The sequence below is a fragment of the Polypterus senegalus genome, chromosome 12 (assembly GCF_016835505.1).
Source record: "Polypterus senegalus isolate Bchr_013 chromosome 12, ASM1683550v1, whole genome shotgun sequence".
NCBI classification, from domain to species: Eukaryota; Metazoa; Chordata; class Cladistia; order Polypteriformes; family Polypteridae; genus Polypterus; species Polypterus senegalus.
Window position 1 is genome coordinate 157,025,696 of NC_053165.1, and position 72,089 is coordinate 157,097,784.

Below are 72,089 nucleotides of genomic sequence, written 5' to 3' on the forward strand. Positions count from 1 at the left end.
ATTAATTAAATTTAAGATTTATCCTTTGATTCCTTTATTAATAAAATGTCTTTCAAACTTGTAAAATTAACTGTTTTTATTGGCGATTGTCCATAGATCGTGTCGTCACGACTTTATTTATGGGCAGTCCCGCAGGTGTGCTGCGAAAGAAATTTTTTGGACTTAGTGCGCCGCAACTCGAAAAAGGTTGCCTTTCACTGATATATAACATTACCAATAATACCTTTAAAATACAGTGGTACCTCGGTATACGTCCGCTATGGAATAACGTCAGCGGGTTGGAAAATTGATGGATGGATGGATGGTATACGTCGAGTTTGGAAGCGAAACATTTTGCTTGGTAAACGACCTTCGTTTAGAATACGACTCGTGTGCTAGAACACCGTGTGCTAACCATGTTTACCTCTCTCGAGACAAAGCCACGACTGCCCACAAGCGTCAGTACGCCAATTGCTAGCATTCACTGAACAACACGCGCTATAGCTCTCTGTGAATTTTCACGTGATTTTGTGTTTTTTTGCATAAATTTGAATTGATTGTTGAAAAGTATGAAGGTGGCATGCATATCCGGGACAAGGCTGCTGTGTACCGTATGCCGAGAAAGATGGTATCTATGATTGTGAAAAACAAAGATGTTGTTAAAAAGTAAAGTGAGGTTAAATTTTCATTTATTTCATCTGATTGCTTTTGTATTTATGTATTTTAGTATTAAGCAGTGTTTAAATTATTTCTTACAACCCCATCAATGTACAATATGCCAATAACAATAGGATTTTTTTTCATGGGAACGGATTAATCATTTTCCCTTTATTTCTTATGGGAAAATTTAGTTTGGTATAAGTCAAAGGATCTGGAACGGATTAAGGACGTATACCGAGGTACCACTGTAGTTGAATCTTCTTCTTCTAAAGCATTACCCACTTTCATGTGGGGTCTCTATATTTGCTTTACACTTCCTTGCTTGATACCCCTTTCTCCCTCAGATCCCCCTCCACATTTCTCTTTGGTTGTCCTCTTCTCCCCCACATCCATGATTCTTCTCCCTGACTTGTTTACCTCTCTTCTCATTATATGCCTGTACCACCACCTTCTTTCCTGTATTTGCTTTGAGATTTCTCCAACCTTAACTGCTCCTCTGATTCTCTCATTCCTGATCTTATTAAGCTTTGTATTATTCCACACATCCATCTCAACATCTTTATTTCTTTAATGTCCAGTTTCCTTTCCTGCACCTTTTTAACTGCCCAGATTTCTGAACTATACAACAATGCAAACTCCTGTCAATCATGAAGAATCTACTGCATCCACTAAACAGTGTCATCTCCAGACAGAGGAGCAGCTTCAGGGACAGACTGCTGTCACCCTCCTGCTCCACTGACAGATTGAGGAGATCGTTCCTCACCCACACTATGCGATTCTTCAATTCCACCCGGGGGAGTAAATGCTAACATTACTCAAAGTTATTGTCTGCTTTTACATGCATTTTTATTACTATTTAATTTAATATTGTTTTTTGTATCAGTATACTGCTGCTGGATTATGTGAAATATCCCCTTGGGATTAATAAAGTATCTATCTATCTATCTATGCTGGTCTGACCGCTGTTTTACACACTTTAATCTTAACTCTTGCAACGATTCTTCTGCCACATAACACTTCTGATACTTTTTTCCAATTGATTGCATTCTGCAGTTTATTTCTAGATCTAGTTTTCCATCTTCTGTTATAATTGATCTTGGATACCTGAATGTTTTCACGCTTTCAGGTCTTTCTCCCTGGAGGTTACCTCCTCTGTCTTGTTCTTATCTATTAAATCTTAGACATTTTATCTTTTTCCTATTAATCTTAAGGTCTCTGTTCTCCATAGCTCATCCCCACTGATCCAGTTTCCTATCCACAATATTCTTACTGCACAATCTGATCTGCAAATACCATGCATAATGGGGACTGATCCACTTTTCCTCTAGCAGTAACATCCATAGCTGGAGTAAAAAGACGTGGACCAAATGGTATACGTTGATATAACCCAGACTTAACTGCAAATCCATCTGTTATTCCTCCACTACTTTTCTCACTTGTGTGTAGACACCCGCATACGAAACCTTAACTATCCTTACACTCTTCTCGCTCATACAGTACATCTCCACATTTCTCCCTGGAGGAGACTCTATCATATGCCTTCTCTAAATCAACAGATACCATGCTGCTGCCATTTCTGTCTCTCTCTCTATTTTTCTACATCCCGTCTCCAGGTAAATATCCCATCTGCTGTACTTTTACCTGGCATAAATCCGAGCTGCTCTTTCACCATTGTCATCTTCTATTCTCAGCCTTTTTTTTATCAATTACTCTTTCCCATTGTATTTCAAAATAGTTGAATAAAGGCAAGATAAAAAAAGAAATCAACATCTTCCTTTTTCGGCTGCTCCCGTTAGGGGTTGCCATAGCGGATCATCATTTTCCATCTCTTCCTGTCCTCGTCATCTTGCTCTGTCACACCCATCACTTGCATGTCCTCTCTCACCACATCCATAAACCTTCTCTTAGGCCTTCCTCTTTTCCTCTTGCGTGGCAGCTCTTTTGTTAGCATCATTTTCCTCAATATACCCAGCATCTCTCCTCCACACATGTCCAAACCAGCACAATCTAGCCTCTCTGACTTTGTCTCCCAACTGCCCAACTTGAGCTGACCCTCTAAATGTCCTCATTTCTAATCCTGTCCCTCCTCGGTACACCCAATGCAAATCTTAACATCTTTAACTCTGCCACCTCCAGCTCTGTCTCCTGTGCCACCATCCCCACCCCATATAACATAGCTGGTCTCACTACCGTCCTGTAGACCTTCCCTTTCATGCTTGCTGATACCCGTCTGTCACAAATCACTCCTGACACTCTTCTCCACCCACTCCACCCTGCCTGCACTCTCTTTCTTCACTTCTCTTCTTCAGTCCCTGTTACTCTGTACTGTTGATCCCAAGTATTTAAACTCATCCATCTTCGCCAACTCCACTCCCTGCATCCGCACCATTCCACTGACCTCCCTCTCATTCACACACATGTATTCTGTCGTGGTGGTCCTACTGACCTTCATTCCTATCCACCTCTCCAGGGTCTCCTCAACCTGCTCCCTACTGCCACTACAGATCACAATGTCATCAGCAAACATCACAGTCCACGGGGACCAGTCCCAAGCCGGGATAAATGGGGAGGTTTACATCAGGATGGGCATCCGGTGTAAAATTCTGCCAAATCAATATGTGGACAACAATAAAAAAAGAAATCAACAATAATTAATAAAAGACTTTAAGGCTTTAACTCAAGAGACTTTAATATACTAGACGGAAAATAAAAAGGTTAAAATTGGGGCTACATCTGATTTATTTATAAATGAAATACTTCTCAAATAATATATTATATAATAATGATCAGAAATGGAGTAATATAATTAATATCTTTATGAAAGAAAATGTTTTAGTTTAAAAAAAACAATTTCTATCTAACCCAAGCAAACATTTATTTCTGGAGGTTTCTGAAAACACGATAATTAAAAAAGGTGTTGAACTTCTGGGTGAATGACAAAAGTTTTTACTTACTAGATCATTAATGGGGAAAATATTACTAAGAATGTAATGGCGTTCACAAAGCTTTCGAAACACAAGATAATTGCTAACAGTTGCTTCCTCGGCTACTTACTGTCTTGCAGAACGAACGTTTACTGGACGAGCACATGTCGGAGCGACGCCTACCCGCGTAACTGCCGCCCGCCTTGTTGCGCTCTCTTTCACGCATAGGCCTGACGTGTAGGCGGGACTATTGCGTATAACCAATCCGACGTGGGAACCATTGTCAATGGTGTGTCAATCATTTCTATTCTCTAATCATCAAGCAAGAGGCGCTGTATTTTTCTTTTTTAGACCATCCTTTTTCCAATATATCGGGGGGGTGGGATTAGCTGTTCATCCACCAATCATTTTGTCTTCTTCAGCAGCACGTCGACGTCAATAACATGACGATTTATGGAGGGCGTGGTCAAATCATATGACGAACGGAGTCACCTGACTGCATGTTTGCAAATCTGCAGGACAGCAGTGCTGGGCAAGCAAAAGCAGGAAGATCGCCCGACGTATGAGCAGGAGGATTTTGCAAGACAGCAAACGGGGCCATCCTCGTTTCGTTTTGAATGACTGGCGAACCCGCACTAATGGCGAGAGGGAAACTGTAGAGAGTTTGAGAAACGATGGCTGCCTCCGTGTGTATCAACTGCACGGATCAAGGTAACTGATCTCGTTGCATTCACCTCTTTAAGTCAAGTCGCCTTATAATTAAAGGTTCGGCAATGCTGGTACGTAGCTAAAGTGGCGGTTTGTCGCGTTTACTTACTCCACAAGTGGTGCAATCTGCTGTTTTATCGCCGTTGTCTTCATTTTAATGCGTGTGATTCTGATGAAAACCCTGTTATAGCAGCACACAAATCTTTGAATGGCAACAGACCCAAAATGGGAGGCTTTGGTGCGTAAATAAGGCGTTCAGCGATGAAAAGCCTAATATCAAACCCAGCTAGGGTGCACTCTTATATTTTGGCACCCTTTTACTCTCAAGTTCCTTACCGAGATTTTAAGGTCAGGGTCGCATGGGTGCCACATTGGGTGCAAGGCGAGAAGAAACCCTGGATGGGGTGCCAGTTCATCGTGGGTGTAACACAATAATGTTTGTCTTGTTTTAAGTACAGTTTAGGCGCGTGCAGCGCTCTGTGCTGGTCAGTTGTAAGTGACCTGTGCACAAAAACCGTGCGGTGGTTTTTAGTGAACATCATCACCACACGGGCTTCTAGTACAGAGAGCCTTGTTACAATTGTGAACTATATGCGTTGTTTATTTATGTATTTATTCATTTATATAAATGGCTTAAACTATTTTGACAGTGTTTTGGTACTGTATACGTATGTGCATATCATTGTGGATGAATATGGCAGTGTGCATTTGGAAAATGAAAAGATAAGTAAAAGTGTATATGTTATTGTTCTCTACAGCTGTATATAATATTGGGATGGTGTCATGTATTGTATATTGAGCCGTGAATTGTATTTACTCCTGTTATGTGTATGCATGAAATGCCAAAAGAAATTCTTAGCAGCTACATTGCTTGGCAATAAAGTTCAAACTCAATTTAAGTTCCACACACCACAAATTAGAGTGTTAGAAACTGAACGTTTTGGATGTATGACTTTAGATTAGATTAGATAAAGCATTATTTGTCCCCAGGGGGAACTTTAAGTAAATTAAATAGATAGATAAATAAATATATGCACACACACACTATGGTCTCAACACACAACAGAATAACTAAAAAGGAAGAAACTTTAAAAAGAAAGAAAACGTCTGACTTGGCCACCACAGTCCGAGTGAGGTGCTATACAGACATATTGCTGTTGGTATAAAGGAGCCCCCTGTAGCGTTTCTTGACGCACTTCTGCGCAATGATAGACAGACATACTGTTGGTCTGAACAGACATCACAATGACTAAAAAGGAAGACAATTTAAAAAGAAACATAACTTCTGTCTTGGCAGTCCCACCCCAAAATGACGCTTTATATATTTACAATGGGTCAGCCATTGTACAGTGAGTGGCTTTGGAGCAATTGCAGGTTAAAGGCCCAGCAGAGTAGGATTCCCTTTGGCAGTAACAGGGATCCGAACCGGCAATCTTCTGGATACCAGTGCCGATCATTAGCCTTCGAGCCACCACTCTGCCACATAGACGCAAGTTTTGTTGGCTGAAAGTCCTCAGCGTAAGCTTGTCAGAGAAAAGATGTGCAGCTATGTTCACAACGACACTTGGTTTTGTTTCATTTCTCTCCTTTGCTAACATCTGCAGTCCCATATCTGACCCTGCCCTTTTAATTAGATTGTTGATTCAGTGGGCCTCTTTTGAAATGATGATACCGGCCCGGCACATCATAGAAAATCACACTGGCCATCATAGATCCCCTCAGCGATTAACAAAGTATATCAAAAATTTTGTTGAAAATGTGAAGGATGTCACATTAAAGGAACACAATTTCCCCAGAGAGAAGCCCTTTCTTCTCTAGTTCCTCTGTGTTCCACGACCAGTCCCACCTGTCATTGATGTGGACCCCCAAGTACCACCCTTAAGTCCACTCCCGGTCATTAATGCTCTTTGGTGCATAAGCAGATCTTTGGTTTTGCCGATGTTGGCCTGTCTGATGTACTCTGCCTCCCCATGTTTCCAGTTTTTGTTGAATTATAAGCAATTAGGAACATGAAATGGGGAAAAGGTAAGCAGTAAACTGCCATGGATTAAAAAACAAAGTTTAGGTTACCACACCTCCATCCATCTTCCAACACGTTTAAGGATTATAGTGTCTTCCCATCCTCCTTTGTTAATTGATCTTTTCTCACCATTATGGTAGCCAAATATAGCACAGTACTTTGCAAGTTAAGCTTCAGAGATTGCAGCAACACAGTTTATTCCTGCAGTGCTCTTATACAGACAAAGGGTTAGTAAGTAATCCATAAAAGTCAGGACACCTGCAGAGATTGTCTGCATCTCCTTTCAAGACTTACTGAACTTCCATTGCTGCAGAAAAGCTGTAAGCTGTTGTTGATCCATTTACTTGTTCCTTGAAAAAGGCCTTTTGTTAGAACTCTGAAAATTACATTCATTTCCAGTTTTGGTAACCTAAAACTTTTTTATTTTTATTTGTTTTATTTTTTTTTAATAACCTTTGCCAGTTTACTAATAATACATTTTATTTATATAGCACCTTTCCCATGCTCAAGGCACTTACAGAATATAAGAAAGAATGGCAGGTGTGGCAGTAGGGGGCGCTAGTACTCCCTTGAACCCTCAGGTACAACTCCAGACACCAGGTAAAAGTCCAAGACCTTTTATTTTGGTTCACAGTGCACCAATCACCTTCCACACTACTCATTTATTAAACTACAATAAACACAATATTCTCTCTCCTCCTCACCCAGACACTTTGCTCCTCTCCCGCCCAGCACAGCTCAGTGTCTGGACTGAGGCACCGTCCTTTTATAGCCCCTGACCTGGAGGTGTTCCTGTCCCAACAGTCCTCAGTTCCTTTTTCCTTCCAGGTCAGGGCAAACAGTCCTGTTCTTCACCCCGGGAGCATGTCGTTTCTTCCCGTCACGTGACCGTGACGTACTCCCGGGTTATAGGGCACACAAGAGCCCATGAGCCCTCCTACAGCGACTCCCGGTGGTCCCCAAGGTATCCAGCAGGGCTGTGTAAAAACACTACATAGTCCATAAGGCCCTGCTGGAACTCGGGGCACGATCCTGCTGTCGGGAGAGCTCCTACTGGCGGCCTGGGGGTGCGGACCGGCATGGGAAGCCGGCAGTCCTCCACACAGGGTATACAGTATATAGCATTGTAGTAAACCAGATAAATAAATAAAGAAGAGTAAGACAGTGAATTCAGAGAAAAACCTAACAGACAACATAATTGATGGTCCAGCACACACACACAAACACACATACAGGTTACATGAGCACCTTGACAGAGAGGTAAACTGAGAGAAGGGGAATAAAGTCAGGTGGAGCTAAAAGCCTTCCTGAACAGATGAGTTTTGACTTGTTTTTTAAAAGAATTCATGGAGACAGCTGATCTGATTAATTTCGGTAGGTCATTCCAGAGTCTGGGCGCTATACAGCTGAAGGCCCTGCTGTCACCCATGGAGTGTAGATTAGTGTGGGGCACAACAAGGTGGCCAGAATCAGAGGACCTTAGTGGTCGGGCAGGCAGGCACATAGTGATGGAGAAGGTCACGGATGTAGTTTGACGCGAGGTTATTTAAGGCTTTGTAGGTTATTAGTAATAATAAAATAATTCATTACATTTATATAGCGCTTTTCTCAGTACTCAAAGCGCAATCCACACAGGGAGGAACCGGGAAAAGAACCCACAATCTTCCACAGTCTCCTTACTGCAAAGCAGCAGCACGATCACTGTAGGATTTTATATTTGATTCTGTAAGACACAGGGAGACGGAGCAGGATGGGTGTGATGTGCTCGCTGCTGCTGGTTCGAGTGAGGACTCTTGCTGCGGAGTTTTGAATAAGCTGGAGCTGTGATATAAGATTCGAAGGGGCACCTGCCAACAGCGAGTTACAATAATCGATGCAGGATGTGATAAAAGCAGGGAGAAGTTTCTCAGCATTAGAAAAGGAGAGGAAGGAGCGAATACGGGATATGTTACAGAGGTGAAAGTAAGAAAGTTTCTTAATTTTGGTTTATGTGGGTAGAATAAGAGAGGGAGGAATCGAAAATGACGCCAAGATTCTTTGCAGTAGTGGCAGGTCTGATGAGATCACCGCCAAGATGGACTGGGAAGGAGCTCATTTTATTAACTTGCATTTTAGTCCCAATTTGCAGGAGTTCAGTTTTGTTGCAATTTATTTTTAAAGAGTTCTGCTCCATCCAGGTATTAATTTCACTGAGCTAGGTTGTGAGCTGAGAAAGCTCTGATGAAGTTCCACTTTTAACATTGAAATAGAGTTGAGTATCATCTGCATAAAAATGATAACCCAGTCCATAGCTACGGATCATATAGCCAAGGGGAAGCATATAAATACAGAAGACAAGAGGGCCGAGGGCAGAGCCCTGAGTAGCACTTACTACTTACCTTGGTACCATTTCAGGTTCTTCACTGGACTTGAACTGCTGAAATTTAATTAAAAACTGGAAAGATGGAGGTGTCCTCAAACTTTTTGACTACTAGTGGATATCAAACACGCATTGAAACTCGACTCCCATGATGCTCTGTGTCAGTCCCTCATTGTTCACAAAGCAGTTCAGACCACTCTGAACCTGTTCAGCCTACAAGTCAAAGGGGCTGTGGTGGGGGTGGGTTTTGGTTGATTTTTGGGATTCCTAGACTTGTTCTCAGCACAATCAGTATGCAGTTTCATGCCCACCTGACCACATCACAAGCATACACGTCTATCTAAATGATGTGCCTTTCACAATGTTTATTGCAATTGGTAATTGAATGAATGTTAAAAAGCAACCCCCCCCAATCACTTCAAAAGAACTGAATGACCTTTTATCAGGGATGGAGAAGCTGAAGGCAAACTTTAGAAAAGCTGGTAAAAGTTTAGACTCCATGACTCAAAGCCCAAAGAGGTGGCCATTCAGCCCAACGGTGCGCCCCAAAGTTTTTGAAATATCACGCAGTTCTAGTTCAGGGTTGGGCAGTGTTGGTCCTTTTTTGGGGGGTTGGGGGGCGCAGTGGCTGCAGGTTTTCATTCCAACCCAACTACTTAATTAGAAACCAATCCTTAGAAATCTCAGACCTTATTTAATCTTATGCCTTGTTAGTCTGCAATGTCGTTTTCCAATATCGTAGATTTTTTCCTTTCCAACGATATCGTCCAAATGATTTGAAGCCTAAAACAGAATTTTTCAGTCTGTCACATTTTCTTTTACATGTTTTATTAAATCAAACAATGCATGATGAACACACACAGATGTAAATGAAAACAACCTGAATGGAAAACTGCTGGCATCTTATTGCTAATAAGGAGCCATTAAAAACACTGAGCCAGTTTCTGTAGCCGAGGATCAGACCGCCAAGGTCCCCGCCTTCGGCCACCACCCAACTCACACTGCACCCAACCTCCTTGGCCCCTCCCATAGGTGGTGAGCCCATGGGGAGGAGGACCCACGTTACCTCTTCGGGTTGTGACCGGCCGAGCCCCATGGGTGCAGGCCCGGCCACCAGGCGCCGCCATCGAGCCCCACCTCCAGGCCTGGCTCCAGAGGGGGGCCCCGGTGACCCGCGTCCGGGCAAGGGAAAACGTCGTCCAAACTTTTTGCTCTTCATCGGAGGTTTGTTGAACCGCTCTTTGTCTCATCCCTCACCTAGGACCAGTTTGCCTTGGGTGGCCCTACCAGGGGCATAAAGCCCCGGACAACATAGCTCCTAGGATCATTGGGACACGCAAACCCCTCCACCACGATAAGGTGACGGTTCAAGGAGGAGATCTGGATCGGTTCGCAGCTGAGTGTGAAGCGGCTGGGATGAGAATCAGCACCTCCAAGTCCGAGAGCATGGTCCTCAGCCGGAAAAGGGTGGAGTGCCCTCTCAGGGTTGGGGGAGAGATCCTGCCCCAAGTGGAGGAGTTCAAGTATCTCGGGGTCTTGTTCACGAGTGAGGGAAGAATGGAGCGTGAGATCGACAGGCGGATCGGTGCGGCGTCCGCAGTGATGCGGGCTCTGCATCGGTCTGTCGTGGTGAAAAAGGAGCTGAGCCGTAAGGCAAAGCTCTCAATTTACCAGTCGATCTACGCTCCTACCCTCACCTATGGTCATGAGCTATGGGTAGTGACCGAAAGAACGAGATCGCGAATACAAGCGGCTGAAATGAGTTTCCTCCGCAGGGTGTCTGGGCTTTCCCTTAAAGATAGGGTGAGAAGCTCAGTCATCCGGGAGGGGCTCAGAGTAGAGCCGCTGCTCCTCCGCATCGAGAGGAGTCAGATGAGGTGGCTCGGGCATCTGATCTGGACGCCTCCCTGGTGAGGTGTTCCGGGCACGTCCAACCGGGAGGAGGCCCCGGGGAAGACCCAGGACACGCTGGAGGGACTATGTCTCCCGGCTGGCCTGGGAACGCTTGGGATTCTCCCGGAAGAGCTGGAAGAAGTGGCGGGAGAGGGAAGTCTGGGCCTCTCTGCTTAAGCTGCTGCCCCCGCGACCCGACCTCGGATAAGCGGAAGAGGATGGATGGATGGATGGATGGATGGATAAAAACACTGAATGCTGTGGTTTAAGATTGAAATAAGCAATTAAGGGTGGGGAACTTTAACAAGCGAGGCCACTAAAATGAAGCACTTGAGCAGTAAGGGCTTCATCAGCAGTAAATGACTTCTCATTAAGAAACTGGGTTGGGACAAAAACCTGCAGCCACTGTGGCTCTCCAGGACCAACATTGCCCACCCCTGGCCTAGTTGGTAACTTCTTCCTTTATTCATCCGTCCAACCATCCATTCATTATCCAACCCACTATATCCTAACTACAGGGTCACGGGGGTCTGCTGTAGCCAATCCCAGCCAACATGGGGTGCAAGGCAGGAAACAAACCCTGGGCAGGGCGCCAGCCCACCGCAGTCCATTGCCCATTTTTTACTTATTTGATTGTGTTGCTTTCATCCAAGGTGGCTTACAACTCTCTGAACCATTTGATTACATCTCTTTTTGTTTTTTCCTAACTGGATCCCACACAGGTGAAGTGACTTTCTCATGGTCACACAATTTCAAAAGCGGTTCTTGAACCTACAAACTCCGGAGACTGAAGTCCAAAGCCTTAACCCTCACTTACTCCACACAGCCTTGCCTCATAAATCAATAATTTTCTTTTGGAAGAAAAGCTTGTTTTGCAGCACTTGTGTGAAATTGGTTTTGCACGTTTCATAGTGAGAAGCGGCACCAAAAAATCAAACAAATCTTGAAATCTGCTGACCGTTTTGAGCAGAGAGGCCGGACGGGTTTGAGAGAACATGAATGCCTGCAGCACAGAAATGCACTTCTAGTTTAGAGCGGCACTTGAAGGCGGCAGGTGGAGAAGAAAGTGGCAGACGTGCAAGGTGGAGAATGTGAGGAGAGGTGAAGTTACTCATTTCTATCTTTATTTTTTTTTCTTCTGTGCACATACCATGTATACTCGTGTATTACTTGGGTCTTGGAAATTGAAAAATCGATCATAAAATCAGACCCCGACGTATAAGCCTGTTCAAAAATGCGATACTTAAATTTTGCCTCCTCCAATCTCGCACCAGTTTCTCAGACGCATCGATTTTTGTTGCAGCAGCGCAGTTACCAATTTCTTTCGCTACTTCAACAACGTTTAATTTAAAAGCGGCTACATATATTTTTCTGATCAAACGCTCCATCGTAGATAAGGGATAAGGTATATGAGGGTATGAGATACAAAAACCACAAATCAATGCAAACGTTGCTTCAGAATAGTTCAGGTATTACCATGTGGTCACGTAGGCACAATAGAGAGAGAAGAGTTAGGAGCTCACGCTGATACAGCGCATTGCCGCACCCACATAGAAAAAAAAGTCAGTGTGCCCCGTGGTGACTGTGTCAGGTGGGCGTTAACATAGCATAATCTCTTGTACCAATAGCGTAAATTTACTGCATTCGACTTATATGACCGACATTATAAAATACCAGAAATTATACGGTAAAATCAAGTCCCGACTTATGTGCGGCAGAACTTATCCATGAGTATATACGGTATATGAAAATGACATGTTTCAAGGAGATGTACTTTTTTTTTTTTTTTTAATTTTATTAATTTTATTAAAATCAAATAACATTCCATACAAATACAAAGTTTTACAAAAAAAAAAATATTCAAAACAAATCAACCTCCCACCCCTGAGAAAGAGAGCGCTAGGCCAGCAATGTAAAACTTTATGCTAGTAAAAATAAGTAAATAGATAAAATACTACATGGGGCGGAGTGGTGGCTCTGAGGCTAAGGATCTGTGCTGGTATCCTAAAGGTTGCCGGTTCGAATCCCCATCACTGCCAAAACTCTGCTGGGCCCTTGAACAAGGCCCTTAACCTGCAATTGCTCCAGGGGCGCTGTACAATGGCTGACCCTGCGCTCTGACCCCAAGGGGTATGCAAATACTAACAAATTCCTAATACAAGAAATTGTATAAGGCGAAATAAAGAACAAAAATAAATAAATATATATTTAAATATTTAAAAATATAAAGATAAATGTAGTAAAGGAGGGGAAGGAATCTGCTTTCTCAATTTAAATACTTATTCTAAAATGTTATTGATTAGATCCTGCCAGGTTTAGAAAAAGGTTTGTACAGATCCTCGAAGTGAGAATTTGATTTTTTTTCCAGTTTCAAATAGTAGATGACATCAGTTACCTACTGACTTAGAATAGGAGAGCAAAGATTCTTCTAGTTGAGCAAGACCATTACAGTTTGGCTGTCCTTCTCCACTTTAAGCGCCTCTGGAAGTACACCAAGCACAGTTGTTAGTGGATTAGGAGGAGAGATGCAGTTCTGTTCCCTAATCATGTCACTGGAGACTGGTGATGTGTTACACCTTGAGAAATACGTCCATCCATTGTATAAACTCTCTTATCCAGGGCAGCTGGAACCTATCCCAGCAAACATTGGGTATAAGGTCGGAACAGTCCCGGGACGTGGTACCAGTCCATTGTAAGATGAACGCACTCACATACACACATACAAACAAACACACACACGCACAGTAGGGTTAATTCAGCAGCACCAATCCACCTAACCTGCAGGTCTTTGGACTCTGGCTGGGAGGAACATGCCAACTCCATGGAGATAGCACAGAGGACACGAACCCCAGTCTCCTTATTGCAAGTCTGCAGCATTATCACTGCACCGCCCTGATTAGCACATGCAAGAAGAATTTCACCGGACTCTTTACACATGATAATGTGAACCTATAAACTCTAAAAGTGTGAATTTCAGTGGACTCTGTACACGTGCCTCTGTATATATCTACTGTACAATCCCTGCATCTCCACCTACTACAAAGCATGCTGGAATTTCACTTAGGATAGATGTAAAGTTGCCCTAAATGGACTTTTCCACCATTTTTTTTTCTCTGTATAAACCGGTTAAAGGTGTGTGGAGATTAAAAAATTCAGACATAAGCATCAGTAGGCTTTGTGCCCTAGGAACCAAGTTACCCAAGCTATTCTATAACATTTCTGTAATTACAGCGGTGAAAGTAAGTATTGAACTCGTCAACATTTTTCTCAGTAAATATATTTCTAATGGGGCTACTGACATGAAATTTTCACATAATGTCAGTAACAACCCAAGTAATCCAAATGTACAAAGAAATCAAAACAAATAAGTTCATAAATGAAGTTATGTGTAATAAAGGGGAGCTCACAGTTTATCAAAGCCAGCAGCCATTTTTTGTAGCGGGAAATCACAACAAACAAAATAGTCTGGGGATTTTTGGGGGCCGAGCAAAACGAAGCCAAACGGGTTTGCCTAAAAAGACAACCCGAAGCTAACAGGTCCAATCTGTAATCAAGTAATCCAAAAGCAAAGCAAGGAACTAGAAATTCTAAGAACAGTCTTTAACAAGATGAAAATTGTTTCACCATAGTCGGTGAGGCTCTGCTGGAACCTCCTTCTTGAATTCTGGCAGAACACCCCTAATATAAAGGTGCATCATCGCCACCTACTGTATCGGAGTGTAATGCCCTGCTGGGGCCATCTCTTGAACCTTAATATAAAGGCTGAGGGTGTGCCCCACAGTAGTGATGTCATAAAAGCCCAGCCTCTTGTTGGACCAACCCACAAATCACAGGTTATGGATTTAAAATTAAATACACAATACATAATTCCTAAATTATAAATAAACATGAAAATATTTTAAGAATTGCAAAAAAAAAAAAAAAAACCTTGAAAAATGATAATTCAGAAATAACAAAAATAACACAAAAAAAGCATACGCTGGAGAAGAACACCTGGCAGTAACATAACAGTACATATGTCCCATTATGTGTCATTTAGTCATGGGGCATGGTAGACTTGCCGACTGCTGTTGCTGATCCCGTCGCCCGACCATTGTAATTTACATGGATGAAAATCATTGGCCCTGTCACATTTACCGACTGAGTGCCAACTTTCCAGCTCACTCATGATTCCCACTTTTCCTGACTGCTAGTAGTGTGCCACCCGGTAATGGTGGTGCTATATGAAGCCTTAACAGATAGTGCAAGTCCCTCTGCCAACTCAGCACTTTTTTTCTTTTACTGAATTCTTTCGTGGTGTGTAAAAGATGAGACATCAGACAGACGAGCTCCTGTTCTGTTTGTCGGGTCCAAAAACGACTCCATCGCTGCATTCTATGCACTGTACTTCCGGATAAGCATTCATTGCTCATCAGCACTCTTGTACACAGCGCTCCCTGCTATGACTAAAGATAAACATCAAACCTGCTTGAGGGTAAAGTCGCATTCTGATTGGACTGAGTTGCCTGTTACATCAGGCTGGATGGCTGACCTTCACGGGACTACAATGCCAATTGCCTCCGAATCACTAAGACTATGCAAATGATGTTTATAACGGAAAATTGACAGAAATGTAATGTAATGTGACATGGCTTTAAGTATGACTAGTCAAACATGGACCTTGTAACTTCTGGGTTCTGATTTGTCCAAAGGTAACCTGAAAATCTCATAATGCCTTCCTAAAAAATGTTTAATGTAATCAGTTAAACCCTTCTTTTAAGTGAAATCAACTTCTTCTTTCAGCTGCTCCCGTTAGGGGTTGACACAGTGGATCATCTTCTTCCATCTCTTTCTGTCCTCGTCATCTTGCTCTGTCACACCCATCACCTGCATGTCCTCTTTCACCACATCCATAAACCTTCTCTTAGGCCTTCCTCTTCCCTGGCAGCTCTATCCTTAGCACCCTTCTCTCATTATACCCCTCATCTCTCCTCTGCACATGTCCAAACCAACTCAATCTCACCTCTCAGGCTTTGTCTCCCAACCATCCAACTTGAGCTGACCCTCTAATGTCCTCATTTCTAATCCTGTCCATCCTGATCACACTCAGTCTTAGCATCTTTAACTCTGCCACCGTCTCCAGCCCATATAACACAGCTGTCCTGTAGACCTTACCTGTCACTCTTGCCGATATCTGTCTGTCACAAATGACTCCTGACACTTTTCTCCACCCTGCCTGCACTCTCTTTTTCACTTCTCTTCCACACTCCCCGTTACTCTGTATTGTTGATCCCAAGTATTTAAAGTCCTCCACCTTCGCCAACTCTACTCCCTCCATCCTCACCATGTCAATGACCTCCCTCTCATTCACACACATGTATTCTGTCTTGGTGGTCCTACTGACCTTCATTCCTCTCCTCTCTAGAGCAGATCTCCACCTCCTCATCCTGCTCCCTACTCTCGCTACAAATCACAATGTCATCAGCAAACATCATCGTTCTTTTTAAGTTAAATGATTTGAAATAATTCTTATAGACACTACAAATAAAAAAAAAAATCACATGGCTTCACCAGCCTGCGTCATTGCTTCACATTTTTATGCGAGGAGGGTGACCGTGAACCCGGGGCTTCTGAGTCAGTAGGCTGCCGCTTAACCTAAAGGGAATTTGTCACCTCCCAGCTGAGCTTGGGACTTTTAAACTGCAAGTGGGATGTTCTCCTAGACATAGTCTGCCACCGTGTATCACTGGCCTCCCTGCCCCTCAGTACAGTATTCCCGTAAAACACATCTATTGGGGTCATCATAGACCACGTCAAATCAGTTACTTTAGAAAGAAGTGAATGGAGTTATGAAACGGGTTAAAACCACAAATGCAGAATATGTGACAAATGAGGCACTTCATGGAAGCAAAACAGTTCATTAATTGAATAAGAAGACTGATGGTCACATTGAGTTAAAGTGGACAACATTAATGTGGGCATAAAGAGAATCCTAAGTGTAACGCCACATCACCCAGACACATTTAGGTCATCTTCAAAACTTGCACTGTAATTACGTGACCCAGTTGACTGGAGTGAAGCCGCCTGACTTGTTTTAGGAATTTCTTCTCTTTGGTGGAGAACTTGCTTTGGGCAATCAAGCTACTGTTTCTTACGATTACAAGTAAATGTTGTTAAATTTGTTTAGACACATTTGACCTTTAGTCCTTACCAAGTCCAAACGATACATCAAAGTGTCTTATTTTTGTTATAAAAATAAATGTGGGTAACACCTGCTCTCCTTTTTATTTGCTAACTTGTGGTGCCAGCTTCCTTGTAATCGTTAATCACGCTTTATGGTGGTGGCACAGGTTAGTGCTCCGGTGTACTTGTTCCGAGTCACGTGTTCATGCACAGTTAAGGCTTTTAAAAAGGAAACTATCACACATGTTCACTAAAAGGAAGAAAGGGAAACCATGAAACCCCTAGTCCCAAAATAAACAAAGCCAAATCCTTTTTATAGTTAAACAATTTAGTAAAGAATTAAAAAAAAAAAAATGAGCAGAAACGAGGTAAAGCAGCAAAGAAATGCAAAAAAAAAAGGTTTTGCCTAATCCTGAAGCAAGCAAAATCAAACCAGTAAACGGTACCTTCAGGCGTAAGCAGGCAATCCAAACATTGAAACAAAAGTCATCATCAAAAAAACAGGAATCCAAAACATCCTTTTTGGACAGACTTGAACTTCTTTTATGGACCTGATCCTTTTGGAAACAGCTTTTTACGGGAGTTATTTTTCATGACCTGGGTTCTTTTTGTAAACTTGAATATCTTGCAAGCAAAAAAATGCAAGTGATAATTTACAAAATAAGGAATTCAAAAAAGTCAGGGTCCAAGCTAAAACATGAAAAATAAATTCCCAAAAAAATCCAAAATCCAAAAAAAAAAAACTGATGGTCCCTTTGCCCAAACTTTTTATGGAAGTGATCTTATCTTTAATAAGTTGATCCTTTTTGAAAACTGAAATGATCCCATTTATCCCATTTTTAATTGACTAGTGTGGAGAAATATAAAAAGAAATTAATAAAATAACCAAAAAATTAATAAAATAATGTCATATAAAAGGAATCTAAACATTTTTGGGGATTGATACAAAACCAAAAAAAGGGATTTTTTTTTTTCTCCTCATGGATTTGATCTTTTTGAAAAGACTGTAAAAGACTTCATACTTTTTTCATACTTGAAAAGGTCTTTGTTTTATTGACTAGTGTTAAGTCAAGCAAAATGACCCCTTTTATTGGCTAACTAAAAATATGACAATATGCAAGCTTTTGAGGCAACTCGGGCCTCATCTCGCCTGAAGACGGGGCCTCAGTTCCCTCGAAAGCTTGCATATTGTCATATTTTTAGTTAGCCAATAAAAGGGGTCATTTTGCTTGACTTCTCATTACATCCATAATGGCTAACGAAGTACAACGCCCTAGTACTATAGACTAGTGTAAAAAAAATATATAAAATGCCATCAATCAGTCAACAGGAATTCAAAAGCAACTGCCAAAACTCCAGTGTCTCTGCCTCTTCTCCTTAAATACATGCTGTGCCAGTACCTCAGCTACATGATCAAGTGGCCCTGCCTCCTTGGGCTCCACGTATAGAAGATAGGGTGGAAAAAAATAAAGCTGCTCTCAATAATATTGACATAATTACATCCATTATCCAACCTGCTATATCCTAACTACAGGGTCACAGGGGTCTGCTGGAGCCAATCCCAGCCAACACAGGGCACAAGGCGGGAAACAAACCCTGGGCAGGGCGCCAGCCCACCAGAAGGTGCGTGCACACACACACACCCACACACCAAACACACTCTGGGGACGATTTAGAATCGCCAATCCGCCTAATCTGCATGTCTTTGGACTGTGGGAGGAAACCTGAGCACCTGAAGGAAACCACAGGGAGAGAACATGCAAACTCCACACAGGGAGAACCCGAGAAGCAAACCCGGGTCTCCTAACTGTGAGGCAGCAGCATTACTCACAAAATGGCAAAATAATTAATAAACATCCCAATAACGCATTAATACACCATTAATTAATACACTATTAATTTTGCTGCATCCTGGGTATGACGTTCCCCTGCATCCATCCCTGCACGCAGGTTCTCCAACTAACAGGGAGAACTTGGGGGTTGGTGGCAGGATTATCACTCCAGCCACCTTAAAAAAACAAAAACGTCACAGTATTCCATTCCATCCATACTAGTGTGGTGCGGAGGTGTCGCCCATTGCACAGATGCACTAGGATCCTAAATTAGGATCCTGAAGTGGTTCATCATGTGGTGGGTGCAGCAACGCCCTGTATCAGTACAGGTTCCCAACACTATCAATTAATACACTATAAGACAGAGTTCATAACACTGCATGAAAAATATTTGAATATGTTACATGATAAAAATATTAAATATACAAAGAACACACTCGAGTTAAGGAAGAAACCCTGGCTGAAATGTCACACCCTAAAATAGCCTTTAGTTTAGAAAGGCACTTTACAAACATCAGGCCGTAAATTGGACATCACTGTAGCTGCTAAGACTTTGGAACTGAAATCACTCGGCTGCTTGCTCAGTCCTCAGGGATGACACTCGTCACCGTCAGATCTGGCACTTTGCGCCACAGCAGGTTTCTCACCCATGACGGTCATCTGCATTATGAATGCGAGGTGTGTGCTGTGCTTTTAAATCTGCTTGAGAATGGAAACTGAATGTTTGCCACATAGAGAAACTCCCAAACTATCAGGCTGGGCCCTGTTGCTCATTAAACAAAGCTCATTTATGGGTAAAACGCTCATTTTCTTTGTTCCTCTTTTTTGGCCACCAGCTTGTGTGCTGCAACTTAGACGTGGATTTGCTGTTCTCCGCGTCAGGCTGGCACTCGTTTATATGTTTGTTTTTTGTTTTTTTTTCCAATGGCTGGGTTGTTGCGCAGTGACTAAGTCACACCAAATTTTCCAAATCCAGCAACATTTTCCAGCCCTGTCTGGGGGGTTTCCCATTGGTCTGAGTCTAAATGAGTGAAACCTTTCCGGTGTGCTGTGACTGTGCCCTGGTTCACCGCCCAGAGGGTTGTTCCAGATACACCACCTCGCTAGACACCTAAACCACCTCCAGTGACTTGCTTTGGTCCAGTTGAGCAGTGTTTCTCCTCATTGAGTTATTATTTTCAGTTTGTTGGATGGTATTGATGAATATCCTGTGGAGATCAGCCCAGCTACACACAGACACAGACTCGCAATGTCCCAAAACACACGCGTTTATTTTGCTCCTTTCTCTTCTCCAGCTCACCCACAGTGCACAAATCCCAACAATGCTCATAGTCTTTTCTTCTTCACTATGTTCTTTCCTTCACTCTTCTCCCGCAAGGTCTGTCGTCTACCTCCCGACTCCGGCTCCCCTAATGGAGTGAGGCAGTCCCTTTTCTATTGTACCTGGATGTGCTCCAGGTGCTCGTTGATGGTCTTCATCCAGCACTTCCTGGTATGGCAGAAGTGCTAGAGTCCAAGGCTTAAATAAATCTAGGCGCCACCTGCTGGTGACCCTGACACCCACCAGGGTGGCTGCCCTCTCGTGTTCCCGGGGAAGATACTGCTCCTCTCCCAGTCCTTCCAGTCTCTGGGCATGCTGGTTAGGCTAGGGACCCAGCCAGCCGCTACAGTCATTATTTTCAAGGCTACATTTTAAACAATATTCTTTATGTCTACCCTTTTGATTCTCTGTGGTTTGGAGGGTCATTTCACCCAGATTTTCTGAATTAGTCAAGCTAAACACACTCCATCACTCAGTTGCTTGCCTTTCAGTAGGATTCGCTTCAAGAACTTGCACTGCAGTGTCTTGCAAAAATTCACAGAGAGCGGCCTCCAGAACGTTCTCTGCAGATTGACTGAGTTAATTAGACTCCTGGCAGTGGTACTTTTTTTTCCTGACATATTCCTCGTCTATTTCTGGCACATTCCTCTTGATTTACCATTAACGATTTGTACTTTTCTTACCTCCTTACACAGAGCGCGAGAGGCTGTTTACTCCTGTGAACAGCTACGGCTCGCAAGCCACCAGCAGCGGCAGCAATGAGGTGCCACCTCTGCCAAAGCTCGAACGTGTGCTGGAGGAGGAAGCTCTTCGCAGGAAGCTAAAGTACTTCTTCATGAGCCCCTGTGACAAGTTCCACGCCAAGGGGCGCAAGCCATTCAAGCTGATTCTGCAGATGGTGAAGATCGTCGTTGTCACGGTGCAGGTTAGTGCTGTTCTGTTTGATGGCGTTGCCGAAGACTAAAATGGGAGGAAAAATATAGAAAAGTATATTCTTAAAGTCGATGATTTGGCTTAAAGCAAGATTTCCCAAACTTTTTTCGGCCACAGACCCCTTTACCAAAAAACCGTCAACCCCCTAGTCATTTACTTTACTTACTCAAATTAATACATTTGTACAGTACTCGATATTAAATATTTCACTAGATATCAAACTTTTCATTTTAATCACTTGTAATTAATGACTGAAAAAGATAAAAGGACTACGGAATATGGCATTATCTTGTGCAGCATTTAATATCGGTAACCTGCACTAAAGTAAATTAAAGCAAAAAATATGAGCAGAGTTTTTTTTACATTTTTGACATTTATGAAATAAATATGTAAATTTAAAATCAATCAATCAATCAATCAATCAACATTTATTTATATAGCACATATTCATACAAAAAAATGTAGCTCAAAGTGCTTTACAAAATGAATAGAAAAATAGAAGACACAATAAAAAATAAACATAAGTAAGGTCCGATGGCCAGGGTGGACAGAAAAAACAAAATAAGTACAAATAGTCCAAGCTGTACTGTCTGCATTTCTTTTTTGGTTCAGTCATATTATTATCTGAAGAAATATAAACTTTTATTAACAAACAATTTTGACAGCCCCTGTGCTAAAAAAAAAAAAAAAAACAATAAAGTATGTACTTACTTGAAACAGAAGATTTTTGTTCAAACTCGAATAAATAAACTGTGTCCTCGGATCTTCTTTTTCGTAGTACTGCTCCTCAATAAATAATTAGATTCAAAGTTCAAATCACAAATAAGTACATGTCACATAAAACGAACCAATTTATAGTGTTTTATGAAAGCATCACCGTACAAGACTGACAGATCCTGCTAATATCGAATATCCGTCGCCTCGTCCCACCGCGATCAAGTGCAGACATGCAACGGTTTTTCGTGTCTGCATTTGCTTTGATACGTTCGATAAGACAATGCGCAGACGTGTTTGTGCTACATGTATTTTCATGCACTCTTATGTGTGACTCTTTTCATGACACATTTTACCTTGGTATGTGTAGTGTTTTTATCAAAAAAGTGTTTTTTTTTTATTATTTTACTTCTTAATTAGGTACCTATTGGAATCATAGATATTTTGAAACAACAAACAGATAGCAGTAGTTAGGGGGGTCTATTTTTGCTGTCGTCGACCCCCAAATTTTTTTATTGAAACTATCGACCCCAGGGGGTCAATATCGACCACTTTGGGAATTCTTGATTTAAAGAGAATCATGAGCATATATGAAAATAAGCGCGTTAGTATAGCAAGGGTTAAATCATTAAAAGGCTTGTGCCTGTATATATTTTTTTTTTATTTTTCTTAGCAAGCTGGAAAGCACCAACATTTCCTGAGTCAAGGTCATGTATGTAGTGAGAGGCTGACAGGCAGAAAAGGCCACAACCCTTCTTTCCAGCTGAAGACTAGAGATAAGGTGGCAGGGACTGGACGGGTTTAAGGTGAGGAGAGGGCCTGTCAGGTGGGCATGATGGATAGAATAGAGTGCTGCGCTCATTAGGCTGGGAAATGTTGGTGGAACTAATTAGAGGCAGGATGCTGGGAGTCAGATAGGGCTGACAGATGAGCTGAGTGACGTGATCTTTTGATGAAAACTGTAATAAAAGTAAGGTATCCCCTTTGCTAATTGCTCGAGTCATCTGATTTTAGTCTGTATGTGCATTGCACAATAACGCTTGATTCTGCTGCCAATCCTGGCACTCCAAGTGCCTTTTTTGGGCAAAGAGTGCCCATCTGTGCTTTGATAACTTTTACCCATTTGTCAGTTTAGAGTTTACATGGGCTCTATGGGTTTTTTTTTTTTTTCCTCCTTTCATAACCTGAATGTATGCTGCTTATGTTAAATAGATATCCTGAAGGCATTGTGGGTGTGTGCATGGACTGGCAGCTCATCCAGAGCTGTTTCCTGCCTCATGCAACCAGTCCTGTCAGTTAAACTCTGACCCAAGCCCACCCCACCCCAAGTCAAGTCAAGTTTGGTGAGCAAGTACTTGTACTGCACGACACCACAAAACAGCTCGGGATCCCGGTTGGCAACCCCCCAGACAGACACAGAAATGACCCTCTATTTGCCACAACCAAATGTTACGTGGGTGGCTTCTTGGTCTGGTCGAGCCACTCGGATCCCCAAAAATGAGGATCCTGTGAGCCGGATCACCCTCTGGGAATCGCGCCACATGGCCGTAGTGCCGTAACTGACGCTCCCTCATAATGCAGGTAATGTGCCTCATTCAGGACTCCATGAGCAACACAAAGTCAAACCAGCGTTGCCCAAGGATTTTCCGGAGAGACACAGTACTGAAGGAGTCCAGTCTTTGTCTCAGGTCACCAGATAGTGCCCATGTCTCACAACCATATAGCAAGACAGGAAACACTAGGACTCTAAAGACTTGGACCTTCGTCCTTTTGCATAGATATCAGGATATCTATCTAAGCCCAGCCCCATGACCTTGAATTGGCTTCAGCAGATTTAATAATTGGAGCATTAGAATAATTGTGATGAGATTGGGCCATTCAGCCCAGGTATGCGGGTCTATTCTATTCATCTAGATTGTCCAAACTACTATCAAGTCAAGATCTGACGGTCCTTTAAGTCTGATTCTTTACCAAAACACTTGATCATTTATTCTATGCTTCTATAGTTACTTTCAGAATTTGAAACACTTTCTGTTTCTGTTTGCTTAAACTGAAAAAAGGGGGAAATTCAGAATATTTCAAATGGGCCTCATTCAGGGAGAAACTACTAGGTTAAAACCTACAAGTGTTGTGCATCAGTTTAAGTAAATTAAACTTTTGAAGTTGAAGCAAACAATTTGCATAGGTGTCCCAGCTTCTGTTGATTACTTTAAAATCCTCTGTAGTACTAGGGTGTTGTACCGTGTTAGTCATTATGGATGTAGTGAGAAGTCAAGCAAAGTGACACCTTTTACTAGCTAACTAAAAAGATTACATTATGCAAGCTTTCGAGGCAAGTCAGCAAACTTTGTGAAAACCAACACTTGTGTCATTCTCAAAACTTTTGGCCACGACTGTACAGGCAAGTGACAGTAAGAAAGCCATTACATAATGGACAAGACAGGGCCTGGACTACTGCAGACTGGGCAAAATCTCCTCTTCACAGCAGAAACTGAGACTTGCTTTTTATGAGTCAGCAAATGTCCCAGAATGACTCAGTGGCGGGCTCAGAACCAGCAACTTTATTCCTTCACTTTTAGGCTACATATTGTTTTGTGAGGTTCACAGAAACCAAGGCCTGCTATTAAGGAACAGAAAACTCTTGACAAGCAAATACATTTTTTTCCTCTCTTGAGTCAGCACTTCTTGATTCTGTTTTAATATTTTCACTACTAACATTTGTTTCCAGTATAGGTCACACTTTTTTCAACTATTTTCACTTAAATCGTTTTATGTTTGACTTGTTAGGTTTTTGTGTGTGTGTGTGTATGAGCTCCCACCCTGGTGCTCAATGCATTCACACTTAACTTGGGGGTTTATGCTGGACGTGGGTTGTAGTCTTGTAGTTACACGCCCCCCACCCCCCCATCTTTTGTGTTTATTCAGTAGTAAGTACTGTATATACTCACGTATAAGTTGGGTCTTGAAACCCGAAAAATCAATCATAAAATCAGACTCCGACTTATGCGGCGCTTAAATTTTTTTTTTTACATCTTCTTGCCTCCTCCAATCTCACATCAGTTTCTCAGGTGCATCGAAGTTTGCAGCAGCGCAGTCACCAATTTTTTTCGTTACTTCAACAACGTTTAATTTAAAACCAGCTTCGTATTTTCTTCTGACCGAATGTTCCATCGTAGAATAGGAATGCTGTTACGATAAAGGTGTATGAGGGTGTGAGATACAAAAAACACAAATCAGTGCAAACGTTTTTTTGAAATAGTTCAGGTATTATCTTGAGAGAGAGAGAGAGAGAGGTTAGGAGCACACGCTGATACAGCGCATTGCCGCACCCACATAGAAAAAAAAAAGGCTGTGTGCTCCGTGGTGACTCTCTCAGGTGGGCGTTAGCATATCATAATTTCTTGGACCAATAGCGTTAGTTTTCTGTATTCGACTTATATGAACAACATTATAAAATACCAGAAATTATACAATAAAATCAAGTCCTGACTTATCCGTGAGTAGATACGGTAAATTTTGTTTCTGTTTTTTTTACATTTTCTTGCCTCCTCCAATCTCGCATCAGTTTCCCGGGTGCATCGAAGTTTGCAGCAGCGCAGTTACCAATTTTTTTTCGCTACTTCAACAACGTTTAATTTAAAACCAGCTTCGTATTTTCTTCTGACCGAATGCTCCTTCGTAGATAAGGAATGCTGTTACGATAAAGGTGTATGAGGGTGTGAGATACAAAAAACACAAATCAGTGCAAACATTTCTTCGAAATAGTTCAGGTATTATCTTGAGAGAGAGAGAGGTTAGGAGCACACGCTGATACAGCGCATTGCCGCACCCACATAGAAAAAAAAAAGGCTGTGTGCTCCGTGGTGACTCTCTCAGGTGGGCGTTAGCATATCATAATTTCTTGGACCAATAGCGTTAGTTTTCTGCATTCGACTTATATGAACGACATTATAAAATACCAGAAATTATACAATAAAATCAAGTCCTAACTTATCCGCGAGTAGATACGGTAAATTTTGTTTTTGTTTTTTTTACATCTTTTTGCCTCCTCCAATCTCGCATCAGTTTCTCGGGTGCATCGAAGTTTGTTGCAGCCGCGCAGTTACCAATTTTTTTCGTTACTTCAACAACGTTTAATTTAAAACCAGCTTCGTATTTTCTTCTGATCGAATGCTCCATCGTAGATAAGGGTTGCTCTTACGATAAAGGTGTATAAGGGTGTGAGATCCAAAAAACACAAATCAGTGCAAATGTTTCTTCGAAATAGTTCAGGTATTACTGTGAGGTCAAGTATGCACAATAGAGAGAGAGAGAGAGAGGGGGGATAGGAGCACACGCTGATACAGCGCATTGCCGCACCCACATAGAAAAAAAAGGCTGTGTGCTCCGTGGTGACTCTCTCAGGTGGGTGTTAGCATATCATAATTTCTTGGACCAATAGCGTTAGTTTTCTGCATTCGACTTATACAAGCGACATTATAAAATACCAGAAATTATACGATAAAATCAAGTCTTGACTTATATATATATATACTCATTTTATTAGTTCATTGTTTTCTTCTTTCAGGGTTAATTCATCTCAGGTGTATTCATTTTGCTAACATTTGAACAAAAAGGTTGTTAAGATGAAAGAAAAAAATCACTTTGCTGTCCCAATATAAGCGAGAGTATTTTTCAGTTTCTTTGCTACACTTTGCCTGATGAAGGGGCCTTAGCTGCCTTGAAAGCTTGCATTTGTAATATATTTAGTTAACCAATAAAAGGTGTCATTTCACCCTACTTTCTCCTGTATCAATCTATGGCTAACACGGTACCACACTCTACTGCAATGCATAAGAAGAGCATCAGCTTCACATAGCTAATTATTAATGAAATATACACGAAAGGATAGTCACCTTGGATAAAGGCTTCTGATAAGTAAAGGAGGAGAAGAAGAAGAAGATGGCTGTCTGTTAGCAAAGGGAATGTTTTTGTAGCTTTCTAAATGCCAGCCAGAAATCCAATAAATACGTTTTGCATTCGCAGCAAATAAGAGACCAATAGAAATCTAAAGTCATTTTTTTATATGTGCACGGACTGGTCTGGGTGGCAACAGTTTAGAATGGAGAGGAAATCTTGAAGTCGCAAAATCAAAATAACAATGTTAGCTTGAATAATAATCGGGAAGATGTGAATAAAATAACTAGCTCAGGACTTGAGCCAAGAATTTTCATCTAGAAACAGTTATTGCATAATCGTCGTCAGCCAGAGGACAATCGACAAGATGTTAATCACAGTAAGGGAACAGAACTATATTTCGTAATCAAAATACTTCGTTTTTTGAAAGGATAATCCACATTGTTGGATGACCAAGAAGTGTATGACACTCACCTCATAGCGTCATAATAATGGTGTCATGTATCCAAGTGTAGCATTCATTCTTGTTAGGGTTACGAAATATCCTTCTGTTTTCTTACAATGATTAACGTTTTGTTGATTTGCTTCTGGTTACGTGTTCTTCATTTAGCTGTGAATATTCTACACTGTTTCTCGACTTCAATTCTTGGTGTCCGCCTTCAGCTTTAGCAAGTCTCAATAAATACGGCAGAACACGTAACGAAACAACATGGCATTGCAGAACAACTTAATTTGTTTTCAACATTGTTAAAAACTTGCTGAAAAAAAGAGATAACTAATGGATTATTAGGGTCTACAAAATCCTGGAAAATATGTTTCAAAAAATTTAAGACATCTAGGAACCATCTTAAACAAAAATGCAAATTGCAAGGCATATATTTGGAATAGCATACTGTGCGTCATAACTTAATAAATGAAAATGGCTATAATGAAATCATCAGATTCAATTTGATTTTTACACTAAATAGCAATGGCTCTGAGTTGCTTGCAGGGTTTTAGTCTCTGGGTAATTTTTCACAATTTCTCAGTTATTGGGATTTTACTTTGATTTGTTCCCATAATATGTCACTAACTTGTGTCTGTTAATGAAGGTTTGATTGCAAAATAAATTAATTTTGTTAAATACAGTGGGGGAAATAAGTATTGAAATCATTAGCATTTTTTTCACTAAATATATTTCCAATAAGGCCATTCACATGAAATTCTCACCAGACATTGGTATTAACTCAATAAATCCACAAATATAAAGAATTCGTGATGCGTAAGGCCATGAATAAAAGTATGTGTAATAAAGCGGAATGACACAGAGAAAAAGTATTGAACACGCTAATTTAATAATTGGTGGATGAGCCTTTGTTTGTAATGCCAGCTTCAAGATGCATCCTCTATGAAGAAACTACTCGCCTGCGTTCAATACTTATTTTCCCAACTGTATATAAATAAATATCATGAAATAAAAGTACCAGCCAAGGCCTGGCCCTCTCCCACCAACCTAACGCCAGCCTTGAGTGATGACAGAATGAAAGCTTGTGTGAACTGAAGGTCTTCATTTATGTCTGCTCGTTTGTTTCCTTTTTTCACCTTTTCAAATGCATTTCCGTTTTCGACACTTATGTTAGTCTTGTTGTGATGGTGGTCTTTTTATCTATGTGCTTTTATCTGTGTTACTTCTGCCTGCTTTAGGATTTTTTCTATATACCGTTTTTACTCGTGTACCACATGCCCTCGTGTAAGACGCGCACCCTAATTTTTACAAAGAAGGTCGCGAAAATCGTTTAGACCCATTTACGACGTGCGTAGACAGACAGACAGAGAGAGAGAGAGAGAGAGAGACAGAGACCACAAGCACAAGAAGTAAACATTACAGAATTACATTTCCTCGTGTATGACACACACCTAATTTTCGGGAAAAAATACGCGTGTGGTACACACGTAAATATGGTATATGCCGTTTTTCCTAAAGTGTTTTATCTGCAATTCCATTGAGGGTGTCTTCCAGGCCAGCGTACCCCTATGACCCTGACCTAGGCAAAAGTAGCACCGGTCATGAAGGAATTGAAGTTTTGAATTGTGGTCTTTGTCCTGTGTGTATAACGCAGTCTTGTTTTGTCTTTCCCCCCCATAGCTGGTGCTCTTTGGTCTCAGTAACCAGATGGTTGTGACATTTAAAGAGGAGAACACCATATCATTCAAGCACCTTTTTCTAAAGAACTACGCAGATGGAGGTGATGACACCTATGCCGTGTACACACAAGCAGACTTCTATGACAGCATGTTTTACGCAGTCGATCAGGTGGGTGATGTTTCATATTTGTTTGTAATTAAGTTAATAAGACGGGCGAGCTTTGTTGAGCCGAATGGCCTGTTCTCCTCTAGATTGTTCTAGTATTTGCATCCATGACCGTTTCCTTCTAGGCATCTTGGATTGGGGAAAAAAAGATGTTGCAGGTTGGCCGTTAAATTCAATTTGTTGTCGCAGCCCCTTATAGAATGAAAAGTACAGGGTTAACACTAATGGTACTGCTGTGTATATACTTAATATACAATTTTTGTGGACAATTTATGGTACAAGTGTGGAACATGATGGCGGCCAACAGGTTGAGATATTCCTGTAAATCATCTTGTACATATGAAGTATGTTTTGTGAATAAATTGTTTCCGCTATTCAAATGTTAACATAATTTTGACTCACCCTGTATTTCTTGCTAAACCCATTTATGCAGAAATATGCAGCAACAGTAAAGTACGGAAAACAGTGACACAGCAGACACAAATTACTAAGCAACCATACAAAATATAAAATATGCAGCTGTGACAAATTAACAATAAACATCTAATATAAACATGCGTCCTATATCAGAACAAGTAACAGTGAAACAATTCAATTAACTGAGCTACGGGTGGTCAGTACCATTTAATCAGACCAATTATGAAGGCAAGTGCTTGCATCCATCTTAGTCCCTGAGAGTGTCCATCCCATAGTTGCTAGCTGAGTAAAAAAAGTCATTTGGATGTTCTCAAAAGTCCTTATTTAATTATTCTCCTTCTTTTTGTAACAGAACAGAGGGCAATGGCCTTCTGGGTATTTTAATCACTGCTATCTGTATGTGTTCATTTGGGCCATATGCCCATCTCAGATATTACGTATGGCCATGGGAAAGTTGGCACCTATCATAAGAGAGGCCCTAATTTTGAGATGCAAAGTTTTATGTGGGGTGCTCCATATATGCAAGAAATAAACACCTCAAACAGACAAATTGTACACTGCTGTGTGTGCCTTTCCATAAAGTAAATAATCAAAGAACAAACAACAAGTGAAGTTAAGAATCTGTGAAATGCGAAATCCACATTTATAGTGTTCAGCAGCTACAATATCTTTATGTGGTTCGAAGACCTGTCTTATGGGCCTTGCACTGCAAATTCTGATCTGGGTCAAATTTTAAGGGTAAGACTGTACTGTAAACTCTTGTAGTCCAGGTCAGATATTTCTTCTTTCCAGTTTATTAGTGATTTGGATCAATCTGACGTAAAAGCATTTAATCAGTCTTGGGGGACAAACGCTGTACTGAATCATATTTCACCATGTCTTGTGCAAAGCTAAATACCACTGCTGGTGCTGTTTGTAGTTTTATTCTGAATCTGTGTGCAATAAATTGAAAATGACAATTTGTATTAAATACTGTGGTGTAGAACAATATACATTCAAAGTAAACGTTCTAGCTCATATAGATAGTTAGATAATATTTTAATTTGTCCCAAAGGGAAATGTAGCATTTGCAAAAGCTAAAGGAATATTATAACAAACATTAACAACAACCATCCTCAAACATACAAACCAAAAAACTCTGACTTTCCTAAAGAGAAGAGGGAAGTCTCCTCCACTACAACCTCCAGCGGGTCCAGAGAGCATCCCGTAAATGAGCCTGCCTTCTTAATCAGCTTGAGGATTCAGTGGGCCTTTCTTGAAGTGATGTTACCAGTCCACCACACAACACTGGCCATCAGAGAGGTGCAGAAAATGCAAAATATGTCACTACCCAAGTTAATGGAACTCCTGAGAAAAAAGAGCCTCTTCTGCTCTCCGTGTCATACGAATCAGCTATCATTGAAAGATAACTCACTTAGTTGCTTTTGATTCAGGTTCATCCGCAGCCTAAACTACCCACTGAGAATTTTCATCTGCAATTAAAGGGATCGTGGTCATTGAGGACGGTCTAGAGCTGGATGAGAAAAATGCCAGACTCAAAACTTAAGCCTATTATGTGATGAAGATGTGCTGATTAATTTTTGAGCCAAATCATGAAAGAGAAAGAGGCACTCTAGATGAACCCTCAAATACCATAATTCTGTAATTAATTATGAATTATTCTCTTCTATTGCTATTGTAATGATCTATTTTACCATCGGAAAGATCAGCATCAGAGAAGTAAATAATTGATGAAACGTTATAGAATATTTGGGATAACTTGGGTAGTAGGGCACAAAGCCTACTAACACTCACGTCCAAATTTTTTAAATTCTTTTTCTTTTATGAAGATTCTTTGTGGGCATTTCTCTCAAGTCAAATGTTTTTTAATGGCTTCCCTTTTCATTAAAAAACAATTATATAGGCACATTTAAAAATAATCTGAACTGAATTTTTGGGGCCTGGGCAGGCCCTACACCTGGCTGTGGAGTTGGGAGGTCAGAATGCCTAGGGTGAGGCCTATACTAGTCAGGCTAGAGAAGGCCCTGGGCTGGTTTTGTGGGTCTATTAGAGGCCTCACAATGGCAGCACACAAACTATGGCAAAAGAAGTTGCTCAAAAAGGCAATCCAAGGTGAACAAGTTCAAATCCATAAAAAAGAGAGCAAAACTCAAGAACACAAGCAATAATCCAAGAAGCCAGACAAAATCAATACTCCCAAGAAACACTGACCGCTCCAAACATTAATGAATAACTGATGGCTCTGCTCCCAGCTTCAGAATTTCAAGAATGAGTTTGGTCCTTCAGGGTGGCCCCCACATCTTGGGGTGTCAACCTCAAAACACAAGGAGCACAAGAGAGCATAGGAGCACAATACATAGATAATAAGTCAAAATAATTTTAACAAAAATTTCTCTCCCCACAGCACAGTAGCTAAGCACAATATAAATCTCAGTCCTTTACTTTCCTTCTCTTCCTCTTTCATTCCGTTCTTCCACCTCCACTCCCTCTCAGGCAAGCTTCGTCCACCACCTCCCGACTCTGGCTTCCCGAATGGAGTGAGGTGGCACCTTTTATTCAGGTGCTGGGAGTGTTCCAGGTGGCTCATCAGTGTTACCTGAAATCACTCCCAGGTTGTGGCGGAAGTCCACTATAGCTCTCTGCTGGTCCCCCTGGCGGCCCCTACAGAACCCAGTAAGGTTGAACCAAACTCCAGTTCCCAGCGTGCCCTGCGGGAATCCATGGTGCCAAAGCTGCCCAGGAGGGCTTCCCTCTAGTGTCCCAGGGGAGGTATTGCCTCACCGATGCTCTGTCCAAGGGTCCTTCCATTCTGTTGGCCACCTGTCACAGCTACTGGGAATGGGAAGGCCTGATCATCCATCTTTGCGCCTTGTTACGGTGACCCTGACCAGGAAGAATTAAATGGAATGGATGATATGTGGTAGAGCACCTGGATCCACTGCAGTTTTCCTATCAGACAAACATTAGTGGAAGATGGAATTATTTACCTGTTCTACACGGCTTGATAAATCTAGCACCACTGTGAGGATTATGAATTCTAATTTCTTCAGTGCCGTCAAGCCATCCCTGTTAAGGGGTCAACTCAGAGACCTGGAGGTGGATGAGTGATGGACTACCTGTCGAGCAGACCACAGTGTGTGAGCCTCAAGGACTGTGTGAGCAATACTGGAGCACCACAAAGAACAGGCCTGTCTGCTCGGCTCTTCACTCTGTACACCTCAGACTATAAATATAACACAAGGTTATGTCACTTGCAGAAATTCTCGGATGATTCTGCATTCATAGGGTGTATCGATAAGAGGGATGAGACAGAGGAGAGGAGAGGAGTCATGTGGAAAGGTTTGTTTCTTGGTGCAGAAAGAATTGTCTTCCAACTTAACATTAGCAAAACCAAGGGAACTGCTTTTTGACATTTGTCACACCAAACAGCCTCTACGTCCAGTCACTGTTCAGGAAATAGATGTAGAGGTTGTGCACTCCTACAGGTACCTGGGGGTCACGTTAATGACAGACTGGACCAGTCTGATAACACAGAGGAACTGTGTAAGACACAACAGAGAAGACTTTATTTAATCTTAGGAGACTGCACTCCTTTAATGTGAGTGGGGACACGCAGTACATGTTCTATTACTCTGATAGCCAGTATGGTGTGCCGAGCTGATAGCATCCCTTAAAGAGGGGTCCACCAAATCAATCAGCTTATTAAAGGGAGACTTGACTACGAGACACACTCTGGGCCACCTGCAGGAAGAGGAGGAGAGAACTAAGACAGAACTGAATGCCATTATGAACAAACACATCAACACTGATGACAGCCACCGAATTGCTCAGCAGAAGTGTGTCAAGAAACAGCTGGGGGGCTACTTTATACCAATGACAATATGCCTTCATAATGCCTCTTTGCGACTGTAACTGCCTAGTCTCATGTTTTCTTTCTCTTTTGCTTTCTTTTTTTTCTGGTGTATATTTGAGAGGGGTTTGTTGTTTGTCATAATATTATTTATTTATGAGTATCTATCTATCTCTATCTCTAATTAAACAGTATCTATCAATCTATCTATCTATCATTAAACAGTATCTATCTATCTATCTATCTATCTATCTATCTATCTATCTATCATTAAACAGTGTCTGTCTGTCTGTCTGTGCCTTCACATTTTGGGTATTTTAGGGCGGTGGGGCACTGGTTAGAAATATTCATAATAAACTTACCGCTATATGGCCTGGGTGTCAGCTGTATATGGTAGGAGGGAGTGCAGCACCAGAAATAGCTCTGCTATGACTGCCCTAGATGTGCAACAAAAATAACAAACCACAAAGCAAACCTGACTTTGAGTTTTGGAAATTTTTTTTTTCTTTTGGCATAAAAAGTCAGGGTACTTTTAACAGTTCCTGGTGATATAAGCAAAATCATATGATGAGCATTTGCAAAAACAGCAACAGAAATCCTGGGATTATGGTCACCTGACTGTGTCATCCTTCTAAAGTACAAACAAGCCAAAGCCTCAATTTTAAGTGGCGTAACACAGCAAAACTAATTCAAGCCAGAACCCGCTCTGCCTGCTAATCAGCATTCTCATATCTGATCTCTCGTACTTGATGGCATGGATTTCCAAGTGTTCTCGTTATCCTTGTATCTTCTTCCTTTTTCTAAACAAGGTAGAACATGGCTAATTGTCTACTAAAGTACTTGTTTTGTTCCAGGGAATCCAGGGAGGAGAGTTAAGATTAGACAGCCTGTGTATGAGCAGGGCCTTACAGAAGAACTGCTGACATGTTGGTGGCCTTCACCTAATTTGACCTGTGATTTTATGCCCTTTGTGGCAAAAGAAGCCCCCTAGAATAAAGATTAAAGAATTGGCTACTGTTCTTTCCCTTGATGCACAGTTAACTAGTCTTTTAAGATGTGTGGCACCACCAGGGGTTGTACCAGCTGCCCTACCCGACACAGACAGGCATTCCACACGTGATTTTTCTTTTTCTTTTTCCCTTGTGGGCTATGTCTATGTCTTCCCCGTTTCCCCACAAGCCACAACACAGTCCCAAAAGCACACAGCACCACAATTCTCTTCCTTTTCTTTCTTTTCTTCTCCTCCAGGCAAGCTTCACACCAAATAGTGTCCACTGACCCATTATATAAGGCTCCCGGAAGTACTCCAGGTGCTCAGTGATGGACTTCCGGCAGCACTTCCAGGTGTGCTCCAGGGCTCAGCATCTGCTGCTGCACCCCCTAGCAGTGCTCACAGACCCCAACAGGGTTGTATCAAACTCCAACTCCCATGGAGCCCTGCGGGAGTCTGAGGCACTGCTGACATCCAGGGTGGCTGCCACCTAACATTCTGGGCAAGGTCATGTTCTGGTCACATGTCCTCCCCTGCTCCTTATGGCATGGAGGCATCCCGGCCGTCCACGACACATGTTTACAAAAGTTTTAAGAGGAAGAAACAAATATGACGCTAGGTGAAAAATTACAGCTGGAAGCTGAACTAAATCTGTGCGGGAAATGAGTAGATGCTGGGCAACCTGGAGTTGAGCAAGGCAGTTTCTGTGAGATTGTAAAGTTCTGGTGCTTGCTCAGTAGCAGATGTCGGGTTCACACTTGAAGATGCTCTTCATTATTATGTGTAGTTATTACTTCATTGGATTGTCTATGATAGATAGATAGATAGATACTTTATTAATCCCCAAGGAGAAATTCACATACTCCAGCAGCAGCATACTGATAAAAAACAATATTAATTAAAGAGCAATAAAAGCACAGTGCAAGTTAAAAAATGCAAGGTGGAGAGTGTGAGGAAGGTATAACAGACAATAACTTTGTATAATGTTAACGTTTACCCCCCTGGGTGGAATTGAAGAGTCGCATAGTGTGGGGTCTCCTCAGTCTGTCAGTGGAGCAGGATGGTGACAGCAGTCTGTTACTGAAGCTGCTCCTCTGTCTGGAGATGATCCTGTTCAGTGGATGCAGTGGATTCTCCATGATTGACAGGAGTCTGCTCAGCGCCCATCGCTCTGCCACGAATGTCAAACTGTCCATCTCCATGCCTACAGTAGAGCCTGCCTTTCTCACCAGTTTGTCCAGGCGTGAGGCGTCCCTCTTCTTTATGCTGCCTCCCCAGCACACCACCGCGTAGAAGAGGGCGCTCACCACAACCGTCTGGTAGAACATCTGCAGCATCTTATTGCAGATGTTGAAGGACGGCAGCCTTCTAAGGACGTATAGTCGGCTCTGTCCTCTCTTGCACAGAGCATCAGTATTGGCAGTCCAGTCCAATTTATCATCCAGCTGCACTCCCAGGTATTTATAGGTCTGCACCCTCTGCACAGTCACCTCTGATGATCACGGGGTCCATGAGGGGCCTGGTCCTCCTACAATCCACCACCAGCTCCTTGGTTTTGCTGGTGTTAAGTTGTAAGTGGTTTGAGTCGCACCATTTAACAAAGTCCTTGATTAGGTTCCTGTACTCCTCCTCCTGCCCACTCCTGATGCAGCCCACGATAGCAGTGTTGTCAGTGAACTTTTGCACGTGGCAGGACTCTTGAGTTGTACTGGAAGATTTTTCCTCCCATATTACTAAAGATGTCCAGTTTATCATAATTGAAAAATTGAATTTTTTTTCCAAACATTCCTTGGCCTATAAACATGAAGTAAGGCTTTCTGGGCCCAGATTTATGTCTCGTGTTTCTATGCACTGGTTTTGTTCATTTTTTGTGGGTTCCCCTGATTGAATATTTAAAATTTATGCGTCTAACTGGTGATTTCAGAATGCAAGGATTTCAAAAATAAAATGTTTGTTGTAGGGCACTCTGGAAAAGATAAAAGTACTTAGTGTTTTGACACATTATACTGGTATCTGCAGAGTCATCACAATTTTTAATTATACTGTGAGATGGATTACTAACCATGAGGCTCATTGCAACGAGGAGTGCAGCAAATACACATAGTCACCCTATTGGTATTTTCAAGTAGTTCTGTACTAAATTACTGTATTAGCTGTAACAGAATTGGGTTGCATACTTTTCTGCAGATCCCTCATTTATGGGTCTGTGACAAGCCATTAATACCCACTGAACAATCACAGTGGCTGCAGGATTTAAATTCTGAAGGTTGAAATCTAAATTATGCCCTAAAATTTTGTTGTAATCTTACAGACGTTCAGTCAATTTGGCCTTTATGAAGATGGTTTTAACAGGACTGTACAATCAGCCAGGGTTTCTTCTGCAACAACAACATTTATTTCTATAGCACGTTGTCATACAAATGATGAAGCTCAAAGTGCTTTACAGGATGAAAAGAGAAAAGAAATATATAAAAGTAAAATTAGGCTATACTAATTAACAAAGAATAAAAATAAGGTCGGATGGCCAGAAAGGACAGAAAAAAACAAACCAAAAAAAATAGCTGGAGAAAAAACAAAATCTGCAGGGGTTCTGAGCCCACGAGACCGCCAAGCCCCCTCTAAGCATTGTACCTAACATCAATTTTCAGGCTCCACGTGGAAGAATAAGATGATGACGGTCACCTGGACCTCTGGCCTTCAATCCATCAATGTAGGGACTTCACGGTGCTTTGATCAGGTGGTGGGGGCGCAGATCGCCACCACAGAAAACTGGAAAAAGAACAGCAGAGAAAGTAGGGGTTAGAACAGATTAAGGAGCCACAAAAAAAAATATCTAAATGCACATACAGAATATCAGGGTTAAACTAAAATGAAGCTATGAGAAAGCCATGTTCAAATAATGAGTTTTTAGCAGTGCTCCACTGTATTAGCCTCGAGAATTTCTATCGGTAAACTCGTATTCCAGATTTTAGGTGTATAACAGCAGACGGCCTCCTCGTTACTTCTTTTAAGTTTAGCTCTTAGAATTATAAGCAGACCCTCATATGAAGATCTAAGATTACAGTCGGGGGCGGACTGGCCATTAGGGCATTTGGCCAATGCCTGGTGGGCCGCAAACTCTGGTCTGGTCATGGGCCGGCTGTTTCATTAAATATATTTGATGTACTGATTACTGTTTGACATTAAAATTATTTTTCTAAACTGCTAAACATTATCTGTCCGGTACTGCCATTTCTATAGTCCTATATACCGTATTATGTCATCAAGTTGTTTTAGTTGTCAGTACACAACGTTGCAGCGAAAAAATTGGTCAAAACTGCCTTTTGCCGATTTCTATTTCGGTTAGCATATACATTATTGCAATTTATTTTAACTCATATTTAGTGTTTAAATTCTCTGGTACTAATAATTAGTTTAGATTATGTATTATGCATTTTATTCTTCTTTGGTCGTCTGCGTGAGTGATAATTCGTGGTTTTCAGCTGCGATTATTAGTATGATGAAATAAAGTTATAAAGCACAGGATAGGAATTTTGCATATAAGGACAGAACATTAATAGTTTATCGTTAAGTTAATGGAACATTTCAATCATGTGAGGTTTTCATTATAATCTCGGTTATCATTTATTCCATTGTAAATGAGCAGCTACTAGGGTACTGGCACTTGGACATGACATTGACATTTGACATGTACTCTAATAACGTGTAAGCCGTGTTACTAAATTTTTATTTTTCATTACATTTTATTTCTAAGCATGTCGTCAAATATTAAGTTGAGTCTAAAAAACAGTGTACAGATTAAGTTTGGCAACAGTTTAGGTAGAGTGCATATCATAGGTTCAGACCAAGTGGCGAGCCGGGCACTCATCACAAATTTTAAGAAAATTACAATGAATTGTGGGCCGAGTAGGTTGACCTCGTCACCTCACTTGTTGAAGGGTGCACCAGGAGGTTTTGAGACCCAGTCCGCTCCTGGTTACGATTTGGAGTGTAAGGTGAAAGGCATTTCAAAATATAGGATGGAGCGAGATGATTTAAGGCTTTGTAAACCATAACCGGTATTTTAAAGTCAATACTAAATGGCACGGGTATCCATCTACTGTATATGTTTGCTTTTTTTTTTTTTTTGTCCTTTTTTTCCCCCCAGTTTCCAAAAATATGCAAGGTAGGTTGATCAGTGACTCTAAATTGGCCTGCCATGAGCGTGACTCACACAGAATCGGTTCCTGTTTTGCACCCAGGAGCATAGGAACTGTCACCCTGCAACTGTGAATTGAACAAAGATAGCTTTGTGCTGAGTCTCCTCGGTTTTAATCGGACCACTTCCCTTTTTTTTTTTTTTTCAGGTTACTGTAAGCAGCTAGCTCTGTGAATAATAAAAGTGCTAATTAATGTCTGTCACTTTGCACGTGTCTGGTAAAACCTGCTAAAACAGAATCTTTGCAACAATACAGAACTGCATGAGTAGCATTTCCCATTTCACTTTTTCCCTTATGGTTTACTGTGCCTTGTGCCAGATATTCAGTATCCTAGTGTGGCCTTTTCTGTCGATTTTCACCACAAGAATGCCATTCTCTGTGTCAAAATATGATTAAAAAGCAAACAAAAGTGCAGGATCGCATCTGGTTACTAAGAATGGGCAGCACCATAAAATGGCCCAGTCCCTCACTGTATTTCATAGATACAAAATTCTCCAACTGTCTTCTCTGTTTCTTTTAACTGCTTTATTTTTTTCTTTATTTTAGTTTTTGGCACTCCCAAATACCACAGTCGGCCGCTATGCCTATGTGCATAGTAAACATGCCAATGAAAGTACCCTCATTCTGTGCCAGCAATATTACAAGAAAGGAAGCATTGACCCTGGAAACGACACCTTCGACATTGATCCCCACGTGAAGACAGGTGCATCTTGGGGGATTCTGATTTGTGACTGTTTGCTGTTTGAGAGAGGTGTAATGTGCTGGGCTTAATGCTGATAGTGCATCTTACCTTCATGTGGGTAAGGCTATTAGTGGATAATAGGAAGAATTTGAGATGGCTAACAACTGAGTCTTGTCTTACAGAATGCATTGGAGTGAACCCCAGGTCAAGGTCCGAAGATGACTACGACTATAGGAACTTCACTCTTAAATTTCACAAGTGAGTATACTGCCTCCTTCCACTGATGCGTTAGGTTTTGTTATCTTTCATAAATGCTGATGTGTTACTTTCTGTGCTGGTGTAAACCAGTGGACCATCACATCAGATATAAATGCCACAGCGTGTCCATAGCAGTAAAGTCTTGACGAGTTCTTCTTCTTTCAGCTGCTCTTATTAGGGGTCACCACAGCAGATCATCTTTTCCCATCTCTTTCTGTCCTTGTCATCTCGCTCTGTTACACCCGTCACCTGCATTTCCTCTCTCACCACATCCATAAACCTCCTCTTAGGCCTTCCTCTTCTCCTCTTGCCTGGCAGCTCTATCCTTGGCACCCTTCTCCCAATATACCCCTCATCTTTCCTCTGCACATGTCCAAACCAACACACTCTCGCCTGTCTGACTTTGTCTCCCATCCTGAGCTGATTTTCTATGTCTTCATTTCTAATCCTAACCATCCTCATCACACCCAATGCCAGTCTTAATATCTTTAACTCTGCCACCTCCAGTTCTGTCTCCTGTGCCACCGTCTCCAACCCATATAACACAGCTGGTCTCGCTACCATCCTGAAGACCTTCCCTTTCACTCTTTCTGATACCCGTCTGTCACAAATCACTCCTGACACTCTTCTCCACCCACTCCACCCTGCCTGCACTCTCTTCTTCACTTCTCTTCCACAATCCCCATTACTCTGTACTGTTGGTCTCAAGTATTTAAACTCATCCACCTTCGCCAGCTCTACTCCCTGCATCCTCACCATTCCACTGACCTCCCTCTCATTTACACACTTGTATTCTGTCTTGGTGGTCCTACTGATCTTCATTCCTCTCCTCTCCAGAGCATATCTCCACCTCTACAGGGTCTCCTCAACCTGCTCCCTACTCTCGCTACAGATCACAATGTCATCCGCAAACATCACAGTCCACAGGGACTCCTGTCTAGTTTTGTCTGTCAGGCTGTCCATCACCATTGCAAAGTAAAGCCTTGACTAAATGGACTAATTGAAGGAACCACTGAAGTCTGATTAATAGACCAAAGGGTCTCAAACTTGGAGCCACGACCTAGTGAAATTGGGGTCACCAATCGTTCGTTCCTATTTTGTTAGTAACTTTATTTGAAACATGCATATGTTTTACTCCCTCAGATGTCTGATAGCGTGCAAATGTGCTCAGCACCACTTGTTCTGAGCCATCTATGAGTGGGCTAGCGATTTAGAATCATTATATTTTAGATGTTCTATATGGTAAGCTGAATTAACATTTAGAGGTATATCAAAGTGCATTTAAGATATCTCAAATATGAAAAAAATCATTTTAAGATATATCAAACACATTTCAAGATATACGATGTATCTTAAAATAAGCTGCCGTGCAATTCGAGATATCTCAGAATACGTCTGTAGGCATTTTTTGATATCTGAAATGCAATTCAAGATATTTCAACGTGACTTCCTGTAAAATTGCCTGTATCTTCATTGGGGCTTTTTGTATTTTAAGATATCTTATAATGCATCTCAGATATCTGGAAATGGACAGGAAGCTATTTGAAGATATCTCAGATACATTTTAAGATATCTTTGTTACATTTCCAGATCTCTTTAAATAACCTCCAGACCATTGTGAGATGTCCAAAGTATATTTTTAGTTATCTCTAATTCATTTCATGGTATTTTTTTTTCCCCGTATCTGTGGTGTCTCTAAGAAACGTTACCCCCATATACAGTATAATGAGAATTGACTTTACATGGCTGTCGCTTAGCTTAGGAAAAAATATTACAGTACCAGATGAAGACTTTTTCTTTAAGAGATATCATAATGGCAGTTCAAAGATCCATTCATTAGTAGCAGTAGTTGTATTGTCACGATAAAGCAGGCTGAGGGATACAACTGAGACGGTGGGGGTCTTTTGTTAGGAATTTTCATATGTGATTGCTGGGGCCTGAATGAGTGTTTGTTGAGATGAATAGACAGAAGAGAAGCTTCAGATGTCTCATCCTTTTCAGCTGTTATTGAAGTTTTTCTCCATTTTTCCCCACGAGGTTATGGTCCTAATTTAACTTGTGCATTACATGGGAGAGACTGTCTTAAAGAAGTGCACACTGCTTTATTGGCATAACCTCATTTTTCATTTTGAGTCACCCACATCCATTTGAAAACACTCTTGCACGCAAAGGAAAGGCACTCTTGCCACAATCTGAGACACTAGCAGCACTCTCTTGGGGCTTAGCCACCCATGAAACCTTTGAGAAGGTCCTACATGGGAGGCTAGTGATGAAATTAAGAGGAGACATGATGAAAAGCTTTAAAATGATCAAGGGAATAAGAATAATGGATTCAATGTTACTGAAAAAATCCGATCCTCAGGGAGAACACAGATGGAAACTGGATGAGGGAGAAAATTCCACAAAACAATAACAGTTTCTCTTAACATGAAGAGTCTCACATACCTGGAATAAGTTGCCAGGGCATACAGCACATATTACATTTCAAGTTGTGATAAAGGCGCTATATAGGCGCCTGACCTGACACAGATTTATTCAGAGGCACGTGTCAGAACACAAAGACTTTTTATTCACAATCTTCAGCTGTGGGGCACACCTTCCCCGTGTCCCACAGCCCAACACAGTCCCAAAAGCACTCAACAATACACAGAACTCTCCACCTCTGCCACCACCACTCCTCTCAGGCAATCTCGTCCTCTTCCTCCCGATTCTGGTTAATGAGTGGTGGATGTTGGCCCTTTTTATAGCCCACCCGGAAAGGAGAGATGTCCATACAGGCTCCAGGATCCATGCAGCACACACTGGCGGCCACAGGGTTGTGGAGAACTCCATCTTCCATGGAGCCCTGCGGGAAACTGAGGCACCCATGTCACCCAGGGAGGCTGCCACCAGGCGTCCCAGGGTAGGTACTGAGGAGCCCATGGCTACTCCCCCGGAACATATGCAGCAGGGGCGTCCCAGCCGGGCATGGAACCCAGCTGTCCGTTATAAGTTTTATGATATTGTGTGCATATTAGGTGGTTGGGAAGCGGCAAGCAGTGTTTGGCTGAAAGGCCTGTGATCGTCATAATTGTCTCCTTATTGGTAGCTAACATCTGTGGTTTGAAGGATGAGTGACTCATGTATGACACTTTTTTCCCTTCCCAGACTCATCAATGTGACTATACAATTTAAGCTAAAAGCCATCAACATTCAGACGATCATAAACAATGAGGTTCCGGACTGCTACACATTCACCATCACAGTAAGTTTCATATTTAATGGGTGGTACAATAGAGCTGTGGTTAGCGCTGTGGCTTCCAGGATTCCAGTGACCTGGGTTCAGATCCCACTCCGCTGTGTCGTCTCTATAGTGTCTGCCCATTCTCCCTATGTCTATGTTACTTGTCTTCCAGATAAATCTGTTTTTTTCCCTCTCATCCCCAAATTCGTACAGGTTAGGATAATTGGCAGTACTAAATTGGTCCCCATTATAAATGAGTGGGCCCTGCAATGGATTGCTGGTTCCTGCTTTTCACCCAGTGCTACCAGGATAGGTTCCAGCGACCCATCCACAATCCTAAAATGGATTTGGAGTGGGTTGGAAATTGTTATCTTCTAAGGACCCATGGTGCCCAAACACAGGCATTTCTTCCTAGAAGTACTGGTACAGACCTCCTTAATTCACTGCAATATCCTAAATTTTACACTCTACTCCAGTCGCCCAGCATCTTTACCTTTGGCCTTCATCTCTTAACAAAAAAAAAAGACCAGTTTTGTTTGTTGTGCTGATCCTAACAGTGACCCACACTTTCTTATCTCGCATTCAAGATCACATTCGACAACAAAGCCCACAGTGGCAGAGTGAAGATCAGCCTGAATAATGAGGCCTCTATTAAGGAGTGCAAGGACCCGAATGTCTCCGGCCATGGTAAGATCATTTGTATTACACACAGGCTGTCCATTTTTCCATCCAAATTAAAGACCCTCCTAACATTGCCTGGTCCTGACCGGCTCCTCCATCTCTCTGTTTAACAAATTCCAGTACAGTTCAGTTTTTAAGGGTGCTTCATCCCTTTTCATTATGTATTGTATTACATTTTCTCCACACTCTGATTTTGTTTAATAATTTGGAGACCTGTTCTTTTAAGCTGTGCATTTCAGACTTGCCAGTTAATATCATGCCGTGCCACGTGAAAGCTTAGTATTGAGCATGGCTTATACTCCTCTTTTAGGTGGCACAGCTGCCATTAATGTATTTATGTAATTCAATCGTCACAATCGAACACATCCTTGACTTTTTGAGTCTGTCTTCATTAAGTGGTCAGTGATGCCTGTTGAATATTATAAGAAAAGCTTTAAATGACAATCACTGAGTGCAACTACAGGTACACCTGTCTGTCTAAAATGAAAGTTCATCCCCAAGTCTGTCACAAAGCAAACTTAATAAACCAGACCTCTGACTTGTGGTCTACAAATCATTGCGATTTGTACAATGTGTTTCTAGTACAGGCACTCTTATTCTATGCCTTTATGCCAAAAGTACCATATATACCCGCGGATAAGTCGGGGCTTGATTTTGCAGTGTAGTTTCTGGTATTTTATAATATCACTTGTATAAGTCAAATGCAGAAAACTCATGCTATTGGTCCAAGAGATTATGATATGCTAATGCCCGCCTGAGAGAGTCACCACGGAGCACACAGCCTTTTTTTCCCTATGTGGGTGTGGCAATGTGCTGTATCGGCGTGTGCTCCTAATCTCTCTCTCTCTGTCTCTATTGTGCCTACGTGACCACACAGTAATACCTGAACTACTCTGAAGCAACGTTTGTACCATTTGGTGTTTTTTGTATCTCACACCCTCATGCACCTTTATCGTAAGAGCATCCCTTATCTACGATGGAGCGTGTGATCAGAAGAAAATAAGCTGGTTTTAAATTAAACTTTGTTGAAGTAGCGAAAGAAATTGGTAACTGTGCTGCTGCAACAAAATTCGATGTGTCTGAGAAACTGATGCGAGATTGAAGGAGGTGTGAGCACTGAAGTCGACAAACAACGGGAATCTAAACCAATTTAAAATAAAAAGCAATTTCTTTATTCTTGGTGAGTTAGAGATAGACGGCAGACCCCCTCAAAGTCTCAGTGCCACTGTTTGGGTTTCGGCAGACTGCCCTAAAAGAAAAAATGTTCTCTCCTTTATCACCTAGCCTGTTCATTAGCCAAAGAGAGAACCGAAAAAAAACATAACAATTCATTTTGAGATCATCCACAGATTAGGGCTACATCTTAATTTATGACATACAGGTGTATAGCAGAAACAGAGAACTGCCAGGCACTCACATTTCTAAGGAATGTGCCCTTCTCAGTAGACGCACACAAAACCAATTTACGCAGTTTTCTTAAAGTTCATTGCGTTAGTTATAAAGAAACTACATTCTTATAGCTTTAATATCTTCATTAGATTTTGTCTGGTTAGATTAATATATCCCTATTTATTAATTCATAAATTACATTTTTATCTTATATTTTAAGCAAGAGTGAAGGAAACGATCACATTGATTTATAATATCACAGTGTGTTCTGTTAATATCAAGAGGTCAGCGTTTTCACATAGAAGAATGTAAGTCAGTCTCATATTCTAGATAGATAGATACTTGATTAATCCCAAGGGGAAATTCACATACTCCAGCAGCAGTATACTGATACAAAAACAATATTAAATTAAAGAGTAATAAAAAATGCATGTAAAAATTGACAATTCTTTTAATAATTTTAAATAATCATAATAATTTTAATAATTTTTAATAATTCAATTATTCTGTGCTTAAACTTAATTCCTTTCGTACCTAAATGAAGATCAAATCCTATAGAAGTATAGCTCTCTGCAGCATGATTAATACAAAATCCAGTCATTGGTATTTTGTGAGTTAAATACTTATAATCATTTGCGGTGGGCTGGCACCCTGCCTGGGGTCTGCTTCCTGCCTTGTGCCCTGTGTTGGCTAGGATTGGCTCCAGCAGACCGGGCAACCCTGCAGTTAGGATATAGCAGGTTGGATAATGGATGGATAGATGGATACTTATAATCATTACAGTTAATAATGTTTTTTCTGCTTTCTCAGAGGCAAGAAGATGTAAAAAATAAAATTTAAGTGTTGCATTTTTGAACGGGCGAGTAAGTCGGGGTCTGATTTTATGATTGATTTTTCAGGATTCAAGACCCGACTTATGCGTGAGTATATACGGTAGTTGAACAGAGTGGCAAAGTGCGACAGAATGTAGCACTGCTGCTTCACAAGCCCTGCATCCTGGATTGAAATCTCGCAATCATTGTCTGTCTAGAGTTGGCTTTTATTAAAGCCATCTGCCCAAACCAGTGCTGGGATAATTCAGTTCAAGTGTTGCGTTAATTAACAGTTCTTAACTGTGGGCATTCAATTCAGGGGTAGCGTCCGCCTTGCATCTAATGTTTCTAATTAAAGGTTTAGCTTCTTCAGTCTTATATCTTAACTCCTATGTCACAAGTCCTGAATCATTCCAGTTGCTTTTCTTTATTGCTGCAGTGTCTTGCTCTTTTGTAGTATGGAAACCAAAACTGCATGGAGTACTCCAGCTGAGATCTCACCAATGTGTTATGTAGCTTAAGCCTAACCTCCCTTGACTTGTAATTCACATATCAAGGACGCTATATAACCTAACATCCTATGTTGCTTCTTAATCACTTTTATACACTGTCTGGATATAGATAATGACACCTTGGTCTTTCTCACAGGATTAAGACTCTTGACAAATTTTTAAGGGCACAACAAGTGCTCAAGATAGAGCAAGGAATGATTGTGGTGGCGATGCAGTAGGTGGATTTGCACTTGTTTTTATTTTCTGTTTGCAGTGGTTTGAGGACACAGACATGGTGAAATAAGATGTAGTGCCTCCTGAAAGATCCGTAAATTAGGCCAGGACCTTTTCTGGCTTACCTAGAAATTGTTTTACCCCTGGCAACCAGTTCCCAATTACTACCTGTAGGCTTCGGCCTAAGCAGGCCCAAAATGGGAAACTAGCTTTTAAAGTTTAAAATGAAATAAAAGTCCCAAAATATACCAGAAATGTCTTATAAGGGAGAGAGGAACCATGAAACTCTGGCTTGTAGAAACTATCCAAACAGTGTGACTTTACGGCTTTAGCATGTATAAACAAAAATGAGGAAAGAGCGAAAACAAAGCACAAAAGGATAAAAAATATTTGCCTAAAAGGCAATCTGAGGTGAACAAGTTCAAAAATACAATCCCAATACAGATCCAAGATCAAGAAAGAAAAATCTAATAAACCAGAAATAATAATAAAAAGTAATAGGTAGAAATGAATCTTGCAACGGGATGCACTGTTGTAGCACTGCTGCCACGCATCCCAGGTCCTCCTTGTGTGGAGTCTGCATGTTCTTCCCGTGTCTACTTGGGTTTCCTCCCACTGTGCAAAGACATGCAGGAAAAGTGGAATTGGTGGCACTAAATTGGCCCTAGTATGTGTTTGCTCGTCGCTGGAGGCTTTCTGCAATGGCTCCCTGCCCAATGTTTGTTCCTGCCTTGCACCCTGTGCTAGCTGGAATATGCTCTAGTTACCCCCTGTGACCATGGTCTGGGTTAAGTGGGTTAGAAAATGACATGACGTCTTCAAAATTCAGTGAACTACAGCTTAGTCCCTCCCCGAGGGAGGACTAAAGCAATAGTGATGTCAGGGTGGCCCCGCCTCCTGGGGCTTCTCTCTTAAAACACAAGCAATGGCTGCACATTTAAAGGTATAGAGCACAATAAATGATAAAGAAGGACAACAGAAATGTCACAAATCCTTGAAAAGATAATAATTAAAAAATATCAGTAACAGTTTTAAAACAAAAGAAATACAAGCTGAGGGAAAACAAAAACCTGGCTGAAAGCATGCAACTTACTTTTTTGGTTTTTTTGTTTTCTGTTGCTGCTGAATCCAAGTGAATTTCCAAATAGACCCAAACTGGAGACCTCCAGAGCTCCACTCTGTTGAAGAGCTTCTCATTTGGCCTTATATGTTACTCTATTCATAAGATTAGGATTGTGGGAGGATTAGCTGCCTTAAATAACAATGCCTGTTGACGTAACAACAACAGTGTGGGGCTCCTGATTTGACCGAGCTGTAGCTTGATCCATCTAGCACTAGTAGTATTTTCTTCTGTTCTTTCTGATATACACTCCACACCCCACCTTCTAACGCTTTATTTTGTCTTCATTTTTTGCAGCAGAGAACTATTCCCGGCTAGCATTTGATGTGATAGTGGTCATATTGTGCATCATGTCATTCTTACTCTGTGGACGTTCAATTGTTCGCGGCCTGTTTCTACAGCAGGTGAGTGGAATACGGAGAAGACTGCTGCTTCTACTACAGTCATGTGAAGAAGTACATACACCCCATGAACTGTTTTTTCTCTTTTGTTTTTCTTAACATATCTGTACATATCAAAATTTGATCCTTCATTTTGTATCTTCAAATGAAAGTGGAAAATAAAACAATCAAAATTTGACTTAATCAATGAAAAATGAACAGAGATGCCATTTCCAGCTGTGGAAATAGTAGGTGCACACTTGGGTCTCCTAGCTGGTATTGCCCCCTCAAGTGAGCATTTTCCTATAACTGCCTGCCATCCTGTGATGTTGTTTTCTACTCGTCCATCCTTTCAGCTGTGTGATGTTTGAGGGGTGCCTTTTTCAGCCCCTACCCCCCCAATACAGCTTCTCAATGGAATTCACATCCAGGCTTTCACTTGACCATAACAGAACCCATCACTTCTTTCTTTTCATCCATTCATTGGTATCTTTAGGGACATTGTCATGTCAAAAGGTCCACTTTTTGTGGAGTTTCAATCTTCTGACAGATATTCTAAACTTATTCTCAAGTACGCTCTGGTACATTGAAGAATTCAATGAGGATTCTATGATAGTGAGCTACTTAGGCCTCAATTCAGCAAAGCAGCCCCCAAACTAGAACGTTTCCACCAACTTGCTTTACGGTTGCTATCAGGTCAAGTGCTGTCTTGGTTTTCGTCAAACATGTCTTTGTGCACTGTGGCCAAATAACTCTCTCCATGCCTCCTCTGTCCAGAGCACACTGTGCCATCAGTCCTGGTATTTGCCTAGGTGTTCATGGACAAACATCTCTGATGTTCTCTCTGGACAGCAAAGGTTTTCACCAGGCACACCACCCCACGTAGATTTAATTTGCGCAGGCTCTTTTTAGTGGTAGGCTTATGCATTTTGACATCAATAGTGGCAAGAGCTACCTGTATGTTCTGTGACAAAATTTTGACACTCTTGGTGACTTCTTTCAGCATCTTGCATTTCAAGTTGAACTTTCTGGGGAGGCCTGGTCTGTACAACTTATCAGATGTTTCAAATCTTCTCCACTTATAGATTATCTCCTGGACAGTGGAATGGTTGATTTCCAATTGTCTAGTGATCTTTTTAAATCCCTTCCCATACTCGTTGGCATCTAGAACCTTCTTTCTAAAGGCCAATAGACAACTCCATTCTCTGCATTGTGATAACATACAGTGGGTACGGAAAGTATTCAGACCCCTTTCAATTTTTCACTCTTTGTTATATTGCAGCCATTTGCTAAAATCATTTAAGTTTATTTTTTTCCTCATTAATGTACATACAGCACCCCATATTGACAGACAAAAAAAATAATTTTTGAAATTGTTGCAGATTTATTAAAAAAGAAAAACTGAAATCTCACATGGTCCTAAGTATTCAGACCCTTTGAACCCTCAGTATTTAGTAGAAGCCCCCTTTTGAGCTAATACAGCCAGGAGTCTTCTTGGGAAAGATGCAACAAGTTTTTCACACCTGGATTTGGGGATCCTCTGCCATTCCTCCTTGCAGATCCTCTCCAGTTCTGTCAGGTTGAATGGTAAACGTTGGTGGACAGCCATTTTTAGGTCTCTCCAGAGATGCTCAATTGGGTTTAAGTCAGGGCTCTGGCTGGGCCATTCAAGAACAGTCACAGAGTTGTTGTGAAGCCACTCCTTCGTTATTTTAGCTGTGTGCTTAGGGTCATTGTCTTGTTGGAAGGTAAACCTACGGCTCAGTCTGAGGTCCTTAGCACTCTGGAGAAGGTTTTTGTCCAGGATATCCCTGTACTTGGCCACATTCATCTTTCCCTCGATTGCAACCAGTCGTCCTGTCCCTGCAGCTGAAAAACACCCCCACAGCATGATGCTGCCACCGCCATGCTTCACTGTGGGGACTGTATTGGACAAGTGATGAGCAGTGCCTGGTTGTCTCCACACATACCGCTTAGAATTAAGGCCAAAAAAGTTCTATCTTGGTCTTATCAGACCAGAGAATCTTATTTCTCACCATCTCAGATTCCTTCAGGTGTCTTTTAGCAAACTCCATGCGGGCTGTCATGTGTCTTGCCTCTTCTCAGTGTGAAGAGTGAAAAATTGAAGGGGGTCTGAATACTTTCCATACCCACTGTACGTTTCAACAGCAAAGAGCCAACCAAACTAAATGCCTGAGCTTTAAATAAGACCATTTTAGAGAAGACCCTCTTTCACGATATTCTAATCATTTGCACCAGATTCTAATTTGAGATATCTGAGGTAGTGATAAATGGAGGGGTGGACTCACTTTCCCCCCACATGTAAAATTTGCATTTGTTGTATGTTGTAGTCCATTGAATAATTTAAATAAAATGTGTCATAATTGTTATTATATCCCCTTTATCTGTTGATATTGTTTAAATGAAGATCAAATGTTGTTATGTCCACATATGGTAAAAAAGAAAGAGCATGGGGTGTACTTTTTACTTGACTGTGTGGCAAGAGATTCATTTTAAAAGTCACTTGCTGCTGTAGTGGCCGGAGATAAGCCAGACAGGGGCCACAGTGTTCTCCTTTTTAATGTTCAACGTCTTGCCCTTAGGAGTTTGTGCAGTATTTCCATAACCACTTTGACAGGAAGGTGAGCTGGTCTGACCGCTTGGAGTTTGTGAACGGCTGGTACATCCTGCTAATTATCAGCGACATTTTGACCATTATTGGCAGCTTCATCAAGATGGGCATTGAGTCTAAGGTGGGTTGTGAGGTGGTGGAATGTGCTGCTTTGTATAGTTATGCATACGTGATCACCGTTAATGTCAAAGGCCTGTAGTATCCATGCAGTGTGGCCTGTAATGGTGCTAGAGAATACCATTGAGGTTTTCAGTGACTAAATGTTTTTAAATAAAATGATTTGTAATTACTCCTAAGACTTCTTAAGCTTAGAATAGGTAAGGTCATCCATATTCTGCACTAGTTTACGTGGTGACATTTGTCGTGGTAATATTTTGGGCAGAGCTGATTCAATTTCCTGTTCTGAACCCTGCAGAGTTCTGATCTCTCTGTGTCCATGGTGTCCTCCCATATCATGCATTCCTCCTGCAGAATCTTCATTAGATACAGAAATAATCTCTGCTAACTCCTCTTGATTTAGTAGAACAATATCCAAGAGCAGTGTTTGGTGGTGGCAAGTGGGCGACCGCCCCACGCCTAAGGGGGCCTCCGTTTTTGAGTTCTGTGTGTCCCACTTGACCAAAATTGTCAAGTTATATTCTCCAGTTATATTTTGATAAAGTCTGTGTGTTATCTTGCAAAAATTGAGAGAAAATCTGGTGTATGTTAACATTACTTTTATCAAATTTGTGCACAAGTTTATAAAGTCCACACATACCGGTAACAGCGTTTGATGTAACTGGCCCTGCGTGGAGTTGGTCAGCCCTAAACCCAACACACACACACACACACACACACACACACCCCTAAGGCTGGCTCTGACAGTATCTATACTTCAAGACCACATCATTTTAAGGTGGAGGTCCTCCCAGATTATGGGACATCATGAACAACATGCCATTCATCCCTGGCTAAGGACCCTTAATGGTATTTCAGCTCTTTGAGTTGTTCAGCTCATTTTTTGTCATGAACAGTTTAGTGAGTTTAGTGAATGGACTTGGCTATCACTGCATCTATTGGTCAATCTGCTCCTCACTAATGAATGAAACTCCAAAAGCAGTGTAAGAAATTATGTGTGGGAATTGGGGAATCCCAATAGTGCTCCACTTCTGGCTGAACACCGAAGCCTTACTCTTGTACTGTGAATTAGATAATAAATTACAGTTAGGTCCATAAATATTTGGACAGAGACAACGTTTTTCTAATTTTGCTTCTGTACATCACCACAATGAATTTAAAATGAAACAACTCAGATGCAGTTGAAGTGCAGACTTTCAGCTTTAATTCAGTGGGGTGAACAAAACAATTACATAAAAATGTGAGGCAACTAAAGTGTTTTTTTAACACAACCCCTTCATTTCAGGGGCTCAAAACTAATTGGACAATTGACTCAAAGGCTATTTCATGGGCAGGTGTGTTCAAGTCCGTCATTATGTCCTTATCAATTACGCAGATAAAAGGCCTGGAGTTGATTTGAGGTGTGGTGCTTGCATGTGGAAGATTTTGCTGTGAACAGACAACATGCGGTCAGAGGAGCTCTCCATGCAGGTAAAAGAACATTAGAACACTCTAGACGAGAACAGGCCATTCAGCCCAACAAAGCTCGCCAGTCCCATCCACTTATTTCCTCCAAGAAGCCATCCTTAAGCTGCAAAAACAGAAAAAACCCATCCGAGAAATTGCTACAATATTACGAGTGGCAAAATCTACAGTTTGGTACATCCTGAGAAAGAAAGCAAGCACTGGTGAACTGAGCAACGCAAAAAGACCTGGACGTCCACGGAAGACAACAGTGGTGGATGATCGCAGAATCATTTCCGTGGTGAAGAGAATCCTCTTTACAACAGCCAACCAAGTGAACAACACTGTCCAGGGCTTGGTCGGCATATCGATATCCAAGTCTACCATAAAGAGAAGACTGCATGAAAGTAAATACAGAGGGTGCACTGCAAGGTGCAAGCCACTCATAAGCCTCAATAATAGAAAGGCTAGATTGGACTTTGCTAAAGAACATCTAAAAAAGCCAGCACAGTTCTGGAAAAACATTCTTTGGACAGATGAAACCAAGATCAACCTCTACCAGAATGATGGCAAGAAAAAAGTATGGAGAAGGTGTGGAAAACCTCATTATCCAAAGCATACAACATCATCTGTAAAACACGGTGGAGTCAGGCAGTGTGATGGCTTGGGCGTGCATGGCTGCCAGTGGCACTGGGACACTAGTGTTTATTGATGAGGTGACACAGGACAGAAGCAGCCGAATGAATTCTGAGGTGTTCAGAGACATACTGTCTGCTCAAATCCAGCTAAATACAGTCCAACTGATTGGGTGGAGTTTCATGTTACAGATGGACAGTGACCCAAAACATACAACCAAAGCAACCCAGGGGTTTATTAAAGCAAAGAAGTGGAAAATTCTTGAATGGCCAAGTCAGTCACCTGATCTTAACTCAACTGAGCAGGCATTTCACTTGTTGAAGACTAAACTTCGGACAGAAAGGCCCACAAACAAACAGCAACTGAAAGTAAAGGCCTGGCAGAGCATTAAAAAGGTGGAAACCCAGCATCTGGTGATGTCCAGGAGTTCAAGACTTCAGGCTGGCATTGCCAGCAAAGGGTTTTCAACCATGTATTAGAAATGAACATTTTATTTCCAGTTATTGAATTTGTCCAATTACCTTTGAGCCCCTGAAATAAATGGATTGTGTTAAAAAAATGCTTCAGTTGCCTCACATTTTTATGCAATCTTTTTGTTCAACCCACTGAATTAAAGGTGAAAGTCTGCACTTCAACTGCATCTGAGTTGTTTCATTTAAAATTCATGGTGGTAATGTACAGAACCAAAATGAGAAAAAAGTTGTCTCTGTCCAAACATTTATGGACCTAACTGTAACTATGGAAAATGCTTTCATTTAGGAAAAACTTGCTTTAAGTAGCTTCATTATATCATACATGGATATGCACTCTGAACAAAAGCCACTCTACCTTGTACTTCCAAGCCACATCATGCAGAACAGCCATTTTGGGACACATAAGAGCTTTGATGGTGTGTGTTAGAGATTGCTCCTGCTTAACTCTGGATTTGTTCCCGCTGAATGCTGAATCCGTTTATATTGTGCCCTTCCCATTGGCCCCAGCACACTCTTGCTGTCTGTTTGGAGTTAAAAGTCATGTGTTTTAGCACTGCCAATAAGATTCATCACAATAACAGGCTGGCTTATTGAGCAACAATGAACGGTAGCACCATACCCTAAGAGCCTAAAGATTGGCTTCATTTTTCCATTTTTATCTGCTACTGGAAACAACAAAATAGCCCATACAAACTGGTAAAATTATGCAGCTGGCCCCACACAGTTCCCAACCTGAACACAGTTTGTATTACAGTATCAGCAATCGCCGTCACACTCTTCATCATAATAGAGATAAAGCAGGCAAGCATTAACGTCTGTGTGCAACTTCATCTTATTAGTTTCCTATGAAACTCCACACACATTATCTCAAATTCCCCTATTTTAAACAATGTGATCCCCATCTTTGCTGGACAGACTGCTACCACTTGAGCATCTCGCCCACTTGAGCTGTGTTAAGCAACCTCAGACCCCAACCTTCTGGTCCTGCCTGTGAAGGGGCTTCTGTTCTCTGCTACAATATTTTCTTATAAACTAACCGTATATCTTTTTCCTTTTTATTTTAAGGCACCTACCATTTACATTTTTGGGTTTACAGTGGGTCCATCAGGTTAATTAGTGGGGAACCCTTTTGACCCTCTACCCATATTTCCATATTTCACAACTTGGCCAAAGGTACTTGAATTGTAACACTTGGAAGCAGCTTCCACCTCAGTGACAGAGAGCAGATACGACCTTCTCAAACCCACTTAATCTGTTTAGGGTCACTATGGGCCGGAGCCTTTGCAGGAGGACATCTACAGTACAGTACGCGTGTGTGTGTGTGTGTGTGTGTGTTTAAAGAACAAGGGAAGAGCACTTGTCTCCAGTTTTTTTAGGCTTACATTTTCTGTACTTATATCATTTTAAATCTGCCTACTTCTCTTTAAAATACTTTTTTGTCAACTCCTGTGTCTGCCTATTGATAATTTGGACAATTCTATAAGCAGGGAAAACAAAACAACAACAGCATTTATTTCCAGAGTACATTTTCATACAAATGATGAAACTCAAAGTGCTTTACATAATGAAGAAAGAGAGAAAAAGACAAAGTAAATAAGAAAATAGAATTAGGGAACGCTAATTAACAAAGAATAAAAAGTAAGGTCCGATGGCCTGGGAGGACATTAAAAAAACAACAAAAAAACTCCAGACAGATGAAGGAGAAAAAACAAAATCTGCAAGGGTCCCAAGGCCATGAGACCACCCAGCCCCCTGTAGGCATTCTACCCAAGTGACCTCAATCAGTCCTCAGGGTATTCAGGCTTCACATGGAAGAACTTGATGATGACAGTCATGTGGCCTTCTGGCCTTTAATCCATCAATGTAGGGACATCACAGTGCTTTGATTAGGTGGTGTTGGTACAGATCGCCACCACAGAAAGCCAGAAAAAGAACAGAAGAGAAAGTAGGGGTTGGTACAGATTATGGAGCCAACCAAGAATGATATTGATAATTAAATTATTTTTATGCTAAAAGTTGTTGCACAAATGCATTTTATTATGCACAGAGAACATCCATTAAAGAACAGGAAGTCCTTTTTAAATGACAGATTTCCAAAAATGAAATCTACAGCCACTTGGTCCTTCAGGGCCAGGGCTCATTGACACAACTGTGGGCTGCTGTGTCCTTCTGGGTTGTTATTCTGGCCTAACTTTGTTTCCGCTTTCTCCTCAGAACCTGGCCTCATATGATGTGTGTGGAATAATGCTGGGAACATCTACCCTACTGGTATGGGTGGGTGTCATTCGATACCTCAGCTTCTTTCAGAAATACAACGTGAGTTAATTTCCTTGTGGGGTAGTGGTTGCTGCCTTTTTGTTTTAATGCTGTCTGGATTGACTTCCCTGTTGTTGGCTTGCTCTTTTTTCTGCCCACAGATTTTGATCATTACTCTAAGGGCAGCCTTCCCTAATGTGATTCGTTTCTGTTGCTGTGCCGCTGTGATCTACCTTGGATATTGCTTCTGCGGATGGATCGTCTTGGGGCCTTACCATGTCAAGGTACTGTATAGTCAGTAAAAGCGAGTTAGGGGTCAAGCTGGAGCTGTGCAGTAGTATGCCACCAACATAGAAATTGGCATTAAAGCCACTAGCTGGGCTTCACAATCTTTGAGTGACTCTTGTTATCTCACTGTACCATGTTGTGCAAGCTAGTGTGTGGATGTTGTATAGAAAACACTGGGTAGAGGGGTCATCATCCACTCCAGTCTGCCAGATAACCACTGAACATTGCAATGAATTACACCACTGGCTGCTAGTACTGTGATTTCCTCCATTGATTTGGTCCTCTTCCTTTGTCTTTTCCTTGCAGTTCCGTTCCCTTTCCATGGTGTCGGAGTGCCTTTTCTCCCTAATCAATGGTGATGACATGTTTGTTACTTTCTCCGAAATGCAGCAGAGCAGCTTCTTGGTTTGGCTTTTCAGCCAGATCTACCTGTACAGTTTCATTAGCCTTTTTATTTACATGGTGCTGAGTCTCTTCATCGCTCTCATTACCGGTGCATATGAAACAATCAAGGTAAGCGGACAATCTTCCAATTTGTCTTGTATATTTTTGTTGTTTAAAGTTATGTAGTGATCATGACTGAAGTGTCACCAGAGGCATTTGGTAGCCTGTCTGGGATGACTCAGTGGAGAGGGTTAGGGTACTGAGGAGGCAGTGAGGTTAATAGTATGTATGTATGTGTGTATATGTGATATATATATATATATATATATATATATATATATATATATATATATATATATATATATATATATATATATATATAAATAAAACAAGTGTGTCTATGTGTGTGTTTCTATATATACTCGGGACAAAAAACAAAACTGAAGACCCCCTAGCAGTTTTACTATACTCATGAACTTGGAGAGGTGTCAGCTAAGAATTACCCAGTGCCGAGGACATGGACCCACCTGTGCTTGCTGCCCCTGTGGCGATACCATTTCTTAAACTGTATCGCTATCATATGAGTCCTATTAATTGTTGTGTCGAGAAAATCCCTCCAGATATACAATGTTTTTAGTGAAAACTTCAAGCCACCTTCTCCGTTGCTGAGGTGTTTCATTTGCACGTTTTTGACCCGCGGCGTTTGCTTTGTTTCAATGTTGAGTCTCTTCAACATCGTTGTTGCACAGCGCCATTTACTGCACACAGGTCTTTTGTAGCAAGCAGCAAAAAAATGTAAAAGTGTACACATGCACCATATATATAATATATGTGTGTATATGTACTGTATATGTATATAGGTGTGTATACGTGTGTGTGTGTGTGTGTGTATATATATATATATATATAGTCAAGAATGCCAGGGGCAACGACCCGGCCGGGACACCTTGAGGGACCGGAAGAGGATCTGTGCCCACCCTGGGTCACGTGGGGGCTGTCATTCTGGTTGCTTTGGGGGCCACAGGTAGAGGGCATGGAAGCCCAACCCTGTAGGGACCCGTGGTCACCGCCAGGGGGCACCCCAATTCCATGGATACCCTGGACCTCAGAACTTCAGCCACACCAGGAAGTGCAGGGGGGAAGAGGAGCAGGGACACCCGGAGAGCTTCTGGGAGAACAGCCGGCACTTCTGCCACACTGGGGCGTGTCCAGGGAGGAGTGCCGGGAAACACCTGGAGCCCATACAGGATGAAATAAAAGGGGCCGTCTCCCTTCATTCGAGGCTGGAGTCGGGTGGAGGCAGGACAAGGCAAGAGAGAGAGAGTGAAGGCGGCCTGAAGAGAAGACGTTGAGTAGCCAGGACTTTGTTCTGTAAATAGTTGTAAATAAACGTGTGTGGTGAATTAACAACATGTCTGCCTGACTGTGCCGCATCCACTCGCATCCACTATATATATATATATATATATATATATATATATATATATATATATATATATATATATATATATATATATATATATATATATATATATACAGGGTGACACAGAAAAACAGAAACTTTTGAAAAACCCAATAAAAATAGAAGAAATCCAACAAAAAAATGTTATTGACAGCAATTGAACCACTACAGCTTGCCTTTTTAAGAGACAGTAATCCAGATTATCAATGTCTGAAAAGGACGTCCTGTAGATGGCGTCCTCCTGTACGTACACATTCTTTCAATCTGCTGTTGAGGTTCCCCATTGATCGCTGCAACATCTCAGCTGGGATACCACGCATTTCGTCTTGAATTCTTTGTTTCAATTCATTTGGTGTCCTTGGCCGAGTCGTGTAGACCCGACTCTTAAGGTAGCCCCACAAGAAAAATCACAAACTGACAAATCCGGTGATCTTGAGGACCAGGGAATGCCACCGAATCTTGAGATGACACGGTTACCGAACAATTCTTGCACAGCTGCCATTGATTGCCTTGCAATTGATTACTAAATGGCGAGATTGTTTACAGCTCAGGGTCCCTGTTCTGCAGTGCTGCCAACTGTACATGGCTGCCACTATGCATTTCCAAAGTTCCCATTTTTCTGTGTCACCCTGTATATGTGTGTGTGTGTGTGTGTGTGTATAATAAATATATATTGGTACCTGTCAAATAATACAAAGAGTACACAACTCATGTTTCACCCTAATTGGGGTTAATCAGGTGTACACACCTTTACTTCTCATTGCGGGAATCAAACCTCAGACGTTGCGCCATGGTGCCTGGTTCGCGCACTTGACATGGTGTAAATTGGAGTATTATATCCGTAGTTCTGAATTGCAGTTTGATTATTTGGGTGGTCACCTATCGGGTAATGCTTATGATTGGTTAGCCGGACGGCAAACATCCATCACGCCCTCTCAATTGCAAGAAGCAGATCATAGGCATGTTATAGAGTATTTGTCAAATAATCCAAAGAGTACACGACACGTGTTTTTCCCTAATTGGGGCTCATCAGGTGTGCACACCTTTGCTTATATGTACTGTATATAGTGGAAGGAATTCAGAATCCTTCATTTTTCCCACATTTTGCACATTGTTGTTCTGGGGTATTAAGTGATGGATGATATGAGGAAAAAATTAATGATGTTAGTACAAGGCTTACGTAAACGTAGAAAACTGAAGGCACTGCGTGCGCGTGTGTCTGTGTTGTAGTGAGGCAAGTGATAAGGCAGAGTGAGTGCCAACCTGGCAAACCCCATTAGAATAAAAGAACTTAACAGGTGCACAACGGCCCTACAATAAACAATTGGCTGACAGATTCTTATTGCCCTCTAGTGGTGTACCTAGGTAGGGCTGGTCTGGTGTCGTCCAGATACGTCTTCCTTTTCTATCGGTTACATCAGAAGGGGCGGGGCTTCTCTGGTTCTGTTGCCCTCAGTTGGCAGTTTCTCAGCTCTGTAAGTGTAAAAGAAGACCAGACTGTTGGCAACAGCACCCACTCTCGTCTGGTGTGGTACCTCAAACATTAGATGACCCCAGAAGGCTACTTTCTTGTGTGCATGGGTAACAGTATATATAAAATGTACTGTATATAATATTTTCATGTGTAAATATACAAAAATATATTGTGCCATCAGAACTATAGGAACTGAACTGAATGTATTTGGAGGGGATGTGCAGCTGACCCATTGGTTTCTCGCCCTTTGCAGCATCACAGCATGGAGCCGGTTCACATCACAGATTTGCACGCCTTCATAGCAGAGTGTAAAGACACCCCAAATTCTGGCAAATTCAGGGGTATAGAGAGCTCTCCGTGCTCCATTTTCTGCTGCTGTGACCGGTGAGTACTGACCACATCCCAGTCATATGACCTGTGCCAGTGCTCTGTCCAGGTTGCTCATCTGCTTTCTGCCACTGCTGTATCTTCTTGACGTATCTTTTATCCTTAGAAACGGGACTTTCAAACCTGCTTCAGAATAAAATTACTTTTAAAGAAAGTTACTGTTAATGGCAAAACAAACATGTCAGCTTTGTTTTATTTCAGGACTACAACATACGAGGATGTTCTCCTAATAAACTGAGGGAGCGACCGAGAAACCTGCCAAAAGAATGAGACCCTCATTCATCTTTCGCCATTGTCCTAATCCCCCATGCCCACTTCACCGTAACACGTCCTCTCGTCCTTTGCAATGTAAAGGGGGATGGAGGCCAACAGAAGCTGCTCAGAAACTTAAAGTCGGTTAACAAACAGCAGGCTGCCTTCATCTACTTGGGTTGTTTTAATTCTTGATGGACACGTCCAGGGAATTTTTGACTTGATGACTTTTAACAAGTGGATCTTAAAACCGTTTTAAACATTTTAATTATAGAGTCCGTGTGCAATGACGCAAACTCCGCTGGACAGACGTTAAGACTGGAAAACTGACACCTTGAGATGACCAAGGAGACCCTTCCGGAATCGTGGTGGCAGTATGCTGATTTTTATTTTTTTGGTTTTTTTTTTGTAATTTCAGGACATTTTAAACTCTTTGTTCCTGTTCAATTCCTGATGGTCGTATGAAGCTGACAGTACGAGGACACACCGTGCATCCGCTACTGAAATAGAAATATTTGAAACTTTTTTTTGCCGTCGTTCTACCACTTGGATTTCTTACACAGTAAAATCTTTTGTTTTTGGTGGACGTTATCCAGACACTTTCAAACAATCCGCTGTGTAAATACGGTCCGTTCTGCGATTGTACGACACGTTTGAACTCTCCTGATTTATTTATTCCATGAGCTGTGATCAAGCTGACCAATGGCCGTTCGAGAGCACTGGAAGCACTTTTATAGCCAATCCAAAAGCACACATGCAGAATCATTGCCTGTTCAGAAGCCGTCGTGGATGTGTGTGTGTGTGTGTGTGTAGGGTGTGCGTGAGGCTGCATTATTTCATACTGACTATTTTTAATTTAAAGGTACATGCGCACAGAAATGCAATACTGAAGAAAAAAAAATGAGTGACCCGTCTGACACTAGGGTTTCAGCTCAGCCTTCACCCCTCCACAAAGGAGGATGAGGAAGCAGGTGAAGTTGTGAAATCTGATATACCCGCTCACACGAACTAGCAAGACGCGTAGAGTCGAGAAGCTATCTTGGGTCCTCCACACCTACAAGATGTCCATAACAGATCGCAGAGCTTGACTTGACGTTACCTCTCGTTTCATTGACGTTGGCTCATCTTGTCCAATGGCCATTTGTAGAACTCATTTGTGACGTACTGAGACTGGAACACCACGTGGCACCGTGTGTGTCGTGATGGCAGATTTTACGTTTTATTGTGGGTAACAGTTTAAGAGGCTGGCACCCGAGGGGTCCCTGTCGGTCTGAGCTGCCGCACCCAGGCCTTATGGTGGCACCGTGTGTGTCGTGATGGCATATTTTACGTTTTATTGTGAGTAACAGTTTAAGAGGCTGGCACCCAAGGGGTCTCTGTCGGTCCGTGCTGCCGCACCCAGGCCTTATGTGCATGGCACTGTATTCCTTGCACTTCTGCCCCGCCGTGTCATTGTTAACGTCAATTCAGAGCATAATGTTTTACTGAAGATTTTCATAAATTACAAATCACTGAGCATTCTTTTAATTTTCATACTGGTTTTTGCCCATTGGTCTTTAGGGTTTAAACTGCCAAGTGGGGTCCCACGTGGGATTCCAAGCTGTGAGGGGTGTGGGTTTGGATGAAAAGTAACATATATAGACTGCCATGGTGGCCTACAGGTGTAATGAGGGTGACCGGCTGTGTAGCGCCAGCAGGCAACACAATACGACGCTCCACGCACAAGGAAATGTGAATTGGCATCTCTGATGTGCTGTGGTTGGCGTAAAGGCAAGGAAAGCCCATGGAGCCTTACTGATTGTGTCACTTTAATCGGACTGCTGGCTCAAGGTCACAGAATGAGGTGGCTGTGAGAGAGAGATTGCCTTTAACTCCCATGATCACTTTCATTTCGAAGGGGACTGCAGTGCCAGCCTAGGCCCATTGTTGCGCTCAGAGTGGTCAAGTGGCACACAGAATTGGCTCAGTAATGACCAAGATTAAAAACTATTGTTATGTGCCACCCCCTTACCCTCTGTTTACCTTGGCCATGCTGTTTATTGTGCCTCTCTGCAGAGTGACCCCTGCCACCTGATCTGTGTGGTCACTTGGTGCGGAAAGAAGGACACAAGTACGTCTGTTTTATGTTTTATTTGGGTGGGTTTTTAAACACTCGGTGTCTAAAAGCAATGAATCACATGTAGGAAGTTCATTTTTAGTGGGATCCATGCCCAGTGCAAAGGACAATATGAGCTGCTGTCATTAGGGAGGTAAGCCTTTTAAATAAACGTTTCATTAAAAATCTCTGTTTCTGTGTTCTGTGCTGGTGTTCTTGTCTGTTTGTCTGTCATGTCGATTGGTAAAATCAAAGACCAGCAGCCATGCCAGCTGCACTTCTGAAGTGGTCACCCACCTGAAGTTAAGCACATTCAGCCCCGGCCAGTACTTGGATGGGAGGCCATCTAGGAAAAGCTTGGGATGCTGTTGGAGGAGATGTTGGTGAGGCCAGCAGGGGGCACATACCCTGTATGTGGATCCCAATGCCCCCAGTGCAGCGACGGGGACACTGTGCTATAAAAATGGCACCGTCCTTCAAATATGAGACGCAATACTGAGGTCCTGACTCTCTGTGGTCATAAAAGATCCCTGGGCATCCTTCATAAACAGTCGGGTGTATTTGCCCACCACAGCTTAGTCATTCTGCCCCCCTAATTATCTCATCTCTAATTGTCTCTCAACACTTCACCACCTAACAGCCCATGTGTGGCGAGTGTACTGGCGCAGAAATGGCTGCCATCACATCATCCAGGTGGGTGCTACACATCAATGGTGGTTGAAGTGGCCCCCCAACTCACTGCAGTTCTTTGAGTAGTGAGAAAAGCACTATTTATTATTAAGAGTGTGGCATCCTGGCTGGCAGAACAGGGTTTATCTTACCCGAAGAGGGATGAGCAAAAGGGAGTGAAGTGTGACAGGAGTATAACGTTCTTTCTCTCATGCAGGGGGTTTATATGGAAGGACAGGCATCCTGTCTGGGTTGCATGATGCCCCACTTGCCTGGGTAGATGGGCATTTCAGGGGAGGCTCAACACCAGGGGCAGGTGGGTGTGTCTGAACCTGGATGGGGTAGCAGGAATAGTAGGTGGGCAAAGGCAGGGGTGCCTCCCAAAGACATTTGTTTCCCCCATTTGCTAGGTTGCAGTGCCTCATCTGGTGTGGCTCTCAGGGGGTGGTGTGGAATATGTACAGTATTCCTGGTGGGGCGACCCTACTGGGAAATCCTGAGGTGCCACCAGAGGGCACTGCCAGAAGAGGACCCCCTTAGTTTATGACAGTTCTGCTTGACCCAGAAATGCTTCCAGAGTGCATAAAAGCAGCCAGGAATCAGAGTCATGAGAGGAGAAGGACAACACCTGCCTCAGGAAGAAGAAGAATTTGGGCTCGTGTGACACCGAGACCTGTAAGAAGGTATTTTGTTAAATAAACAAGCATTTTGAACCTGTGACTGTTTTTGCTCCAGTTGTGTCGGGGGCTTGGGGGATCTGCTACACCCCCTGTAAGCCGCAAGATCCATGCAAATGTTTGGACACCCCTAGAAAAATTATATTTTTGGAGTAAACAATGTCATTCCGGGTGGCACGGTGGTGCAGTGGTTAGCGCTGCTGCCTCTCAGTAAGGAGACCTATGGAGGTTTTACTTTTTCTTCCTGATGTGCCATCTGTCACTTTTCTTGGTCTTCCAGATCTTCTATTGCCCTCCTAGGTTCCCATTTCTTAATAGTCTTTTATACATGCGCCTCAGTAACCTGGTTATTCACAGAATCTTGGTTTCTAAACTGCCATGTAAACCTTGATTCAGAGAAGCCGGGTTATTGGCCCTTGAGAAACCTGATCAACAGAGGTCGATGTCTCCGTGAATAACCAGATTATGTGGCCATGTAAACCCTTAACCAGGTTACTGTTAAGAATTTTGTAGTCTGTGCGCTTCACACACATTTTCAGTATCTATGGGCAAATGTTTGGGATATCACATTTTAATAACTAATACCATGCTTATGTCTGTGTTATGCACCATTTGGTATGGGATTCATAAAAGCATTGTTAATGTTTGTGATACACCATCTGTTGGAATGACAAATGTAATGCATATGTCTTTATTATATGCTATTTGGTATGGGATTCGTAAAAGCAGAGTTAATGTTTGCTCTGTGCCATCTGCTAGAATGACACATGCAATGCATTTTTCACTGCAAATATTTCTGATGACCAATGCAATGCAATGTCTCTGTTATATGCCATTTGGTACTGGATTAATAAAAGCACTGTTAATATTTGCTATGCACCATCTGTTGGAATGACACATGCAATGTATTTTATTATTACAAATGCTTGTGAAGTGCTCTCTGTTTGAATGACAGACATAGCAATCGGATGGACACACATACATGTTTCCTTTTTTTTAATTGTGGTTTATTATTTTTTTTTTACGTTTTTATTATATAGTTTTGCACCAGAGGTCAATTTTTTTTAATTTATTTATTTATTTTTTATTATCATTTTCAATCAGAGCAAACACTTGGGGACATTGAGTAACCAACTGTGAATCTAAGTTTAGATGAATGAAGCATTAATCCAGCTAAATTCAAATGTAATCTGAAGCATACGCATGGAGCCACCCACACCATTTGCTGAAGACATTTTAAGTCGCTGACATGCTTGTAATTCCGATGCACTTCAAACAGATCAATCGGAAAGTAAATAAATAAGTAAACAGGCAAAAGATAAAAGCTGAGGCAGGCGTCGGGAGGACAGATGAATTACCGGGGTGGCTCACGGCAGCTTTTAGTTTAAAATAAAAAATGAATCAAATAGCATGCAACTTCCTCCTGCAATTCATCGAGGCCTAACAGTTGATCATCATCTGGCCATTTATAGACGGTGCGGCTATAAAATAGGAGACATCCATTTTGATTTCAACAAAGAGCAATTATTTGACCTTTATAATTAAATCAACTAAAATTAACGCAGGAAAGTGTCTGCAGATTGACGCTTGCTGTTCATGTAACACTTGTGCTTTACTGCCATTGCTTTACAGATGTGCTAGGAAGATCGTGACCCTTTAGAATTCCCTTTTTCTGTCTTAATGTGACCCTTAGTGTCATCAGATTATTTATGGAATTCCTAGATCCCAATTAAATAAATGACACAAAACGTTACGCTTGCTTATTTATTTATTGAGCAAAATGAGCTGATATTACATATTTATCTGTGAAAAAAGGTGCGTGAGGCTCTAGGATTACCAGCTCATTGGAAGTCCGCCGTTTTAGTGAATGGGATAACAAATCAGACGAGTACGGCAAGCGTTTAAAGAACATCAGTCGGCCTCTTCACCACACAGGTGTGTGGCTGTGTGTCAAGTCTCCATTCTGAGGACCTCAGAAAACAAGCTGTTGATGCTTACCAGGCTGGAGAAGGTCGCAAAGGCATTTCTAAAGGGTTCAGAAAGATTGTGTGCAAATGGAGGAAAGTCAACACCACTAGGAAACGTACAAGAACCCCTCGCTCCTGCCAAGGTTGAGATTTCAACCCCTTGACATTTAACCGAGCCGTCGTTCTTATTCTCCTTATCACGTAAGCAGCATCTGCAGTTTGCCTCACGCTCAGCAGATGTCTTTCTGACATGTCACCTTCTCGATCAGATTGCATATGCAGTGTTCTGTAATAAAAGAAAACCTTGAAAACTTCACAGAGGTTGTAGATAGCCACACTTTGCTTTGGGCATAACGTATCATCTCTGGGGGGTTGGCAAAAGCTATAGATTCATCGAAAAGTTTGATCTCCGGTTTTTGGCAGATCTCAACGTTTTAGGATCCCCCGATACCGAAAACATTGATATCTTAATGATGGGTGTGTGTCTGTCTGCCTGGAGCTAAAATGGATGGACAGAAAAAAACTGGAAACTTAAGCTTATGATGATTTGACGATGTGCTGATTCATCTTTAAGCCAAATTGTGCAGGAGAAAGAGACGCTCTAGAGGAACCCTCAAAATGCCTAATTCTGCAATTCATTATAAATTCTTCTCATCAATTGCTATCGTAATGACCTTTATTATGATCAGAAAGATCAGCATCAGAGTGGTAAATAATTACTGAAATGTCATAGAAGAGTTTGGGTAACTTGGTTCCTACGGTGCACAGCCTACTGATGCGGACGTCCACATTTTTTTTTAGCTTCAACAGCACGTCTCACGTTATAAACCTCTGGTGAAGATTAACAGTCCGGCCCCAGTGGATCGCAGGTAAACTTGTGACAGACGGACGCAACTCTTTGTGTTTTACTGTATATATATATATATATAACAACAACAAATTTTATTTATATCGCACATTTTCATACACACAGTAGCTCAAAGTGCTTTACATATTAAAGAATAGAAAAATGAAAGACACAATTATAAAACAAAATAAATCAACATTAACATCGAATAAGAGTAAGGTTCAATGGCCAGGGGGGACAGAAAAAACAAAAACTCCAGACGGCTGGAGAAAAAATAAAATCTGTAGGGATTCCAGACCATGAGACCACCCAGTCCCCTCTGGGCATTCTACCTAACATAAATGAAACAGTCCTCTTTGGATTTAGGGTTCTCACGGAAGGGCTTGATGATGATGATGGTCACGTAGACTTCTGCCTTTAAATCCGTCCATCATTGTTGGAGCATCATGAAGCTTTGAGTAGGTGGAGGTGGCGCAGGCCACCACCACAAAGGAACCAGAAAAAGAAACAGAAGAGAGTAGGGGTCAGTACGGATTTTAGAGCCACCATGAGTAGTTATTATGAGGAAATTGAACATACAGAGTATCAGGATTAAGTTAAAGTGAAGTTACGAGAAGGCCATGTTAAAGTAATGTGTTTTCAGCAGTGTTTTAAAGTGCTCTACCGTATCAGCCTGGCGAATTCCTATCGGTCAGCTATTCCAGATTTTAGGTGCATAACAGCAGAAGGCCGCCTGCCCGCCTCACCACTTCTTTTAAGTTTAGCTCTTGGAATTCTAAGGAGACAATCATTTGAGGATCTGAGGTTACAGTTTGGAATATAAGGTGTCAGACACTCCGATATATAAAATGGGGCGAGATTATTTAAGGCTTTATAAACCATAAGCAGAATTTTAAAGTCAATTCTGAATGACACAGGTAACCAGTGTAGTGACATCAAAACTGGAGAAATGTGTTCAGATTTTCTTTTCCTAGTTAGGATTCTAGCAGCTCCATTCTGCACTCATTGCAAACGATTGATGTCTTTTTTGGGTGGTCCTGAGAGGAGTGCGTTACAGTAATCTAGTCGACTGAAAACAAAAGTGTGAACTAATTTCTCTGCATCTTTCAAAGATATAAGAAGTCTAACTTTTGCTATACTTTTCCTATATATATATATATATATATATATATATATATATATATATATATAGGGGGTCCAGATCTAATTATCCAATTTTCATTATGGTATAATTTATTAAGTTTATTACATAGAAAATCACTTGAAAAATCCCGGACCATCGAGAAGTGTGCAAACTGACGACATGAAGAATTGTCCTTGCACCGAACTGGAATCGTCCCCACATAAATCAAAGTCATCCAGACGATCTGGATCTGCATAATTAGATCTGGACCTCCCTGTATATAGTATAACATATGTAATAATATTAAATAATAATATACAGTGGTGTGAAAAACAATTTGCCCCCTTCCTGATTTCTTATTCTTTTGCATGTTTGTCACACAAAATGTTTCTGATCATCAAACACATTTAACCATTAGTCAAATATAACACAAGTAAACACAAAATGCAGTTTTAAATGATGGTTTTATTATTTAGGGAGAAAAAATCCAAACCTACATGGCCCTGTGTGAAAAGTAATTGCCCCTTGTTAAAAATAACCTAACTGTGGTGTATCACACCTGAGTTCAATTTCCGTAGCCACCCCAGGCCTGATTACTGCCACACCTGTTTCAATCAAGAAATCACTTCAATAGGAGCTGCCTGACACAGAGAAGTAGACCAAAAGCACCTCAAAAGCTAGACATCATGCCAAGATCCAAAGAAATTCAGGAACAAATGAGAACAGAAGTAATTGAGATCTATCAGTCTGGTAAAGGTTATAAAGCCATTTCTAAAGCTTTGGGACTCCAGCGAACCACAGTGAGAGCCATTATCCACAAATGGCAAAAACATGGAACAGTGGTGAACCTTCCCAGGAGTGGCCGGCCGACCAAAATTACCCCAAGCGCAGAGACGACTCATCCGAGAGGTCACAAAGACCCCAGGACAACGTCTAAAGAACTGCAGGCCTCACTTGCCTCAATTAAGGTCAGTGTTCACGACTCCACCATAAGAAAGAGACTGGGCAAAAACGGCCTGCATGGCAGATTTCCAAGACGCAAACCACTGTTAAGCAAAAGAACATTAGGGCTCGTCTCAATTTTGCTAAGAAACATCTCAATGATTGCCAAGACTTTTGGGAAAATACCTTGTGGACTGATGAGACAAAAGTTGAACTTTTGGAAGGCAAATGTCCCGTTACATCTGGCGTAAAAGGAACACAGCATTTCAGAAAAAGAACATCATACCAACAGTAAAATATGGTGGTGGTAGTGTGATGGTCTGGGGTTGTTTTACTGCTTCAGGACCTGGAAGGCTTGCTGTGATAGATGGAACCATGAATTCTACTGTCTACCAAAAATCCTGAAGGAGAATGTCCGGCCATCTGTTCGTCAACTCAAGCTGAAGCGATCTTGGGTGCTGCAACAGGACAATGACCCAAAACACACCAGCAAATCCACCTCTGAATGGCTGAAGAAAAACAAAATGAAGACTTTGGAGTGGCCTAGTCAAAGTCCTGACCTGAATCCAATTGAGATGCTATGGCATGACCTTAAAAAGGCGCTTCATGCTAGAAAACCCTCAAATAAAGCTGAATTACAACAATTCTGCAAAGATGAGTGGGCCAAAACTCCTCCAGAGCGCTGAAAAAGACTCATTGCAAGTTATCGCAAACGCTTGATTGCAGTTATTGCTGCTAAGGGTGGCCCAACCAGTTATTAGGTTCAGGGGCAATTACTTTTCACACAGGGCCATGTAGGTTTGGATTTTTTCTCCCTAAATAATAAAAACCATCATTTAAAAACTGCATTTTGTGTTTACTTGTGTTATATTTGACTAATGGTTAAATGTGTTTGATGATCAGAAACATTTTGTGTGACAAACATACAAAAGAATAAGAAATCAGGAAGGGGGCAAATAGTTTTTCACACCACTGTATATTATAGCATACATTATACCAAGCATACAGGGTGGCTACTATCTCTCTCTCTCTCTATTATATATATTGTATAAGAAGCCGGGACGCCCCTTCTTACATATGTTCTGGGGGAGCAACCATGGGTGTCTCAGTACCTGCCCCGGGATGCTTGGTGGCAGCCTCCCTGGCTGACGATGGTGCCTCAGTTTCCCGCAGGGCTCCATGGGAGATGGAGTTCTTCACAGCTCTGTTGGGATCTGGGGGGCCGCCAGGGGGTGCTGCATGGGTCCCTGAGCCGGCCTGGACAACTCTACAGCCCCGCCCAGAAGTGCAATCAGAAACAGGTGATCAAGCACAGGCCTGTTGTGTGATTTAAGTGTTTTTGGGACTGTGTTGTAGCTGTGGGGTTCACGGGGGAAGACAAATTCAAGTCTTTGTGTTTTGTTACACGTGTCTATGAGTGAGTCTGTGCCGGGTCGGGTGCTATATAGCGTCCTAGGTCACAATATAATATAAAAATCATATAATATTTTATATATATATAATATATACTGTAGTAAAGAAAGTTCTGTTTTCTTATTTTGAATAAATTTGCAAAAATTCCTCGATTCTTCTTTTCATTTTGTCATTCAGGGGGCATTGTGTGTTGTTTGATGACGGAAACAATGAATTGAATTGAAATGAATTTTTACGTCAAGGGGGCAATGTCACAAAATGAGAAAACAGTGAAAGGGTCCAAAGCCCACCTGAATGCAGCATCTCCTCCAGCCCATGTATGTCTGGGGGCCCTTCGTCCACTTCTCAGTGGGGGGCTGTGTTAGATTTCATTTATCATCCCCACCCCTCTGCCTCGACCCCCCCACTTCAGATTATTTTTCAGCTGTTTACACCACTTCACATCTGGCCTCCCCTGGTGGGGTGTCTAAGCAACGGGCTTTTTAAAACTTCCCATCTGTTTGCTGGGAGACTTGGAGCATCTCGGCCCACCGGGGATTCGATTTCTCTACCATCCACATTAACCCTTTCTTACCAGGAGATTCTATAAAACAAATCATCGGTTCTCTCCGACGCCTCGCCGCCTGCCCTCCGGTAGAAATCTGTGCCTTCAGGAAGCAGATGGATGGACGGACCGCTAAAGTTTTAGACTAAACACGGAAATCCCCATCAATAGCTGCAATTATTCGAAGTGCCTGTTTTGAAGAAAGGAAGTGTCTTGTGATTAAGCAGCTCGATATCACCGATTTGCATGTTTATCTACAGCCGTGTGAAAAAGTAAGTACACCCCTTGGAAACTGAACTTCTCCGACCTGTTTGAAGAGACAAGAAGCAGATCTTCACGCAGATGGTGCCTACAGTTGAAGGTGATGCACAAGGAAGATGTGCCTCCACAATCATTGATTTAACATAAAATATCAACAGATGGAAAAAGTGAAGTCCACCCTTGGCCATATGAGCCGCTCTCGCCCACTTTAGCAGAAATGATTACTTGTCGCCGTTTTGCAGACTCTGACGTTGACTTGGTGACATTTTTTTTTGCTCCAGCTCTTCCATGTAAAACTCTTTCAGTTGCAAAGATGTTTTTTTTTTTTGTGGGTTTCTTGCATGTCCTGCCCTGTTTCAGCATTGCAGTGGGATTCAGATGGGAGCTTTGAGCAGGCCGGTCCATAACCCTCCATCATGAGCCAATCCTCGGTGGATTTGCTAGTGGGCTTCGTATCATTAGCATGCCAAGAGGTCCTGTTTCCAGTGGAACTTCAACTTTCGCACAGATGGCCTCCGTTTCTTCTCAAGCCCGCTTTGGTGTGCTGCACAGTTCATAGTTCACTCAATGACTGCAAGCTGCCCAGGCCTTGAAGCCAAAAAAGTGCCCCCTAAACCAGAACGTTTCCAGTGCCATGCTTCACAGTTCTCCTGAAATGCCACGGTGACAGTGGCCAAACAGCTCTGTCCAGAGCACATTGTTCCTGAAGGCCTGGTCTCTGCCAAGATGTTCAATGGCACGGTGTAGTCCTCCTCTGCTGTTCTCTTACCTGGCACACCTGGCATGTGGGTCACATTTGTGCATATTCTCTGTCTGATTGTAGATGCATGCGCTTGGACACCAACTTTTGCAGGAGTTCAGATCCCATGATGACATTTTGGACTTCTCGGAGATTCTTTAAGTGTACAGCGTTTGGGTCGGCCAGTCCTGGACAGGTTAGGAGTTGTTTGAAATCTACGCCACTTGTAGATGTTCAAAGAATTTGGAGGTCTTTTGAAAAGCTTTGCCAGTCTCCTCAGCCTTCTTTGTGAGGGTTGTGAAATAAACAGACATTGACACCAAAAGAGGTCTGGGGCAGCCACCCGTGTACTTGATTCAGGTTTTGGTTACACAGAAGTGTACAGATTTGAGTCCACAACGGAACTGACGGCAAAGAGGTTGGGTGGGTTTCTTTTATGGCTGGTCAAGTGATGTCATCAAGGTGGGACCAAAAAGTGACGTCATTTGGAACAGAAACCGGAAAGTGACTTCATCAGCGTGGAACCAAAAAGTGATGTCCTCTGCACCTGGAACTGGAAAGTGACGTCATCAGGGCGGGACCAGAAAGTGATGTCCTCTGGAGCACGAACCGGAAAGTGATGTCATCTGGAGCAGGAACCGGAAAGTGACGATCTTGGGGGATGGAATTGGTGTCATCAGGGCAGGACCAGAAGTAATGTCATCGGAACTGGGCAGAGTTTCCCGTGTCTGGTCTACAGGGATGAAAGCGGGAGAGGTTTACTGCATCCCGCCACCCCCTGGCCTGGGGTGGAAGTACCATCTTTTGGTCCTTTTAGCTGCCTCCCATGCACACGTGTGTGAGAGGGTCTTAAAGAGCTCTTTTGATCTTGGCATGATGATGCTACACACACATCAATAACAAAGAGAATTCCAGACCCTCGATATCTATGATTTAAATAATAAGACGGTCAGGTCCCACCTGCGTCCCTCCCTAAGAAGGGTCTAATCCTTAGCACCTCATCTGGAACACCTGATTCTAATCTGATGGATTTCAAGTGGTCATAAATGGAGGGGTGGTCTTGCTTTTTCCATGTGACAAATGTGCATTTCTGTTCATTTTAGATCCTGAGAATGAATACACCACGCCATGTCTGATGTGCAATTTGTTCAGGTAGGTCACCTTTGTCAGCAGAAGATCTAATGTCTGCCAGTTCAGATTTGTTGAGAAAGTCGGCGATTTCCGTGGGGCGCCCTCGCTTTTTTTAATGACTGTACGTGTAATACAAAGTGCAGCCATAAGGTGGCAGCGTTCCCTAACACACACACACACACACACACAGTCCGTTTCTAGCAGGATGCCGCAGAGTGCTGGAAGGCCATCTTTTGTGTGGTCAGCGTGCTCGACTTGGACTCGTGTGTTGGGCTGGAGCCGTTCAGCGCCATTAATTCTTAACCCCGTTTATAGTGCAGCAAATACTCAGACGTGCAAATAGATACTACTGGGCTCTGCTTCTCCAGTTTGACGACGATGCCAGTTCGCTGCCAGGTGTTCCCTCTCCTGAGGCAAAAGACCTTCAGGCCATTGCAGAGCCGGAGCTTGTCTGGGATG

General features: G+C 42.0%; 1 protein-coding gene across 1 annotated transcript; it reads left to right on the forward strand.

The window, feature by feature from the left end:
- The first annotated feature begins 4,050 nt into the window (after window positions 1-4,050).
- mcoln1a (mucolipin TRP cation channel 1a) lies at window positions 4,051-59,280 on the forward strand. Its single transcript, XM_039770434.1, has 14 exons — window positions 4,051-4,274; window positions 20,554-20,783; window positions 28,527-28,694; window positions 38,695-38,851; window positions 39,013-39,088; window positions 42,236-42,332; window positions 42,899-42,998; window positions 47,336-47,442; window positions 50,022-50,171; window positions 54,934-55,035; window positions 55,137-55,259; window positions 55,570-55,776; window positions 58,837-58,967; window positions 59,172-59,280. The coding sequence occupies exons 1-14, from the start codon at window positions 4,238-4,240 to the stop codon at window positions 59,206-59,208; spliced, it is 1,722 nt and encodes a 573-aa protein (XP_039626368.1). The 5' UTR covers window positions 4,051-4,237; the 3' UTR covers window positions 59,209-59,280.
- Window positions 59,281-72,089: the final 12,809 nt, after the last annotated feature.

Excerpts from the sequence above, each read along its gene's own strand:
- mcoln1a (XM_039770434.1), top strand. The coding sequence starts at position 4,238 with ATGGCTGCCTCCGTGTGTATCAACTGCACGGATCAAG. Across the intron at positions 39,089-42,235 it reads TTCACTCTTAAATTTCACAA|ACTCATCAATGTGACTATAC; the intron begins GTGAGTATACTG and ends TTCCCTTCCCAG. Across the intron at positions 58,968-59,171 it reads ATTTTCTGCTGCTGTGACCG|GACTACAACATACGAGGATG; the intron begins GTGAGTACTGAC and ends GTTTTATTTCAG.